We start from the raw sequence: 72089 nt of genomic DNA, 5'->3' as shown, positions 1-72089 counted from the left end.
ATACTGCTTTTTTGGGAACAGGCCCAAATCCCTGTCATTTGTGTGAAGAAAAGATGGAGAAAACGGGGCAGAGGTCAGGCTGCCTACTGAGAATTTGTAGGAGTAAGTAAACCCCCACTGCTATCCATTCTATTGGCCAACGTGCAGTCATTGGAAAATAAAACGGATGATCTATGATCAAGATTATCCTACCCACGGGACATGAAAAACTGTAATATCTTATGTTTCACCGAGTAATGGCTGAACAACGACACAGATAATATAGAGCTGGCAGGACAGAGAAGCTATGTTTGGTAAGACGAGGGGCGGGGGTGTGTGTCTATTTGTCAATAACAGCTGGTGCGCAATGTCTAATATTAAAGAAGTCTCGAGGTATTGCTAGCCTGATAAGCTGTAGACCACACTGTCTACCAAGAGTGTTCTCATCTATATTATTCGTAGCCGTCTATTTACCACCACAAACCGATGCAGGCACTAGGACTGCACTCAACGAGCTGTATAAGGCCATAAGTGAACAAGAAAATGCTCATCCAGAACTGGTGCTTCTTCACTAGTGAGATCCATCATGTACTTTTTAATCCATACATTTTCCCTGACAACTAAAAGTACTCGTTACATTTTGAATGCTTAGCAGGACAGGAAAATGGTCTAATTCACACACTTATCAAGAGAACATCCCTGATCATGCCTACTGCCGCTGATCTGGCAGACTCACTAAACATATGCTTTGTTTGTAAATTATGCCTAAGTGTGGGAGGGTACCTCTGGCTATCCATAAATAAATAAAAACAAGAAAATGGTGCCGTCGGGTTTGCTTAATATAAGGAATTTGAAATTATTTATCCTTTTCTTTTGATACTTGAGTATATTTTAGCAACAACATTTACTTTTGATACTTAAGCATATTTAAAACCAAATACTTTTAGACTTTTACTCAAGTAGGACTTCACTGGGTGACTTTAACTGTTAATTTAGTCATTTTCTATCAAGGTATATTTACTACTTTTACTCAAGTTTGACAATTGGGTAGTTTTTCTACCACTGCAGGGAGGTCACTTATCACTAGGCGCAGGCATTCTGACAACACCACACAAAACAGGTATCCATAAGGGCGCTCCACCGCCCTCTCCGTGTGGCTCAACCCCAGGCAGTGCATACATGAGGTATGTGATCCCCAGGGGGATGCCACCATCACACCTGTCAAAGGGAAGGCATAAGCTCAGCAAAGACAACAAGGCCACGGAGCAGGGGTCAGACGCCCTGGGAGAGCTTATGTCGTGACCTGCTTGGAGGAATAGGAACCCGGTGAGGGATAAATTACCCAGTACCTCAGCAAAAAATGGGGAAGACCCGTGTGGGAAAAGCAGGCAGACAAAAAAACAGCAACCAGGTAATGGATTTGATTTTTTGTTTTTAGTTTTACGCCAACTGCAATATTACCTGTTACCAGTTCAATATCCAAGCAGTAAAAACAGCACCATATGATGGAGTAAATCCGTTAAGGAACTCCAGAGTTAATGTCTCAATGTAGTGGAAAGCCCACCATGATACTCTTACACTCTGCAGGGGAAAGAACAAGAAAAAACCCCAGCAAGGTAGTAGCATGTTACAGGAATTCACAAAACACACATAGAACAAGCCATTTGGCAAGTTGTGTAAGGTACATTTTAGTTTATGGCAGCAAGAGCCACCAGTGGAGCACTCAAGAGGAGGGGCTGGCCATGTGGCCAGCTGCTCTAGGCTTCAAACAGCCAGTGAGTATACTTCCATGCAAAATATTACAATTACCAGTGACTTACCAAGGGAACTTCAGAAAGTTTGTACCTCAAACCATACGGACGTCCGTTGAGAAAATGAAAGAGAACGTGTGTCGCGGCCATGGGGTCTATATATGGGGGCTGACCCCAGCCGTGACACAGATGTACACAGGAGTAAATCTTTAAATCCTCACCTCGGATATATCCCTCCGCCGCGAAGTGATACTAATATATTGGAGTGATCCACTATAGTGAAACATAAAAACCTCATACAGTGCCTTGCGAAAGTATTCGGACCCCTTGAACTTTGCGACCTTTTGCCACATTTCAGGCTTCAAACATAAAGATATAAAACTGTATTTTTTTGTGGAGAATCAACAACAAGTGGGACACAATCATGAAGTGGAACGACATTTATTGGATATTTCAAACTTTTTTAACAAATCAAAAACTGAAAAAATGTTCAGTGTTTGATTTGTTAAAAAACAAAGGAAAAACAAACAAAGGAAAAAGAAATCCCACTTCTTCAATCCCAGTCCACTCCAAAATACATTCCTACACATGCTCAGGGGCATGTGATGGCAAAACATTCACCGACAGGATTTCCAAAAACGTTTAGCGGCATTCATAATGATTCCATTTTTTAAAACTTCTTCTTCACTTGTGCTGTACAGTTTATGACCATTGCAATAAATTATAGGCGCCTTACTACAAAAATCGATACAGGAAACATTCTACACCGATATCTTTTTGTGTCTTAAAACACGCTTCTTCTGCTCTGTAGACACACATTTTTTTTTAATTAGACCACTTCTTGTGACTCTCACCAGCTCCACACTTTCCTCCAACACATTACACATTTTCATTGAGACGTTAAACAGATTTCCCAAGTGGCATTGATCCAACACCCTCACTGTGACTAAAAACGAGTATAGTGGTTTACTATTTTCCACCACAGCTTTACTTATCTCATTTCCCTTTTTCTTTGCCACTGTAACCCATTCATTCTCCATTTCTGTACTATTTAACTTCACCCGAATCACTAGCAGTTTCAAACAAAACCTCAGTTTCCGCCATCTTCTCCTTCCGCCTCTCTGCTCAAAATGAAATTTCGCTCCAGGTCCGAGCTTTTCAAGCTGCTTAGTTATGCTAGTTTACCTTCAACAATGGTTCTTCATCTTTCCCTCCCCAGTAAAATGTTGGTGCTGCTAAACAGTTCATAGCTCCACTTTTGGTATATTTTCAAAAGCTTCTTCTTCAATGAGGTTTAACAGCAGTTGGCATCCAATAAATGTTGCATTACTGCCACCTACTAGACTGGAGTATACTTTGCTTGACAATTAAAACAAAATAATACTCTAACACCACACTCACTAAAAATAAAAATACAAAATTACCATACTATTTAAATCTATTTAGTCCTACTTCAGGCCAACAAGTTAGCATCTACATAATTTTTGAAATATTCTGTCACTTAATGCTATATATACAATAACAACGTTTTTTTTTGGGGGGGGGGGGGTCTGGAGTACACTTCATTATGTTTGTAACTGAATCCTATCAAAAGTTATGATCGTTTAAAGGCGCTATACATAGGACATTTTCGCATTGTAATTTCAGAAAATGTCCATAATATATATGCAGTAATAGTGGAATGCTAGTGTTTCACAGTATTACTTGTCAAAATGGGAAAGCTGTTCTGAATTTGTGGCTGTGTTATCAAGTGGAAATCGCTCTGTCATTTCCTGGTTGCTAAAATTCTACATTAAATTTTGAGAAAAAAAGCACTGAATATGTCACGTTCTGACCTTAGTTCCTTTGTTTTGTCTTTGTTTATATGGTCAGAGCGTGAGTTGGGGTGGGCAGTCCATGTTTGTTTTTCTCTGTTTGGTTTCTGTGTTCGGCCTAGTATGGTTCTCAATCAGAGGCCGGTGTCGTTAGTTGTCTCTGATTGAGAATTATACTTAGGTAGCCTTTTTCCACCTGTGTTTTGGTGGGTGTTTATTTTCTGTCTCTGTGTTACGTGTGTATGTCACCAGACAGGACTGTTTCGTTTCGTTCGTTCATTTTGTTATTTTTGTATTGATTCAGTGTTCAGTGCTTTCTTTAATAAAAATTATGAACACTTACCACGCTGCGCTTTGGTCCTCCTCTCTTTCTCCCGAAGACGATCGTTACAGAAACACTCACCACAAAAGGACAAAGCAGCGTGGTAACGGGCAACAGCAGCAGCAGCAGCAATGTCAGGACTCCTGGACATGGGATGACGTTTTGGACGGCAAGGGTTGCCACACATGGGAGGAGATCCTGGCTGGAAGGGATCGCCTCCCATGGGAACAGGTGGAGGCAGCTAGGAGAGCAGAGGCAGCCGGAGAGAGGAGACAGCGATACGAGGGAACACGGCTGGCAAGGAAGCCCGAGAGGCAGCCCCAAAAAATTATTGGGAGGGGGCACACGGGGAGTGTGGCTAAGGCAGGTAGGAGACCTGTGCCAACTCCCCATGCTAACGGGAGAGCGAGAGGGACCGGGCAGGCACCGTGTTATGCGGTGGAGCGCACGGTGTCCCCGGTGCGTGTGCATAGCCCGGTGCCGTATATTCCAGCTCCTCATATCGGCCCAGGCTAGAGTGGGCATCGAGCCAGGTGCCATGAAGCTGGCTCTACGCTTCTGGTCTCCATTGCGTCTCCTCGGGCCGGCGGACATGGCACCAGCCTTACGCATGGTGTCCCCGGTTCGCCAGCACAGCCCAGTGCGGGCTATTCCATCTCGCCGCACTGGCCTGGCTACAGGGAGCATTCAACCAGGTAAGGTTGGGCAGGCTCGGTGCTCAAGAGCTCCAGTGCGCCTGCACGGTCCGGTCTATCCGGGGCCACCTCCACGCACCAGCCCTCCGGTGGCAGCCCCCCGCACCAGGCTGTCTCCCCGTCTTCTCCCTACAGGTGCTCCCGCCTGTCCTGAGCCGCCAGAGTCTCCCGTCTGTCCTGAGCCGCCGGAGTCTCCCGTCTGTCCTGAGCCGCCGGAGTCTCCCGTCTGTCCTGAGCCGCCGGAGTCTCCCGTCTCTCCTGAGCCGCCGGAGTCTCCCGTCTGTCCTGAGCCGCCGGTGTCTCCCGTCTCTCCTGAGCCGCCGGAGTCTCCCGTCTCTCCTGAGCTGCCAGAGCCGCCAGTCAGCCAGGAGCCGCCAGAGCCGTCAGTCAGCCAGGAGCCGCCAGAGCCGTCAGTCAGCCAGGAGCTGCCAGAGCCGTCAGCCAGCCAGGAGCTGCCAGAATCGCCCTTTACTCCGGAGCTGCCGGAGTCTCCCGCCTGTCCGGGGCTGCTGGAGTCTCCCGCATGTCCGGCGCTGCCGGAATCTCCCGTCCATTCGGGACCCATGGCTAGGGTCCCCAGTCGGAGGTTGGCGGCGAGGGTCACCGCTCGTAAGAGGCCACGGGGGCGGTTGAGGAGGCGGACAAAAACTGTGGTCCACGTCCTGCGCCAGAACTTTGGTCCTCCTCTCTTTCTCCCGAAGACGATCGTTACAGAATAGTGTTGGGAATCATTGTACCATCTAAATCGTTGTGAAATATCAATTCAATAACAAAATATTTTTTTACAGCTGTTTGAAGCTGGTGGAAAAGCTGGTGGAAAAGATTTTTCACAGCGATTTAGATGGTACAATGATTCTGGTGTTTTCTCACATATACTGAAATTGAGCAAATAGTGTAGAAATTAGGAAATGACAGAGCAATATCCACTAGATAACACAGCCAAAGTCAGAACAGCTTTCCCATTTTGACAACAGATAATGCTGGGTGGGAGAAATCAATATTCGAATATCACAGCCAATCACAACACTGTCGGGTAAGTAATACTATGAAACACATGGCACTGAGAGTCATGATCAAGGGCTAGACCTCTTCCTGATGTCTCCCCCACAGATATAGTGTCCAAGCACTAATACCATTTTTGTGTGAAATATATATTTAAACAATTACTTGTTACTATTGCATTAATTTACTAACAAATACCTACAAAAACATACACATTGCATTAAGACTTGGCACTGATTGTAAACAAAAATATATCGCTGTTTTTATGGTGGGAGTTAGCCCTTGATTATGAATCTCAGTTCCATTACATTACCAATAAGAGTCATAGTTTTCAAGAAACAAAAAGGTTCAATTGGTACCATATTTCCATGTTACAGCTGTTGTTTACGGAAAACAGACGGAAGACAGAGTGGACTATCTCTGCTAATTACCTATCTGCCTCTCCTAACGTCTGTGTGTAAACGGAAGACAGATGCCACAAACGTGTTGTCACTTAAAAATACTGTCGGCTGCAACTGTGTTAAAGCTGGTTAAAACAGTTTAATGTACAGTATGTGTGTATTTTGCATTTATGAAATTGTTTTTATGTGGTATGAAAGTTAATGGATTTATGCTTCTAGAACTATACCACAACTGAGAATCAAATCATGTTTAGATGGAGTATTTGACTGTTTTGCTACTAGAGCCAATTCACAATTTAAACAAAACATGCAAGATCCTCGGACTAGAACTCATTCCATGGTGGGCCTAGTGTCTGCTGGTTTTAAATTTTTTCTTTCAACTAAGACTTAGACAACAAGGTGAGGGGAGTTCCTTACTAATTAGTAATCTTAATTCATCAATCAAGTATAAGGGTGGAGCAAAAACCCGCAGACACTCTGCCCTCTGTGGAAAGATTTTTACACGTGACCCATTGTTAACGCACCCTTGTTGGTCTGCCAGTTGTATGTGATTGTTAATTAAGGGTGTGGCCTTTTGTATAAAAAGCCTTCCTGTTAGTGTCATTTAAGGGAGGCACTACAGGTGGAGATGGGGGAATATGCCATTGCAGATTAGAAGACAGCAGCTGGTGATTATTGGGGTCAACCTACAGGGACATGAGGTGTCTCATTCTGCAAAATGGATTTTGCAGGCATGCTGGGAACATGGGTGTGGACAGAACATGAGCTTTGGGTGGGTGGGTAATACCTGGGTGAGGGAGCTAGGACTAAATGGAAAGGAGTTTAGTCCAAGGGTAGCTAATCCTGTGAACCCACCATGGCTACTCCCACCTCCAGTAGTTGATCTAGAAGTGTGGGAGAGACTATGGAAAGATAGGGAGGGTGTTGATCCATCTACAGATGTCTGGATACTGTGTATCAGGATTTTGTGGCCATTTACACAGATGGTTCAAAAGATCCAAGGGCAGGATGTACTCCGTCAGCATTTGTAGTGCAGGAATGTGGGGTGGCATTCAGGAAACGTATTACAGATCATCTGGCTGTATATACGGCAGAGCTGCTGGCCATACTGTTTGCATTGTAGTGGATGGAGGAAGTCAAGCCAGACAGTAGTTATTTGCTCTGATTCATGTACAGTGTTGATGAGTGCAGTCCTTTAGCTCATGTAGCATTATGACATACTACAAACCCATGGCAGTGTTAGACAGATGGATATACAGACAATATTTACTTGGATCCCAGCCCATGTGGAGGGGAATGAGGCAGTTGATGTACTGGCTACACAAGCACTTAGTAGTGAGGCTGTTGTAGTTTCAATGAGCAAGGCAGAAGCAAAAAGCCTGATACTATGGACAGTGATGGTGCAGAGATGGCAGGAGCAGTGGAATAGAGATACTATGGGCAGGCATTTATTCCAAGTACAGCAGAAAGTTCCGCACACCTGCCTTCCCTCGTCATGCGCATCCGCGATATTTGACTCACCTGGACTTAATCACCTGTTTATTAACTCCCCTATATTTGCCAAGTTCCCCCAGCTCTGTTCCCCGCTGATTGTCGTCTGACTTTGTGTTTCCCAGTTCTGACACTGTTCCTGTCCTCTTGCCTGTCCGTTCCTAATTAAAATGTCAACTCCCCGTACCTCCTTCTCTTCTGCAGCGCCATTCCTTACACTCGCATCAAATAGTGAATTCCACTGTATGCAGAATGTTGCATGCATGTCTGCACAGTGTTATATTTTCACAGCTCAGTGTTATGTATGGTACGACGTGCTGTCGTACTCAGAACACAGAGAGTAGCAGAACCGGCGACTAGGCACACAGGGTGAAGAAGCCAATCATCCAAGTGTCAGACTGGGTCCGAGCCCGATGACCTCAGCAGTGTAACAAAATGGCCTCATTCTGGTCAGACCCCTTGCAGGTCAGTCGACAGCTGGGGCATGCCACCTTCATGCTGAGCAATGGATCACGCTGGCACGCCAGCCACCTCAGAAAAGTCCCTGCCCCTCAAGGAACACAAATGCCTACAAAACTGACTTACAAGCCAGAAACGCCACCTGATGGACCTCCTCCACTACTACCACCGATCCCCAGCCTCTGTGGACTCCCCAAGGGCCAGAGCCACACGCGGGGGCGGCTGAAGAACGGCCCTTTAATTCTTAGTCAACCTGCAGGTTAATGGACTGAACTGGCTAGTTCGGATTGTCGTTATTTACCTCTTCCGTTTAAGGGTTAATGTTTCTTTCTTACAGGTATCACTCTAGGTTCTTGCCCTATGGGCATTTTTATATATGGTACCAGTCCCTGGTTTTGGTAAAGGGGGGGATGTTATGTATGGTACGGCGTGCTGTTCGTAGTACTGTACGGTATTATGGTTTACGACAGTGTGCTGCTTTACAGATTAATGGGTTGTCAGAATGTGTGGCACATGTCATTAAACGAGAGAGTGATGTGCAATGTGAAACTGTGCAGATGTGCATTCTTTGACACCGAAGCTAGATATAACACTCACTGTCAGTAAATATCGTACAGTAAATATTGGACTACAAGAGAGTTGCAAGCCTGCAAAGGTAGAGATATTTAGCTTTGAATGGGTCGATTGGGTTCTGAAGGTGTGTGGTTACAGCAATTGTGCAGGGTTGGTGTGGCCTGTGGTGGTGGTGGTGGTGGTGGTGGTGGTGGGCCCAATGAGATATCTTTTCACAGGGCCTAAAATCCCTGGCGGCGCCCCTGTCGATACCACATTGAGTGTCTCTGTCTTGTATCGAATACAGTTGTACTCGGTATTGGACATTGAGGATTCGAATTTCTTCCCAAGACCAGTGGAGTAAAAAAAAAAAAAACATTTTCAGATTTCATTCAGTCAGCACATAAAACCGATTTCCCAGGCCAAATATATACACTCCTTTCGAGAAACATTATCTTCCCAGCCTTTATATCTATTATAGACATGTTAGCATAGTGGTGAACGTTTAGGCCTTCAGTGTGTGACATGTTCATGATTCTGAAAGGACAGCAACTGTAAGACCAGCGCATTCATGTAGGAGAGTGTACTTTTTGTAAAACACTAAGCGCCAGTGGTGTAGTGGAGGGTAAACGCAGGTTTAAGCCATATGCCCCACTTTTCTTTCAGTGGGCATTTCTTATACTCACTTCTTAATCCTTATTGATGTGTATCAAAGTAGTGTAGTGGAGGTATAAGACTTCTCAATTATGTAGTACAATAGAGAAATCATGTACAAAGTAGCCTAAACAATTGCAAAGCACGTGAAATATATTCAACACCTGTGAGTAAATTCCATCGGAATGTCATCTGCAGGCAGCAAAAGTGCGCAGCTCTCAGCTGGTTTTGGCATGGAGCAGCTCACAGAAAAATACCGCCTGTAGGGTAGGAAAGACATTTCAACTTATGATATCAACCAGTAACTGCTGACAAAGGCAACAATGGGTATGCAAACCAGGTATTGAAAAAGTTTAGTCTGAAGTGTTGTAGGCTGTTTGTGATGCACAATTGTCATTATTACTGTTTGCATCAGGGGCGTAGACATGGATGGGCCTGGGTGGACAGAGGCCAACCCACTGGGGAGCTAGGCCCTGACAGACCCACCCAATCAGATTGATGTGTTTTAAGCATTGTTGTGGACTTAGACCATACAATTTGTTTTTTTTCTATAAAAAAAAAAAGTAACATTTTGAGAGTGAAAAAACTGACTTGAAGTTTAAAGTGGAACTGACAGCGTTTTAACTACTTTGCAGGCATGAAACAATCATATCAGTAAAAATATATACAATTCTCAGTTTATGCTACAAAACCAACTTCATAAGACATTTGAAAAATAGCTTATATTTGACTCAACGTTCCACAAAGTACACTAAGTCATTGTTGGCAGAATGGATGGATGCACTTCAATGCATGATTCATATAATTCACCAATACATTGCCATCAGGTTGTAAATCACAGCTGGCCTGGTACATTGTTTGCTGCCTCCATTCAGGATGCACTGTTTCCGTTTCAATGACTCAATATTCTGGACAAAAACGGACGAATGTAACTAAGGCTGGGAATGTCAATACATTCAAACTAGCAAGGGCAATGATCACAAGTCAGTCTAACGTGGCTGATAAGCTAGTGTATCTATTTATGCAGCAAGCTAAAAACACAGAGCCTAACATACGCTAGATGGCTAGCTAGCTAGCTGCTCGGAGGATGTCATGCCATTGGAGGAGTGGGTGAGTGACACTTTTTCCCCTCATCTTTTTTTGGTGGCTATACACAGCTAGAGATGCAGGTGTCATTTGGTTAGCTAGCAAGAACTTGAACGATTGTTATACAGTTAGAATATATCTTGCGTTCACAAATTCACTCTGGTTATCTACACCGATTTCAGAGCACTCTCGTCTGAATGTGCCAGAGCTCAGAATAACTGAGGAATTTACAAACGAGCAACACCTGTGAGTAAACTTAGGCAAAAAAAGTATTAGCTTTGAATGGGTCCAAGGTGGCGTAGCAGTAAGTCGCCCTGTCGTTTTTTACATATTTTTCTTCGCATATCTCTTTAAAAACATTTTGCTAAACCTAGCTTCCAAATACTCTCCTGCAACCCGCCTCACCCAATGTAGCTATTTTTCCTAAAGTATTTATATTTACTTCGGAACCGGAACCCCTCAACTGAAGCTAGCCAGCTAACCACCAGCTATGCTAGCGGTCTTCAGCTAACCGGTCATCAGCTAACCTTTAGCCCGGAAAGCTCTCGCCAGTTCGAACAACGCGACTCTAACCAGAGCATAACGGACCTATTTATTTTTCATCCCCGGATTCATCCCCGGATTCCCACAGCAAACGGAACATTTTTCAGCTGGATCTTCACAACTAGCTATCTAGCTAAACCGCAACCCCGGATGATTACTCCTGGCTAGCATTTCCACCCACTTAGCTTGAAGCCAGCCCGGCCAGAGCACCTGTGCTACCACCGTAGCATACTCCTGGGCTACAATACCCGGGCCCACGACCGGTCTATCGATGTCACCGCATGAAGAGGAATAAACAGACTCACCCCATCGCGACGTCCCCCAAAGGCTAACTCTCTAGCCCTCGCTATCTCCCTGCTTGCTAATTCGGCCTGCTAACTGCTAGCTTGTCTAGCTCCGGTCCGCTAACTGCTACCTTGTTTAGCCCGGGCCTACGAACTGTTAGCTTGTTAGCACAGGCCTGCTAACCGTCTGAATCGCCGCGTCCCAAACACTCACTGGACCCATGTTTACTTTCTATCTCGTTTTGATTTTTAATTTGTTTATACCTTCCGGAAACCTGCCTCACCCAATGTGATACGGAATCGCTATTATTTAAAAAAAAATTAGAACACACTCAAGAAACTCCAGAAGCTAACCAGCTAACTAGCTACAAGCTATTTAGTCATTGTTAGTTTTTTTTTTTACCTGGATAACACTCGCCAGTCCAGCTTCCCTGCCCCATCCACCGCTGCCCCCTGGACACTGATCTCTTGGCTACATAGCTGATGCACGCTGGACTGTCCATTAATCACGGTACCCCATTCTGCTTGTTTGTTTTATCTGTTGGCCCCGTTGCCTAGTCAACGCCATTTTACCTGCTGTTGTTGTGCAAGCTGATTAGCTGTTGTTGTCTCACCTACTGTTTTAGCTAGCTTTCCCAATTCAACACCTGTGATTACTGTATGCCTCGCTGTATGTCTCTCTCAAATGTCAATATGCCTTGTATACTGTTGTTCAGGTTAGTTATCATTGTTTTAGTTCACAATGGAGCCCCTAGTTCCACTCTTCATACCCCTGATAACTCCCACCTCCCACACATGCGGTGACCTCACCCATTACAACCAGCATGTCCAGAGATACAACCTCTCTCATCATCACCCAGTGCCTGGGCTTACCTCCGCTGTACCCGCACCCCACCATACCCCTGTCTGCGCATTATGCCCTGAATATATTCTACCATGCCCAGAAACCTGCTCCTCTTATTCTCTGTCCCCAACGCTCTAGGCGACCAGTTTTGATAGCCTTTAGCCGCACCCTCATACTACTCCTTCTCTGTTCCGCGGGTGATGTGGAGGTAAACCCAGGCCCTGCATGTCCCCAGGCACCCTCATTTGTTGACTTCTGTGATCGAAAAAGCCTTGGTTTCATGCATGTCAACATCAGAAGCCTCCTCCCTAAGTTTGTTTTACTCACTGCTTTAGCACACTCTGCTAACCCTGATGTCCTTGCCGTGTCTGAATCCTGGCTCAGGAAGGCCACCAAAAATTCAGAGATTTCCATACCCAACTGTAACATCTTCCGTCAAGATAGAACTGCCAAAGGGGGAGGAGTTGCAGTCTACTGCAGAGATAGCCTGCAAAGTAATGTCATACTTTCCAGGTCGATACCCAAACAGTTCGAACTACTAATTTTGAAAATGACTCTCTCCAGAAATAAGTCTCTCACTGTTGCCGCCTGCTACCGACCCCCCTCAGCTCCCAGCTGTGCCCTGGACACCATTTGTGAATTGATCGCCCCCCATCTAGCTTCAGAGTTTGTTCTGTTAGGTGACCTAAACTGGGATATGCTTAACACCCCGGCAGTCCTACAATCTAAGCTAGATGCCCTCAATCTCACACAAATCATCAAGGAACCCACCAGGTACAACCCTAAATCTGTAAACAAGGGCACCCTCATAGACGTCATCCTGACCAACTGGCCCTCCAAATACACCTCCGCTGTCTTCAACCAGGATCTCAGCGATCACTGCCTCATTGCCTGTATCCGCTACGGAGCCGCAGTCAAACGACCACCCCTCATCACTGTCAAACGCTCCCTAAAACACTTCTGTGAGCAGGCCTTTCTAATCGACCTGGCCCGGGTATCCTGGAAGGACATTGACCTCATCCTGTCAGTTGAGGATGCCTGGTCATTCTTTAAAAGTAACGTCCTTACCATTTTAGATAAGCATGCTCCGTTCAAAAAATGCAGAACTAAGAACAGATACAGCCCTTGGTTCACTCCAGACCTGACTGCCCTCGACCAGCACAAAAACATCCTGTGGCGGAATGCAATAGCATCGAATAGTCCCCGTGATGTGCAACTGTTCAGGGAAGTCAGGAACCAATACACGCAGTCAGTCAGGAAAGCTAAGGCCAGCTTCTTCAGGCAGAAGTTTGCATCCTGTAGCTCCAACTCCAAAAAGTTCTGGGACGCTGTGAAGTCCATGGAGAACAAGAGCACCTCCTCCCAGCTGCCCACTGCACTGAGGCTAGGTAACACGGTCACCACCGATAAATCCATGATTATCGAAAACTTCAATAAGCATTTCTCAACGGCTGGCCATGCCTTCCGCCTGGCTACTCCAACCTCGGCCAACAGCTCCGCCCCCCCCGCAGCTCCTCGCCCAAGCCTCTCCAGGTTCTCCTTTACCCAAATCCAGATAGCAGATGTTCTGAAAGAGCTGCAAAACCTGGACCCGTACAAATCAGCTGGGCTTGACAATCTGGACCCTCTATTCCTGAAACTATCCGCCGCCATTGTCGCAACCCCTATTACCAGCCTGTTCAACCTCTCTTTCATATCGTCTGAGATCCACAAGGATTGGAAAGCTGCCGCAGTCATCCCCCTCTTCAAAGGGGGAGACACCCTGGACCCAAACTGTTACAGACCTATATCCATCCTGCCCTGCCTATCTAAGGTCTTCGAAAGCCAAGTCAACAAACAGGTCACTGACCATCTCGAATCCCACCGTACCTTCTCCGCTGTGCAATCTGGTTTCCGAGCCGGTCACGGGTGCACCTCAGCCACACTCAAGGTACTAAACGATATCATAACCGCCATCGATAAAAGACAGTACTGTGCAGCCGTCTTCATCGACCTTGCCAAGGCTTTCGACTCTGTCAATCACCATATTCTTATCGGCAGACTCAGTAGCTTCGGTTTTTCGGATGACTGCCTTGCCTGGTTCACCAATTACTTTGCAGACAGAGTTCAGTGTGTCAAATCGGAGGGCATGCTGTCCGGTCCTCTGGCAGTCTCTATGGGGGTGCCACAGGGTTCAATTCTCGGTCCGACTCTTTTCTCTGTATATATCAATGATGTTGCTCTTGCTGCGGGCGATTCCCTGATCCACCTCTACGCAGACGACACCATTCTATATACTTTCGGCCCGTCATTGGACACTGTGCTATCTAACCTCCAAACGAGCTTCAATGCCATACAACACTCCTTCCGTGGCCTCCAACTGCTCTTAAACGCTAGTAAAACCAAATGCATGCTTTTCAACCGATCGCTGCCTGCACCCGCATGCCCGACTAGCATCACCACCCTGGATGGTTCCGACCTTGAATATGTGGACATCTATAAGTACCTAGGTGTCTGGCTAGACTGCAAACTCTCCTTCCAGACTCATATCAAACATCTCCAATCGAAAATCAAATCAAGAGTCGACTTTCTATTCCGCAACAAAGCCTCCTTCACTCACGCCGCCAAGCTTACCCTAGTAAAACTGACTATCCTACCGATCCTCGACTTTGGCGATGTCATCTACAAAATGGCTTCCAACACTCTACTCAGCAAACTGGATGCAGTCTATCACAGTGCCATCCGTTTTGTCACTAAAGCACCTTATACCACCCACCACTGCGACTTGTATGCTCTAGTCGGCTGGCCCTCACTACATATTCGTCGCCAGACCCACTGGCTCCAGGTCATCTACAAGTCCATGCTAGGTAAAGCTCCGCCTTATCTCAGTTCACTGGTCACGATGGCAACACCCATCCGTACCACGCGCTCCAGCAGGTGTATCTCACTGATCATCCCTAAAGCCAACACCTCATTTGGCCGCCTTTCGTTCCAGTACTCTGCTGCCTGTGACTGGAACGAATTGCAAAAATCGCTGAAGTTGGAGACTTTTATCTCCCTCACCAACTTCAAACATCAGCTATCTGAGCAGCTAACCGATCGCTGCAGCTGTACATAGTCCATTGGTAAATAGCCCACCCATTTTCACCTACCTCATCCCCATACTGTTTTTATTTATTTACTTTTCTGCTCTTTTGCACACCAATATCTCTACCTGTACATGACCATCTGATCATTTATCACTCCAGTGTTAATCTGCAAAATTGTAATTATTCGCCTACCTCCTCATGCCTTTTGCACACATTGTATATAGACTCCCCCTTTTTTTCTACTGTGTTATTGATTTGTTAATTGTTTACTCCATGTGTAACTCTGTGTTTGTTCACACTGCTATGCTTTATCTTGGCCAGGTCGCAGTTGCAAATGAGAACTTGTTCTCAACTAGCCTACCTGGTTAAATAAAGGTGAAAAAAATAATTATAAACAGCCTAACAAGCTCTGCTACAGCAAGTAAAACGGTCCGAGTGAGGTGTTCTCTCATTTGTTTCTGGAAGTACTGTAGCTAGCTAGCAAGCTAGCCAACTTTAGCCAGTTAGCTTGGGGGTTTGGTTGGAACATGCATGCATTGGCAGCCAAGCTGCAGAAGGACGAAGAGGTTACAATTCCCTATCATTTACCAGTGAAATTTGGACGACCAACTAGCTGAAAAAGTTTGAGGGTTTATCTAATTTCCCTTTGTTATATTTTAGCTTATCTTTCTCTGGCTAACATTATTTGTTGATCTTGTTGATGTGCATAACTGAGGGCGAGAGAGCCTACCTTTCATTGGTTGTTTAATCAATAGGATTGTAAAGTTCCCAAATGTAAGAGGACTCTCGTGGTGTTTACGTATTTGCAGAAATCCATTCAGGTGTATTTTGTGGCTTTTGGCGAATGCGTTCTAATGATCTAAAGTTGCATTGTTGCAACTGCCTGTATACACACAGTCCAGTACAAAGTCAATGATGGCAGGCACTTTGTATAAAGGGCTACAGTAGCTCTGATTGGCTATAGCGCACCGGTCTGTGTTGACTCCGGTCCTGAACAAGACAGATGTTATTATTCGTTTATTTACTGCAGTGTCTATTAATTGTCCGAATGCATGTCTGCTTTCCCACTCTATATTGCTATGGAGTTTTCACAAATTCCTTAGTATATGTAATTCCCAAACATACTAAGAATTTATGAAAACGTGCAATATTCTTCCCTGGAGTGTATATGAACAGATTTGAATAATATTTAATGTTGCTAAAATGCTGTCAGTTCCACATTAAATTCAACAATGCAAATGCAACATTTCACACACAAGTTATTTTCAAAGAGATGGTTAATGCCTATTGTGTGCTGCAATAAAAAACCGGTGTCACGGCCGTCGTTATAGGAAGACCAAGGTGCAGCGTTGTGAGCGTACATTTTATTTTATTTTGTAAAATGTCACCAACAAAACAAGAAATAACAAAAACGACCTTGAAGCTTACAATGGCTATAGTACCCCTAACAAAGACAACTACCCACACTGAAACGAGGGAAAAAGGGCTACTTAAGTATGATTCCCAATCGGGAGACAACGATAGACAGCTGTCCCTGATTGAGAACTATACCCGGCCAAAACATTAGAAATAAAGAAACATAGAAAACAAAACATAGAATGCCCACCCCACATCACACCCTGACCTAACCAAATAGAGAAATAAAATGTCTCTCTAAGGTCAGGGCGTGACAACCGGTGAGCTCCTGCCCAAGTTGAGCACTGCCTAGTCATTCTTGTCACAGTTGGCCCAACCAACTGAAAATGATTCCGCTCTCATGGAAAATACAGACTACCCACTGGGCAACATAATGGAATTTCATCACTTTTTTCACCCCACATTTAACTTAAATCCAATGACAGGGTGAAATTTTTTTGAGGATTTTACCTTGAATTCAAGTTAGTTGACAACTCAACCAAATGTAAATCACAATTTGACATTGAACTGACATCTGTGCCCAGTGTGTAGTTGTCAGTGAAGTTGGTGTGTTAAAAATACTTTTATTTGGTATAACACGCACACATTTACGCAGAGGAACGTGTTTTACTTTCCCACATAGACAGTCATGCACAGTCCATACAAAAGGTTGAATAAGAGGTGTAGTGGCTAAATTGTCCAATATAATTGTCCCAATACAATTTTCATTATAATCCTTAGTCTTGACGCATACAAATCCAATGTCCAGAGTTTGATGCAAGTTGAGAAATAATAATACATTTATTTGTCGCTCTTCTGGATATAGAAATGTAAAGAAAATTCTACCAAAACTAATTCTGATCATTAAAGCTAAAGAAACAAACAGCATGGTAAACATGGTCTGGTATGGTCAAAAGACTGTGTGCTGCTATTCCAGTTACTCCCAGTAGGCCTTGGAGCATGTATTCTTCATTGGCCTGTAGAGGGGGTACATACACTTGGCAGGGGATTAGTGGCAAACACACATACAACAGAAAAGCATCAATTGGAGACATACAAATATACAATATTTGGCACCTACAAGAGGGGAATGAGTAATGTGCGATAACTGGCAAATGTGCGCAGGGTAAGGCGTTGCCGCATGTGGTAGTCCTGGCTTTGGTCTGCCACTGTACCCTTTACAGTAGAGGTGATAAGGTAGTGTTGTCCCAGCATATAAATGAATCATTATAGAAACATAGAATTGCATATCTAAGACCCCCCACTTACTCTGTTATCGATTAGTGTGGCGATCTAAAACATAACTTGCACCAAGACTGCATTTTCATAGCTTCTCACAGGCTGCAGCTGTGGGTCCACTTGATAATCGATATCAGATCTGTAAAGGCCATTGGTAAGCTGCAATAGCACTTACAGTTTACGATTACGTATTGCACTCTATTAATTTTTTATTACAGTAGTTATTCTCACCTGCATTCTGGCCAGGTCTGTCAGGATCAGCCCGTTCTCACTCTAAATACAGTCAGGGAGCTGTTTGGATTCCTCCACTGACCTCATGTTCATCATCCTCTGAGACAGATAATCTATAGAGCTACTAGTAGTGGAAAAACTACCCAATTGTCATACTTTAGTAAAAGTAAAGTGACCTTAATAGAAAATGATTCCAGTAAAAGGGAAAGTCTCCCAGTAAAATACCACTTGAGTAAAATCAAAGTATTTAAGTATAAGTATTTACTTTAAAATATACATAATTATCAAAAGTAAACGTATATATATTTTTAAATATACTTAAGTATCAAATTCCTTATATTAAGCAAACCAAATGGCTTGAACGTTTTTATTTACTGAGAGCCAGGGGCACACTCTAGCACTCAGACATAATTTACAAACTAAGCATTTGTGTTTAGTGAGTGTGCCAGATCATAGGCAGTAGGGATGATCAGGGATGTTCTCTTGATAAGTGTGTGAATTGGACCATTTTTCTGTCCTGCTAAGCACTCAAAATGTAACGGGCACTTTTGGGTGTCAGGGAAAATGTATGGAGCAAAAAATATAGTATTTTCTATAGGAATGGAATGGAATAAAAGTAAAAGTAGGCAAAAATATGAATAGTAAAGTAGATTACAGAAAGTAGTACTTTAAAATATTCTTACTTAATTTACACCACTGACAACACCAAAACTGATGTGAGACTTACAACTTTAACATTGGTTACTACTTCTTGATAGTGATCAACGTCATACATTCATCTTCTGACTTTGAAAATATCATTGAGGTAAACCACAGCTTTTTTTGTAGCTCCACTGTCTTCATGTCACACTGTCTTCATGTCACACTGTCTTCATGTCATATGTCGCTGCCCCACTTTCTGAGTTGGTTTTAAGAATCCACCTGATCCAGGAACTGACCATCTGATGTATTGGCTGGCTGATCCAGCATTGTTTTTGCAGTCTGTTGGACCTACATTAGTCTTTGGACCATTTTCAGCACCTACAGTACAATGTTCAGAATATAGGAAAGCATTTGTGATCACTCTCTATATTTGGTAGATTGCAGTATCCTCAGTCAAATGGTCTTTACTGTCATTTGCTTGTTCTTGCTTGTTACCTGAGCTCGCATTTCTATCCCAAAACATCTATAGTTCCTTATTATGGGTGTCTGGGGCAGGGTACCTTTCTCAGTGGGCTGCACCTGAAATGCCATCAGAGTGGAAGGGATTAGGGGACCCTGATGCAATAGCAAGTTTTCTCCTGTAAACCAAATGAATAATACTTTTTTTTTAAATTGGGGAATGTTTCTCTTTTCCATATATGCCACTCCACAGAGGACTATCTTGAAAAAGCACCGGAGATGCGCAGTAGGATTCTAAGATTCTACTCTCCACAGCGTATGGATGAACCTATGAAACCACCAGATGAACTGCTTCAAAACAGACCCAGTAGAGCTAAAGAAAGCTCTGTAATGTTCACCACTGACATGTTTTATAATCGGACCCAGCTTTGCCAGCTGATTTGATTTACTTATTGTATATAGGAGAGGTTGCAATTTATGTGATAAATTGGTCCATGCCAACTGCCAGCTACAAAAGAGAATGAGCCAGGCTCTTTTACGCCCTCTACCAAATAGTAGCTATAAATGCAGAGGTTGCACACAGTGCAACAAAATGAAGAAGTGTGAATCTTTTTTCCACCCACATACAGGAAAACGGTTCCAAATAAATGACATTATTTCGTGTTCCACCACCCATGTTATCTACATGACTAAATGTCCATGTGGGCTGTGTTATGTAGGTAAAACCTGTCATTCTCACAAACAGGATGTCACGTCCTGGCCTTAGTTCCTTTTTTATGTTTCTGTTTTAGTTTGTTCAGGGCGTGATTTGGGGTGGGCATTCTATGTTTTGTATTTCTGGTTTTGGTATGGTTCCCAATCAGAGGCAGCTGTCAATCGTTGTCTCTGATTGAGAACCATACTTAGGCAGCCTGTTTTCCCACTATGATTTGTGGGTAGTTGTTTTCTGTCTCTATGTCTGCACCAGACAGAACTGTTTTGTTTTCGTTCGTTCTACATTTACATTACATTTAAGTTCTCTTGTTATTTTGTTTTTGTGTTCAGTTTAAATAAATATTAACATGGACACGTACCACGCTGCATATTGGTCCGATCTATTCTACTCCTCGTCAGAAGAGGAAGAAAACGGTTACAGAACTACCCACCAAAAAAGGACCAAGCAGCGTGGTAACCAGGAGCAGAGGGTTCTGGACTCCTGGACTTGGGAGGAGATATTGGACGGCTATGGACCCTGGGCACTGGCTGGGTATATCGCCGCCCCAAGGAAAAGCTGGAGGCAGCGATATGAGGTAAGGCAGCGCAACAGGCACGAGAGGGGGGGGGGGCATTGCCAGAGTCAGGCGATAGACCTGAGCCAACTCCCCGTGCTTACCGGAAGAAGCGCAGTACTGGTCAGGCACGTGTTATGCGGTCAAGCGCATGGTATCGCCAATACGCGCTCATAGCCCGGTGCGCTATAGGCCAGCCCCCCGCAAGTGCCATGCGAGAGTGGGCATCCAGCCAGGGCGTGTTGTGCCAGCTCAGCGTGTTTTGTCTCCGGTACGCAGTTTCAGTTTCAGTTCCAGGGTATCCTGCCCCGGCGCTGTGTGCTGTGTCTCCAGGGCGCAGGGAGGGTGCAGTTTGCCCTATGCCTGTGCTCCGCCCATGCCGGGTGAATGTGGGCATTGAGCCTAAGGGAGAAGTGCGAGTGGTATGCACCAGATCTCCAGTGCTCACCCACAGCCCGGTTCAACCTGTGCCTGCACTCTGGAGGGTCCGGGCTAAAGAGGTCATCCAGCTTGGAGGAGTGGTGCCAACAGTCAGGAGCAGCCGGAGTCGCCCTTCACTCCAGCCTGGAGGAGTGGTGCCGTCAGGCAGGAGCAGCCGGAGTCGCCCTTTACTCCGGCGCTGCCGGAGCTGCCCGTCAGTCAGGAGCTGCCGGAGCCGCCCACCTGTCCGGCGCTGCCGGTGTCTCCCGTCGATTCGGGGCCCGCTGCAAGGGTTCCCAGTCCGAGATCGGCGTCAAGGGTCGCCGCTCCAAAGGCGCCACTTAAGTGGGCCAAGACTATGCTGGAGTGGGGTCCACATCCCGCGCCAGAGCCGCCACCGAGACCCTCCCCTATGGGTTTAGGTTTTGTGGCCGGAGTCCGTACCTTTGGGGGGGGTACTGTCATTCCCTGACCGTAGATTGCTTTGTATGTTTCTATTTTTGGTTTGGTCAGGGTGTGATATGGGTGGGTATTCTATGTTGTAGGTCTAGGTTTTCTTTTCCATGTGTTTGGCCTGGTATGGTTCTCGGAGGCAGCTGTCTATCGTTGTCTCTGATTGAGAGCCATACTTAGGTAGCCTGTTTCCCATTTTGTAGTGTGGGTGATTATTTTCTGGTTAGTGTTTGTTGCACCTGTCAGAACTGTTAATTTATCGTTTTGTTGTTTTTGTTCGTGTATTCATTCTTAATTAAAAGTATTATGGATACCTACCACGCTGCACTTTAGTCCTCCTCTCCTTCCACCAACGAAAATCGTTACACAGAATTAATGAACACAAAAGTTCAATCAGGAGAAACGACAGGGATTATCCAGTCACGGTACATTTTAATGACCAAAAACATGACATTTCTACCTTTTAGATTCTGTGGCATAGAGAAAGTTAAGATATCAGACAGGGGAGGTGATATACTGTAGATACTACTCTGAGTAAAATAGAACTTTTGAGATTTTCACCCTCTGTACATTATTTCCTCAAGGTCTTTCATGATGAAATGTCTATGTATGTTATGTTGTAAATGTGAACATTAATTAATGCCACCACTTCAGATTAATCTTGACGTTTTTCTTGCGCTGTGTCCAATGATTTATGAAGGCTTGCTTGGTGGGTCGATGTGCTCATTGGGGTTTTACAGATGTGTTTAACACGTTTTATGTACACACTTTATACTAATATTTGGTAACACTAATTTTCCTTTCGACTCCAACCCCATTCGATGCATTGAACGAATGTGGGTGGAGCTGTGTCTACATAAAGGTGCTAATTAAACACTCACAAAAACTCTGAGGAAGGCCTTGAGGCCGATACGTAAAGCTTATTTAAGAGCAGTGATACTAGCAAGAGCAGTGTGCAGGTTTCTTATTTTTCCCTAACAAATGTGAATAGAAGTGCATGTTAGTCATGAAGAATGAGTCATTGAAGGAAGTTAGGAAAGACTTCATTGAGCTTCTGGTGTGTCTCCAAGGGGAAATGTGACTGCCATATCTCCAGAAATATCTAAAGCAGGGACAATAAACAAACGTCAGACAATGAATCAGCAACTGCACAAAAGTTGTGAGACAACCCAAGATTGCTGTATTAAAAGGTCCTCTGTCCAACCCAGATATATCTCACTCAACTGTAGCATAGTCTCTGATCTCCAGATCCCCTGATTGGTTGTCCCAGTGTTAACAGGGCACTGGCGTTTCAACAGGCATTTGCTCGTTTCACCATACCTAGAGGACCTGGGGAACCATCAAAACAAGCAAATATTATATTTAATTTTTGTTTTACATTAATAAATGACGTGTTGGTTGTATTGCATTGTGAAAGGAATAGGCTGGCTGTACCTTGGACCGTGTGAGGTCAAGGGGTCTTCTGTAGGGAGAAAGTGTTTTAGATATCCATCCACCAAGGCAAAGTACATTGTTAGAGATGGAGGTTTGCTGCCCTGATGGGTGATCCTAAGTCATCAATTAAAAAACAGAAAACAGTCAGGTTACAAAATGATACTATTGGCAGTGGCTTGACTATATTAATGACTTTATTTTAAACTAATTAAATGGAATAGCACTTAGTTCTACCCTCTGTGTAATGACACTTGTGTCAAAGTAAAACATGAACTATTCAAAGGCATCTGGTGACAGTTAAGAACAACACTTAACTAAAGTGGATAAAGAGTATACAATAATACTGTACATAGTAATAGTTATCATTGTGTCAAAGATTGTCACTCAGTATCCTTTTTGCAATCTCTGATTCTGAAATATCCGTCTGTTTGAAATTACCCTCTCTTCGATGGAGATTCTCACACGATCCTGTTAAAATGAAATAAAAAAAACGTAGCATTCATACAGGAAGGTAGACCAATAGGAGTTTAACTACAGATATTTTAATGAGTAGTAATAATTAACGTGATGACATTGTGAAGTAATACTGTAATAACACTGTGCAATTAGAATTTATGTTGAACTCATACAGGTCAACGTGCGACTTGGATCTCAAACTTATATTCTTCAGCTTGAAGTTTATAAACAATTTCCAGCAATGGGCCACTGCAAAATATTGCATGTTGGTGAAAACTACCATGTTTATTAGTATACTGTAGGTGTAATACACATTAGTAATATTATCAATGGCAAGATGTGGAATGTCTCAAATCACTGACAGGTCCACCTTAGTTGTAGGAACTCCAGTATATTGTTGTAGCCACTGCTGTTGGCTTGCAGGGAGGAAAGACTCCAACCAACAATGCAGCCGTCCAGGCTTCCAACAACGCTCTTCACCAGCCAGGGGAAGACAACACATATCTCCTGTATTGAGACCTAACAGCAAAGTTAACACACCCCACACTCAGTTTATCCATGTATAGGCTACTCTCCCTGATTTGAAGTAGAGTTGTTTTATACAATACAATACTAGCTTAATTGGTCAAATTGCACGGATATTATTTTCTTTTTGCTGTCACAGTACCCAACCTGACACACAACACACATCACAGGCTGGGAGACACACCGGGGCTGCTGCTGAGCAGTGACCCTGGAGCACTGAGGGGTAAAGTGCCTTGCTCACGGGCACAACGGTGGTAGGTAGTATATGGGATATGGAAGCCGGAAACCAATGGCCATGACACAGTGGCCATCTGAAATATTTGCATACTGAGGAACTAGATGACAATTTGCAACAGGAAGCTTTGCATATGGTTCTTGTCACTGGCAAGCCCATTCTTTTTCCTACCACTTGAATTCAATTTGACTAATGTTTTGGTGACTTGAATGTACGTCAAAACATTTTTTTTTGTTTTTGTTATTTAACCTTTACTTAACTAGGCAAGTCAGTTAAGAACAAATTCTTATTTACAATGACGGCCTACCAAAAGGCAAAAGACCTTCTGCAGGGACGGGGGCTAGGATTTAAAAAAATAAAAAATAACATATAAATACAGGACAAAACACATATCACGACAAGAGAGACAACACAACACTACACAAAGAGAGACCTAAGACAACAACATAGCAACACATGACAACACAGCATGGTAGCAACACAACATGACAACAACATGGTAGCAACACAACATGGTAGCAGCACAAAACATGGTACAAACATTATTTGGCACAGACAACCGCACAAAGGGCAAGAAGGTAGAGATAACAATACATCACACAAAGCAGCCACAACTGTTAGTAAGAGTGCCCATGATTGAGTCTATGAATGACGAGATAGAGATAAAACTGTCCAGTTTAAGTGTTTGTTGCAGCTCGTTCCAGTCGCTAGCTGCAGCGAACTAAAAAGACGAGCGACCCAGGGATGTGTTGTGCTTTGGGGACCTTTAACAGAATGTGACTGGCAGAATGGGTGTTGTATGTGGAGGATGAGAACTGCAGTAGATATCTCAGATAGGGGGGAGTGAGGCCTAAGAGGGTTTTATAAATAAGCACAAACCAGTGGGCCTTGCGACGGGTATACAGAGATGACCAGTTTATAGAGGAGTATAGAGTGCAGTGATGTGTCCTATAAGGAGCATTGGTGGCAAATCTGATGGCCGAATGGTAAAGAACATACAGCCGCTCGAGAGCACCCTTACCTGCCGCTCTATACATTTTGATAGAGGAAACCAAGAGAGGAAACCAAGTCTAGATTTAACTTTAACCTGCAGCTTTGATATGTGCTGAGAGAAGGACAGTGAACTGTCTAGCCATACAACCAAGTACTTGTATGAGGTGACTGTAAATATGTCAATGTGTTAACCTTAATCATATTTATGTTTCTTTCAACATAATGTGTGAATACATAATTGCATTACAGTAATGCGTTCAAATATAAATAACTTTTTTTAAATGGAAATTGGTATAAAGGTGTAGTAGGTAGCTATAGTATTGCATGTTTCAACACTGTGATAAAGTGAAAAATGTGAACAAAACGATGGTTTCCATATCAGTGTTGTTACAGTATCATTCAGTTAATTGCTCAGCTACCTTGACAGGTGTATTGTAAATTCCTTTAATCACTGTGCATTGATGTGAGAGTTGCCTCATAGTCCAATCCATCTTCAGATGATCCTGCATGGGAAAACACTCAATCATAAACATCATCTATAAGAACCTCCGCTAAAATATAACAAACAAACAATCTTGTCTTTTAAAAGATTTGAGATTTAAGATTTGTCTTGACTCACCAAAGAGGAGGACATGACTGCGATGTATTATTCACATGAAAAGGTTGTCAGAAAAAAAGATGGTATTGTATTCAGTTTAGAAACTTCAATTTTCATTACATCTTTTGTAATTTTGCAGACACTCTTATCCAGAGTAACTTACATAAGCAATTAGTGGTTAAGTGCCTTACTCAAAGGCACATCAACATATTTTTCACCTAGTCGGCTCGTTTTTTTGTTCAGACCATTGTGCCAATGTTTTGTCATTAGAGGATTCAAATCAAATTGTATTTATCACATGCTCCAAATACAACTGGTGTAGACTTTACAGTGAAATGCTTGCTTATGAACCTTCCCCAACAATGCAGTTGAAAAATTATCATAAATAGAATAGTAACTAACAGGGAATAATGATAAAATACTCAAGAATGGAGCCATAAACAGGGAGTATCAGTACCATATCAATGTGCAGAGGTACGAGGTACTTGAGGTAGATACTATGTACATGAAGGCAGGGTAAAGTGATTAGGCATCTGGATAGATAATAATAAGAGTAAAATAAAGAACAGAGTAGCAGCCTGCAAATAATGAGTGTAAAAGTGTGTGTACGTGTGTATGTACAGTATGCTTGTGTTTCGTGTGCGTGTGTGTGTGTGTGGGTGTGTGTAGTGTTTGAATCTGTGAGGGATTTGTGTGGGAGTGGCAGTGTAGTGTGTGTGTGAGTGAGTGAGGTGAGTGAGTGAGTGTATATGGTGTATATAAAGTCTAGTGAGTGTGCATTTAAATTCTAGTGAGTGTGTGTATATGGTGTATATAAAGTCTAGTGAGTGTGTGTAGAGTCAGTGCAGAGTTCAGGTACCATTCATTGACTATTTAGCAATCTGGCTATTTAGCAGTCTTATAGCCATACAAGCATTTCGCTACACCTGCAATACCATCTACAGAATTTGTGTACCAGTATATACCAGTATAATTAGGTTACATGTATTTATATTTTTAGTTATTTACCTGATATAGAGGTCCTGGATGGCAGGGAGCTCTGCTCCAGTGATGTACTGGGCTGTCCACATCACCCTCTAGCGCTTTGTGATCGAGGGTAGTGCATTTGCCATACCAAGCGGTGATGCAGCCAGTCGATATGCTCTTGATGGTGCAGCTGTAGAACTTTTTGAGGATTTGAGGACCCATGCCAAATCTTTTCAGCCACCTGAGGGGGAAGAGGCGATGTCGTGCCCTCTTCACGACTGTGCGGGTGTGTGGACCATGTTAAGTCCTTAGTGATGTGGATGACAAGGAACTTAAAGCTCTCGACCCGCTCCACAACAGCCCTGTCGATGTGGATGGGGGTGTGCTCTCCCATTTCTCCTATAGTCCATGATCAGATATTTGGTCTTACTGACGTTGTCCTGGAACCACACTGCTAAGTCTCTGACCTTCTCCCTGTAGGCTGACTCATCGCCGTCAGTGATCAGGCCTACCACCGTTGTGTCATCAGCAAACTTGATGATGGTGTTGGAGTTGTGCACAGCCAATCAGTCGTGGGTGAACAGGGAGGACTGGAGGGGACTAAGCACACACCCCTGAGGGGCCCCCGTTGTTGCCTACCCTCACCACCTGGGGACGACCTGTCCAGGATCCATTTTCAGAGGGAGGGGTTCAGTCCCAGGGTCCCTATCTTGGTGATGAGGGGACTATGGTGTTGAACGCAGAGCTGTGGTCTATGAACAGCATTCTCACATAGTTATTTCCCCTCTTGTCCAGGTGGGAGAGGGCAGTGTGAAGTGCAATTGAGATTGCATCATCTGTGGATCTGTTGGGGCGGTGTGCAAATTAGAGTTGGTCTAGGGTGTCTGGGATGATGGTGTTGATGTGTGTCATGACCAACCTTTCAAAGCACCTCCTAATTAAAGATGTGAGTGCAACAGGGCGATAGTCATTTAGGCAGGTTACCTTGGAGCTCTTGGGAACAGGCACAATTTTACTGGCACAAAAAGATCCCACCATGTTAAATGAACAAATTATCTGTCTTCAAAAGGTAATCTGTCTGGGTGATGGGGTGGGATGTGCTTGAACCTGAGGAGAACAGAGCAGAAACATAAGGCCAAGGGAGGATAAATTAACCTCACTGCTCAAATGTCAGTGCTGGTTCAAGTTGCTGAGAACCACAACTACTGTACCTTTGATAATGTGCAATGACTTTGTAAACAGTTATGCATATTCATATAAAAAAAAATTGTTCATCTTTTTAACTGGGTTTGATCAAGTTGTCACTGATTTAGTTTTAGTTGATAATTACATTATTTTTTAAAACAACCCTTTGTATACAAGAATGTACAAATAATTGGCTGGCTAGCAACTCTAGATTGAACAGAACACAGCTATCTATATTCCCTACGTTTTTAATCAGATGTTGTCTTACCTCCAAACCAGTCTTCCACTTTTGTCCTGCCAAGCCAATGTCATGGAGGGAAATGAATGCATCAGTTGTCATCTGTCCCTGAAAACAAATGGAAAAAAACAATTTGCTACACGATTTGCTAAATGTATGCTCCCATGCGTGATTTGTTCTCCAGACCTCCCAATAACACTTATAGAACTTCCGGCAAACCTAGTACATACTTGCCGTTTCACATTCTGGGTTTGGAATCGCACTTGAAAAATGACAGTGGACTCCCGGTACTCGCTATACGCACTAGACAGAACACAAGTATGCAATTTATCTATGAAATATCAGATTATTTTCACTGAAAAATATTGAATATACCAATAGTTTAATTTAAATAGAAATTTATCAATTTTACATTACTTTCTCTCTGTTTTACTTTTAGCTTGGTTGAACAGTTTCACCACCACCACCATGTGAGTGATCTTCTTTTCCCTTAGAGCTTAGACTACAGGGAGCACAGAACAGACACACACCTAGTATTTCACTGTAATTCTTTACCTTGTATTTCTAACAGTTTAGCAGAAGGCCACCACACCACATTAGAGATGGTAAGTGCATTAGAAGACAATACATGTACTTATACTGTTTCTGATTCTTTGTCTGATTTGGAGCTCCATTAGTCCAGTAGTCTACGAGTTAAATGTGAGTAGGTTGTCTTTTACTACTACAATATACGTATAATTTGCACTATTTTGTCGCTGTCATTTATGTAACACACAGATGTTCTGCAGTTATATTCTGAACTCTGCCCTCTCATCTGTCTCCTGTGATCCCCAGTTGAGATAGAGAGCCTGTTAAACAACAGTGAGACTGACTACCACAGAAGGCACAACTGGACAGCCATGCAGGCGAAGGTAACACCACACACAGTTTCAGCCTCTCATATCTCTCTTTATAACGGAGCCTAACACACATACAGTGCATTTGGAAAGTCTTCAGACCCCCCCCTCACCTTTTCCACATTTTGTTACGTTACAGACATATTCTAAAATGGATTAAATAAAAATGTTCTTCTTTAATCTACACACAACACCCCATAATGACGAAGCAAAAACAGGTTTAAGAAATGTTTGCAAATGTATTAAAAATAAAAACGGATCAAGGGCCTTGGTCAGGGAGGTGGCTAAGAACCAGATTGTCACTCTGACAGAGCTCTAGAGCTCCTCTGTGGAGATGGGAGAACCTTCCAGAAGGACAACCATCTCTGCAGCACTCCACCAATCAGGCCTTTATGGTAGAGTGGCCAGATGGAAGACACTCCTCGGTAAAAGGCACATGACAGCCGCTTGTAGTTTGCCAAAAGGCATCTAAAGGACTTTCAGACCATGAGAAACAAGATTTTCTGGTCTGATGAAACCAAGATTGAACTCTTTGGCCTGAATACCAAGCATCACGTCTGGAGGAAACCTGGCGCCATTCCTATGGTGAAGCACGGTGGTGGTAAAATCATGCTGTGGAGATTTTTTTCAGCGGCAGGGACTGGGAGACTACTCAAGATCGAGGGAAAGATGAATGGTGCAAAGTACAGAGAGATCCTTGATGACAACCTCCTCCAGAGTGCTCAGGACCTCAGACTCGGGCGAAGGTTCACCTTCCAACAGGACAACAACCCTAAGCATACATCCAAGACAACACAGGAGTGGCTTTGGACATGTCTCTGAATGTCCTTGAGTGGCCCAGCCAGAGCCCAGACTTGAACCTGATCGAACATTTCTGGCAAGACCTAAAAATGCAGTAACGCTCTCCATCCAATCTGAACTTGAGGGGATCTGCAGAGAACAATGAGAGAAACTCCCCATATACAGGTGTACCAAGCTTGAAGAGTCATACCGAAGAAGACTCGAGGCTGTAATCGCTGCCAAAGGTGTTTCAGCAAAGTACTGAGTAAAGGGTCTGAATACTTATGGAAATGTGATATTTCAGTGTTTTTATTTGTAATAAATGAACAAAATTGTCTAAAAACCTGTTTTGCTTTGTCATTATGGGGTATTGTGTGTAGATTGAGCCATTTTAGAATATGGCTGCAACATAACATAATGTGGAAAAAGTGAAAGGGTCTGAATACTTTCCAAATGCACTGTACGTACTCACAGATGTTGTTGGTGTACTAGCCATATTAAAACCAACTATCACCAAGTTTACCATTTCAGACATCTGTTTCCCGTCACACCAATACACATAAGACGTTCATGTGATGTCACCATGACTCTCACTCTTGTTACAAAATGTGCTTTTACCATATTTATTCAAAATCTTGTATTTTCTTTCTCCTAGGAATATTATTTTATGTAGTGCTTGTGAAATGGACAAACAAACACGTCGGCTGTTGCTTCATTGGATAATACAATTGCCATGCAACCATACATCTTGTACAATCTGTCTGTTCTTTTGAAAGAACGTGGATTGTCCTACATGAAATTCTCTGAAAGATGAAGAAGGAATCCTGCAGGTTGTCCTACCTGAAAATGGCCATGGAAATCATGTGGATTTACCTGCAGGATTTACCTACAGGATATCCCACAGGATTTTAGGACCATTTTGGTATAGGACAATTCCTGCAGGTAGTCCTTCAGGAAACAATCATGCGGGATTAATTTGAGAACCATCTACAGGATTCCTGCAGGATTGTTTTGCAGGAAAGTGGCCCTAGAAATCCTGTGGGATATTGTAACGGCTCTCTTCTATCTCCTCCTCTGATGAAGAGGTAGAACAAGGATCGGACCAAAATGCAGCGTGATGATGATTCATGATATATTTTAATAAAGAAAAAACTATACATGCAGAAACTACAAAAGTAATGAAATGAAATAATGAAAACCGAAACAGCCCTATCTGGTGCAAACACAAAGACAGGAACACCCACGAAACACTCACAGAATATGGCTGCCTAAATATGGTTCCCAATCAGAGACAACGATAATCACCTGACTCTGATTGAGAACCGCCTCAGGCAGCCATAGACTACGTAGACACCCCACAAAACCCCAAGACAAAAACACACCACAATAACCCACGTCACACCCTGGCCTGACCAAATAAATAAAGAAAACACAAAATACTAAGACCAAGGCGTGACAGAACCCCCCTAAGGTGCGGACTCCCGGACGCATATCAAAACCATAGGGAGGGTCCGGGTGGGCGTCTGTCCATGGTGGCGGCTCCGGCTCGGGACGTGGACCCCACTCCATAAATGTCTCAGTTCCTCCCCCTCGCGTCCTGGGATAGTCCACCCTCGCCACTGACCATAGCCTAGTAGTCCTCACCCAGAACCCCACTGGACTGAGGGGCAGCTCGTGACTGAGGGGAAGCCCAGCACTGAGAGGAAGCTCAGCACTGAGAGGAAGCTCAGGCAGGTAGTTGGCTCCGGCAGATCCTGGCTGGCTGGCGGATCTGGAAGAGTCTGGTTGACTGGCAGATCTGGAAGAGTCTGGTTGACTGGCAGATCTGGAAGAGTCTGGCTGACTGGCAGATCTGGAAGAGTCTGGCTGACTGGCAGATCTGGAAGAGTCTGGCTGACTGGCGGATCTAGCTGCTCTGGCTGCTCCATGCAGACTGGCAGCTCTGGCTGCTCCATGCAGACTGGCAGCTCTGGCTGCTCTATGCAGACTGGCAGCTCTATGCAGACTGACAGCTCTGGCTGCTCCATGCAGTCTGACAGCTCAGGCTGCTCCATGCAGACTGGCAGCTCAGGCTACTCCATGCAGGCTGGCAGCTCTGGCTGCGCTGAACAGGCAGGAGACTCCGGCAGCGCTGTAGAGGAGGAAGGCTCTGGCTGCGCTGAACAGGCGGGAGGCTCCGGCAGCGCTGTAGAGGAGAAAGGCTCCGACAGCGCTGAACAGGCGGGAGGCTCCGGCAGCGCAGGAGAGGAGGAAGGCTCTGGCTGCGCTGAACAGGCGGGAGACTCCGGCAGCGCTGGAGAGGAGGAAGGCTCTGATAGCGCTAGACAGGCGGGAGACTCCGACAGCGCTGGAGAGGCGAGGCGCACTGTAGGCCTGATGCGTGGTGCTGGCACTGGTGGAAATGGACCGAGAACACGCACAGGAAGCCTGGTGCGGGGAGCTGCCACCGGAGGACTGGTGTGTGGAGGTGGCTCTGGATAGACCGGACCGTGTAGGCGCACTGGAGCTCTTGAGCACCAAGCCTGCCCAACCTTACCTGGCTCGATGCCCACTCTAGCCCGGCCAATACGAAGAGCTGGTATGAACCGCACCGGGCTATGCACCCGCACTGGAGACACCGTGCGCTCCATTGCCCGGTCTCTCTAGCCCCCCGGTAAGCACAGGGAGTTTGCGCAGGTCTCCTACCTGGCATAGCCATACTCCCTGTGAGCCCCCCCTCAAGAAATTTTTGGGGCTGACTCTCAGGCTTCCATCCGCGTCGCCGTTCTGCCTCCTCATACCAGCGCCTCTACCGCTTTCGCCGCCTCCAGTTCTTCCTTGGGGCGGCGATATTCTCCAGGCTGAGCCCAAGGTCCTTCACCGTCCAGTTCGTCCTCCCATGTCCAGTCCTTCTCTCGCTGCACCTTGGTGCGGCTACACTCCCCTGGTTTAGCCCAGGGTCCTCTCCCATCGAGGATTTCCTCCCAAGTCCAGAAATTCTTGTCGCGCTGCTCCTGCTGCTGCTGTTGCCTGTTACCACGCCACTTGGTCCTGTTGTGGTGGGTGATTCTGTAACGGCTCTCTTCTATCTCCTCCTCTGACGAAGAGGTAGAACATGGATCGGACCAAATCAAATCAAATCAAATCAAATGTATTTATATAGCCCTTCGTACATCAGCTGATATCTCAGTGCTGTACAGAAACCCAGCCTAAAACCCCAAACAGCAAACAATGCAGGTGTAAAAGCACCTGGCTGCCTGCAGCGTGATGATGATTCATGATCATTGAGAACCGCCTCAGGCAGCCATTGACTACGTAGACACCCCACAAAACCCCAAGACAAAAACACACCACAATAACCCATGTCACACCCTGGCCTGACCAAATAAAGAAAGAAAACACAAAATACTAAGACCAAGGCGTGACAGATATTCTGCAGTACTTCCTAATCCTGCAGGATATACAGTTGAAGTCGGATGTTTACAATCACTTAGGTTGGAGTCATTAAAACTAGTTTTTCTCCACAAATGTATTGTTAACAAACTATAGTTTTGGCAAGTCGGTTAGGATATCTAATTTGTGCATGACACAAGTCATTTTTCCAACAATTGTCTACAGACAGATTATTTCACTTATAATTCACTATATCACAATTCCAGTGGGTCAGAAGTTTACATACGCTAAGTTGACTGTGCCTTTATACAGCTTGGAAAATTTCAGAAAAGTATGTCATGGCTTTGGAAGCTTCTGATAGGCTAATTGAAATCATTTGAGTCAATTGAAGGTGTACCTGTGGATGTATTTCAAGGCCTACCTTCAAACTCAGTGCCTCTTTGCTTGACATCATGGGGAAATCAAAAGAAATCAGCCAAGAATTCATCCTGAATTGGTTCATCCTTGGGAGCAATTTCCAAACGCCTTAAGGTACCACGTTCATCTGTACAAACAATAGTACACAAGTATAAACACCATGGGACAATGCAGCCATCATACTGCTCAGGAAGAAGACACGAATAGGAAGGATTATGTGGATATATTGAGGCAACATCTCAAGACATCAGTCAGGAAGTTAAAGCTTGGTCGCAAATGGGTCTTCCAAATGGACAATGACCCCAAGCATACTTCCAAAGTTGTGGCAAAATGGCTTAAGGACAACAAAGTCAAGGTATTGGAGTGGCCATCACAAAGCCCTGACCTCAATCCCATAGAAAATGTGCGGGCAGAACTGAAAAAGCGTGTGCGAGCAAGGAGGCCTACAAACTTGACTCAGCTACACCAGCTCTGTCAGGAGCAATGGGCCAAAATTCACCCAATTTATTGTGGGAAGCTTGTGGAAGGCTAGCTGAAACGTTTTACCAAAGTTCAACTATTTAAAGGAAATGCTACCAAATACTAATTGAGTGTATGTAAACTTCTGAGCCACTGGGAATGTGATGAAATAAATAAAATATTAAATAAATCATTCTCTCTAATATTATTCTGACATTTCACATTCTTAAAATAAAGTGGTGATCCTAACTGACCTAATACAGGGAGTTTTTACTAGGATCAAATGTCAGGAATTGTGAAAAACTGAGTTGAAATGTATTTGGCTAAGGTGTATGTAAACTTCTGACTAAAACTGTATATTCTGCAGGATTCCTGCAGGATTGTTTTCCTGAAGAATAACCTGCAAGTTTCCTACAGGATCCTGCAGAATTCCTATTCCTGCAGGATATATATTCTGATGGATTCCTGCCAGATTTTTTTCCTGAACAACTTGCCCTACAGGAAAGTGGCCCTGAAAATCCTGTGGGATATCCTGCAGGACTTCCTAGTCCTACAGGATATATATTCTGCATGTTTCCTGCAGATTTTTTCATGCAGGATTCCTGTAGGAATTGTTGGTAAGGCTACCCGCACTGTATCTGCGAGCTGTTTGCTATAAACATTTTTTTGACAAAATCATCCATAGAGTTGAAAATGCAATGGAAACACATTTAACTTGTATTTTTATTTGGTATATGGGAATTCAACAGATTTGTATTTTTATGCACTACTTCATCACGCACAGTCTTTTATCAGCAAAAAAGTCAGTTTGATTGAAACATCTCTGGTGAGAAAATGCAGATTTAGAATATTTGCAAACTGGATGCAAACCTAGCTAATGAGGTTCATTCAAAGGACCCATGCATCCCCGTGCATATTGAGGAAGATACAAACAAAAAAAACTTTAGGTGACTGTATTAGTCTTGAAATCCAATACTTCTGTCATCTACAGATACAGCTACAGTATCATAGATTAATGAGCTATAATGCATTAAGATAGCAGTCATTGGATCATATGCCTATATTACAAGTCAACTTGGAATAATACATTACCCCCCAAAGCAATAATGCTCAATGGACAGAATAATCTCACCATTCCATGTGAAGAGTTGAACTCTATCTCCATGTGTTCATGATTATTTCTTGCCATGATTGAATATTCATTCACAATAGTATATTTGGTCAAATTCCCTATGAAAACCCTCTTCATAATGCATCATGAGCCCATTTAGAACGCCTTATGAGCTATGCATAATGCAGACATGAAGACACACAAACAAATGCACATAAGCACTTTCCCCCAATGTGTTCTACGTTTTAATGTGTATTCATCCATCACAAATGCCCAGTGGAGGTCTGCAAGCTCTTTCCCTGAAGTGGAAGGCAAAACACAGCAGTTCAATCAATGGCTGATTAATAATTCTAATTTCATTACTTTTAGTCCTAGTATTATTATAATCACATCCCACCCCGGCATTCAATAAAGCATTGTTCACTGCAGGCATGGCAGGCTACTCGAAATCACTCTGTGGCTGCAGTCGGATGCCATTTCCTACCACTCCCCATTTTTATGCCATGTGGTCATGAATGATCAATTTCCTCTCCCATCTTTGGCCAATGTGATTAATTGTTAATCAGAAATTAGTTGATATTGAGATAATGGCTGCATTGGACCTTTAAGACACTCCAGTCTAGAGAAATAGTCCAAGTCCAAGAATAACCATAAAATGTGGTTGCAGCAAACTTGCGCAAGTTTGTGGCAAATTTGCTGCTAACTAAATGGTGTGACACAATGTTGCCAGATGTTTGCAAATGTTTGCCACTAGTGGCAAATAGTTCAGAGTTTTTTTTCTGGCAAACAATTCCCTCAAGATTGTATTTGAATCTGGCAAACTTTTGGCAACAATAGTCACTATTGGCAAACAGTTTTCCAAAAGCCATTTCAGGTGAACACGAGTTCCAAAAACAATAACCGTTGACCACGAATCAGGGGGATTAGAAAAATCTGTTGGAAAATGTAAACCAAGCTATCTACCAAAGTTGTCCGGTGAGTGTCTAACTTTATTTAGCTTTCTAATAAACTTTAAAATGTTTTAAGCTAATTGATGCCTAGTTTTATGTGAGAGTGAAACACATTTTGCTGATACCAGTTTCAAGCTTTCAGCGTCACTGACTGGCTAGCGTTTAGCTAGCATTTAGCTTGCTAAGATTAGCTATCATATTTTTGCACATTAAATGTGCTAGCTGTCTATGTAATAATTTGTCTAAACACTTGAATACGTTGCTATCAGGAAACAAGGTAAGACCCAAGTGCAGTCTGTAAAGTAACAATGTTTAATGTAACCACAGCAGCAGGCAAATGACCGGTCAAGGCAGGCAGGGGACGATAATCCAGAGTAGGAGCAAAGGTACAGGACGGCAGTCAGGGTCAGGCAGAGTTCAGTAATCCAGAAGTGGAGCAAGGGTACAAGACGGCAGGCATGCTCAGGGTCATGGACGGGCAGAGAGGCCAGCCGGGCGGGTACAGTGTTGGGACTGGCAAGGGACAAAAAAAAAAACAGGAGGATGCGAAAAAGAGAGGCTGGGAAAAGACAGGCACTGACAGGACGAACGCTGGTAAACTTGACGAACTGGCAACAGGGACAGAAAACACAGGCATAAATACACAGGGGAATAATGGGGAAGATTGACAACACCTGGAAGGGGATGGAGACAATCACAAGGACAGGTGAAACAGATCAGGGCATGACAGTTGCTGTCTTTATATACCAATATGCAGGCCAATATGATTGGCTAGCACAACACCTAAGGTAGCAACAATATGACATCAAAGCAAAACTAAACTTTTGCAAATGGATACCCTTCTCCTACCTGTGGTGTTGGAAGAGGCTGTATTGGGAGGAGGCATTATTAACACCCTGGAAAGGTGTTTGTGATGCACTCTGTAGTGTCTTAACACTTAGTACTTATTTATGTAATAAGAAAGACTCGGAATACAAGCAATTGAACTGGAGCTTCACATTTACTCAAATTAGTTAGTGCCAGAATAACATAGAACAATACTGCGCATGACCAAGGGTGCTCCATCCTTAAAGGGGACATCAGTAATTAACAGAACATAACACACTCACGTTTTTTGAGCGACAAATGAATGTATCGTCTTTAAGCTTGATAAAGTAAGTAAATGCATGTATTATTCTCATAAATGTAACTCATACATTCATTCTTTGTAACAATTAGATATTTCTTTGCTTTAAGCTTGTAGCTAGCTCATTTTGATCATGTGTTGTTTCCTTCACTCTTTCTAGAAGCAATCCGTTACAAGCCAAAAAATACAGATTGAGGCCTTCAGTCAAACTGAGGACAGAGAAATATGTGTGTAGCAGGTCAAATCTTCTTGTGTGCATGGCTTTGAGATGTAAGTTAACAATAATTCATTTTGAAAAAATCATTTGAATTTCCATATTAGATGTAATTGAATTGTATGTTGCTTTTCTTCCACCCAAGCCTTATACACCTGAGTCAGGAAGAAGAGAACCCGTAGATTGCTGTCTCTTAATGATCCACAGACTATATTCAATATCATAATTACAGCAGTTGATTAGTTGGAATCAATTGCGTTGAGGCTTGGCTGGAGAAAAACATTGTATACTGTGGCTCTCTAGGAACAGTTGGCCACACATTTAAAGGTAGATTTAGTAGGCCTAAGTCCCAGCTATGCTATCTACATCATTTGTTTATATAGCATTTATACAAACAGAAACATTGTTTCCTTGCTGAAAAATATATTGTTAAAGGAATTCTAAATTATTTCTCAATCAGAATTCAATACTCTGTCAATGCATTCGAAGGGCTTGTAAGACCCTATATTTTTATAAGAATGGACAGAGCCCCGGCCTTAAAAGTCAGGTAACAGCGTTTAATTCAAGAGAGTACTGGTACATACACATTTTTCCACAGGTTATAAACTGAAAATGACGTCAGTGCTTTCTAAATGTCTCTTCATGACACTAGTAGAGAGGCCCTATAGTTCTCGAGCCTTCCCGCCTCGCCTGAAGCCAAGGTTAGTCATTGTAAATCAGCATTCTAGACAGTCTGGAGATAGTCCGTCCCTGCCATCTGGAGATAGTTAATTCATTTGTACCAAGGAACAGACCGTCATTGTTACTAAACTCCTGACTATATTATATACAATTGGGAATGGGAGCAAGAGAGAAAATTCATATATGTACAGTACATAATAGCATTTGGACTAGTCAGTCCTGATTGAAATGTATACATAATTAGTCATCATTGATAAAAATTCCCTTAACATATATAGACTGCCAGTTTCAGTGAGCAGCATAGCAACACCAAGTCAACTTTGTAACAGATGACCACGTTTATCCAAAGCCAAACCCGTACATTAGCCACTGACTACACCTTTTAACATGCCAAAATAGATGTTTTCAGTATCCTAATTTATTTTGGTTTTATGTTTTCTGATTGTATCAGTGCATGATTTCAACAGGCTTTAGACGAAGGATTTCCACAGGGCCGCCATCTCCAAAGTTCACTCAAAAATGGAATAGTTGTGTACTCGGTTTGTTTTGTTTTTTGTTTGAATAATTTTTTTAAACTCCCATTGGTCAAAAGCTAATGCTCAGTTATCACTTGGCTCATGTACATTCTGTAGTTGCCCCTTTTAAACACCCTAAGGTCAGCATCCCCATAGTGTTCACATTTCTCAAATGTAAATGTTATGGCTACATAAAAATATGAAATAAACATTTTATTTGGGAAATATTCAGTCTTTGCTAATGTCTTCATTAGCATGCTAATGATTTCAAGTTGTATTGGATTTATTTTTCTGTTAAAACATTGAATATATGTTGTTTAGTACATTTAGTATATTTAGTTTTCTCTGTGAGAAGCATGTTCATTTGAAGTCACGTGATTTGGTTTATGTAGATACAACATTTCAATGTTAACACACAGTAACCAATTTTTATTTATTTATTAGCATATTCATACTGAGTTTGCAGCAAACAGTAGAGTGTTTGTCTCAAGTTTCCCAAAATTGTGGATTTGCCGCAAGTTTTCCACAAAATTAATTTGCATGTGAAAATTTGAGCTGTTTGCCAGCAGCCAGTTTTTTTCAGTAAGAGTGTTTAGTTTTCCAAAATGGATCCTGCATTTGAAGATTGACCTTAGCTATATTCAATATGCATTCACAGCTTACCCTCTGTGGTTTCATAGAAAAACAGACCTATATAATTTCGGTGTCATAGAAACAGACCTAAACCAAATAGAGGGGACATGTTGTGTTCACCTTCCAAAAGATAGCAGCTCAAAGGTGGCAGCAATGTGTCTGACATCAATAAATAGCCTTATTTTGGTAGTGTTGGTTTCTTTTCTCCCATCTGATTTTCAGTTGGATTGTGAGAAGAACGGAGCAGAAAAGGAGAGAAGATAACTGCAATTCCATTTCTATACCACTTGCCAGTAAATTGGCTCCTTATTAAATTTAGGCTCCATCTGTCAGGACATGGACTGGTATCGAAATTACTTAGTTTGCTACAAATTGTTGGCAATAGATCCAGTCTCTCCTCAAACAAGGCCGTTTTTTTTTTATCTGGTCCACATTTACTCCGTGGATGAGAGGAAGTGGGACATATTAAGACTTGTATTTTTTTCCCTCAGTGAAAGATGTGCTCCTTCTGAACCTCTGATTACCAGATTACCAGCAGTAAAGCAGGAATCCATTAGACAATCATTTAGTGCTGCTGGGGCCCTTTTCCCATTCTCTCTTTCATCAAATGGTGCTACCAGGGAGACCAGAGACAAGACTAATGCCGTACCCGGCTAACCGAGAGCATTCCCAGGAAATTTGGAAACATTCTTTTAAGGTTATGTGACATAAAGTTATGTAAAGCTGGGTGTAATTTGCCTCTGGAGGGCAATATGTGAAAGTAGAGAATAAACTTGAATGAATAATATATTATTAAAATGTATTGAATTAAATATGAGTAAAATGTTTTACATGTATTCACATATTAAACTCTTTGCTCATACATAGCCACAGACTACAGTTGCAAGGTAATAGAGTGCCCTTGGCAAGATGATGGTTAGGCAGACTGAAACGGTCATCAAGTGAGGGGATGATTTGGGAAGGTCTCCCCATTGCTTGTCACTCTGAGCGCTAGATTTATCAGTCCAGTGGGTCTTTGCACAATATCCTCTTGTGCTGGCAGCATATTGAAGAGAGAAGAATCTTGAGTGGAAATTATCAGCTGTATGAAAGGTTAGGGAAAGTTAAGCATGTCCTAAGCAGGTCATGCCTCTTCCTCCTTGATAAGAAAAAACTGCCCATGTAAGGTAGAATGAGGAAAAAAAGATAATTTGTGCTACTGAAATTGCTGAACTCACTCAAAATGACACAGTCACCTGGTCTGATCATAACTCTCTCTCTCTCAGAAGGAGATATTTTCATGTACTTTTGGCTGGGAAATGTTTACAACAATTACCCTAGACAAAGCCGGTCCACTTCAGGTCTGTGTATGTTAGATGAAACAGATGAGGTTATTTTGTGCTGTCTCTGTGAGTCATATTTATTTTAAAGGTTAGGCAACAAGAACAAATCACCAGGAGAGGAGCAATTGTATAGTGTACCCTCCTGTAACTTACTGAGGGCTATAGGAAGGTCACTTTATTCTTCCCCTGTGGGCATCTGCCTGGCACACAAAGTGAAGATGATAAGTAAATAACATTTTAATGGCTTCTGAATGGGTGGTTGTAATCTGCACAGGCTCAAGGTGTACAGGGCACCAAAGGAGACTGGGTACAATCTGCAGTGCCAGGTTATTATTAGTGCTATCATAGATCAGATGGAGGAGAATGAAGTGTGATTAGGAATTTGGGGCTCTTGTCTACTTGTGTGGCGCTGTCAGGGCCGGTAGGAAGGGGAGCCTGGCTAAGGTCATGGATAAAGGATGCCACCTCAGGTTGGCCCCAAGGGACCTATTCACCACATTACGCATATAGAGGGGAACATACTGCAACTTTGAACTTAAAGTCAGAGGGGGAACAAAAGTTTACTTTTGTTGTCAACTTCTCAATCACTTAGATTTGTCCCTAAGAGTCACTAATAGAATGTTCATTAATGTCTTTATCTACAAACCTCTCCCTTAGGTCCATTTGTCTTCAAACCTTCCCATCTGTCTTAATATCATGTTTCCTCACATCACGTCTGAAGTAAGTTGATGCAGTGCACACGAGTGCGGCTGCTGCCAATGTCTATGTTAAAAACCTAACCACATGTACAAAAAACATTCCGTTAACCAGTACTAATGTACTTAGCAGGTGTGGGGTGTATTATTGTCTTTTAAAACTACTTGCAGCCACAGACAGTGTAATGTTTTCTCCCAGAGATCACCTTTCATACATTCAGAGGTAACCAAAACAGGTTCCACATGGGAGGGATGGAATGTAGAATGAGTAGCCTACAGCTGATTGAAATGCAGTGGTGGTGCTAACTGTAAATCAATGCTGGCCAATGTCATTTCATACTGGATCCTAGATGTGTGAACATCATCACAAAGTACCGAGGATGCCAGGATACGCTCTGCTTGAGTTTACTCTACTATTCTGACTTACATCTGAATAGACTGCCGATTGATCTATACATGATCAAAACTCTTATCATTTGGGTCTGTTTCATGTATATTTCCTACCTACGGGGACAGAATAGATTCAGGATGCCCTGTGGATGTCATCCTCACCTCGTGTTGGGCTTGAAAAAAGACATCAAAGCATTCAGAAACAAGAGGAGCATCAAAATACCTACATGAAAATATTAATTATACTGTAGATGAGTCGGTGGATTTTGATTGTATTTAGTGTTCATATTCAGTAACACTCTTTTAAATTTATTTTAATTTTTACCCCGTTTTCTCCCCAATTTCGTGGTATCCAATTGTTTAGTAGCTACTATCTTGTCTCATCGCTACAACTCCCGTACGGGCCCGGGAGAGACGAAGGTTGAAAGTCATGCATCCTCCGATACACAACCCAACCAAGGTAGCACTTTTTAAGGGGTCCTTAATACAATGTATTTACACAAACCAGTATTGTAGTCAATTGTAATGACTCGTAGTTACACTGTAATAACAACATGCAACTAACTGGTGGTTATTGCAGTCTGTAACTATAGCGCTGTTATAACACCAAATGCTTGTTACTGTGCTTGTTTCCAATAAATTCACCAATTTAGTGTTTAGTTTATTCTCAGCTGCATCCAATTCAGTATTAAATGTCACAAGGTTGTAATCTCTTGTGGACAGATGCGATGGGTGTCCCAGATTACAAAGGCTGGAGGCTCAATAGACTCTAATTACCTATCTGTGTATGTGTACTTTTCAAAAACTCCACTCAATGTTGTTGCTAGCACTTGCCCCCCAAAAAGTGTAACATATGGGTTAACTTGATTGAGTTTGCAAAAACAGATCAGGTCTACCATACAGGTGCCATCCCAGACTATTATGACAACCTGTACCTCCTTGCCATCCAAGTGAGAGGATAAACCCACAAGTACACTACCGAGTACATGCAATATCTGCATAAGTACAATGTATTCACTAAGAGCTACACACAATTTAGCAAGTTAAAACGAAGTGTATCTTGAATGGTATTTGCTTGTAATTAATGTGTACTTATATAGTACATCACCCATCCTGACAACCTGACCCTCATTTTAAGGCTTCCCGGAAGCACCATCCAAGTGGGTGGATAAACCCACAAGTACACCACATGTAATATCTGCATGCGTGCAATGTAATTACTAGGTGTTGCATAGGATTTAGCTAGTTAAAATTAAGCATATCTTGAGGGGTACTTACTTGTAATTATTGTGTACCTACAAAGTACATTATCAATCCTGACAATTTCATTGTCAGCTTCTGAAAGCTCCATCCAAGTGAGAAATAAACACACCAATACACCACAAAGTACACATATGTAATATCTGCATAAGTACAAGGTTGTTACAGAGGATTTAGCTATTTGAATTGAAGTGTAACTTTATAGTTAGCTATGCTTAATTTCTATATAATTACTTAATACTCATAACCAACTGAAATACCTACAGGACTTCTTCTTGTTTCTTCTTCTTCTCTGGTATAATGGTGTTCACAACAATTATATGTGCATTCCGCCACCTACCGCCACCTACCTACTCCTTCGACTGTCTTCACCACCTCAACATAGGAGATCTGCTGTACAGCCCTGATCCTTGACACCTCGACCTCTTTCACCCTAATAGGGCACCCAAGGACGTCCGGAGTATGAAACCCACCACAGTTGCAACATTTTCCATTCACAGATTATTCATTAACATACTTCTCCCTTCTGCAAACATTTGACATGTGTCCATATCTTTTGCAGTTCCCACACGGTAGTGGTTTGGACTCAAATGCTCTCCCAATTGAACCTCCTTGTCCAAAAAAAACGCATTTCAGGAAGAAGTCCTGTAGCTAGGTCAAAAAACATTATTGGACCGATCCTTGACTTCCACTACAACTTTTGCTAATTTCGTTCACTTTGATTTCACAATTTTGTCACACACTTCACTTGCTGCACATTCAGATTCAAGCAACATTTCCATGGACGCTGCCATTTTGGAACCGTCATCCATCTTGTCCTCCACCTGTCTGGCAACAACACTTTGTTTATTTCCCTGCAATCTTTTATGCCTGGATTTGGCACACTGATCTTCTTCTCTATCTGTTATTTGTACAAAGTCACATGACGTTAGTGTCAACGCATGTGGGCATGTTCGAGGTCGTTGTTGTTTTGAGCATCTTGCCATGAAATAAATAATTGCACCAATGCATCTTATGTCTACTTCTGATAAGCTTCCCAGTAAAGCAATAAAAACAATCAAGCATCCCAGAAAAGTGCTAGAAAATAGACTACATTAACATATGAAGCCTAAGAAACAATGTTAAAGAAATCAATAACTTGCTAGTAATAGATGACATTCAAATTCTGACTATCTCTGAAACTCATTAGCAATACATGGCTATAACATCTGCAGAAAAGACAGAAATGCCAATGTCGGCAGGGTTGCGGCCTATATACAGAGCCACATGGTTGAATATTGCCATACTGTTGAAGTAATATGACTACAGGTTCACCTGCATCACCGAAAGCCCATTCTTGTGGGAAGCTGCTATAGACCACCAAGTGCTAACAGTCAGTATCTGGATAATAAGTGTGAAATGCTTGATAATGTATGGGATATCAGCAGACAGGTATATTTCCTCTGTGATTTCAAAATTGACTGGCTTTTATTTAGCTGCCCACTCAAGACAAAGCTTCAAACTGTAACCAGTGCCTGCAACCTGGTTCAGCTTAGCAGACAACCCACCAGGGTATTTACAAAAAGCACAGGAATGAAATCATCAACATGTATCAATCACATCTTTATGAATGCTGAAGAAATTAGCTTTAAAGCAGTATCCAAATCCATCTGATGTAGTGATCACAATATACTAGCCATATCAACGAAAACCAAAGTCCAAAGGCAGGGCCTAATATGTATAAGGTCAGACAAAAAGTTTTGTAGGGATTCTTTTGTTGATGATATAAAGAATATTTGATAGTCGGTGGTGTGTAATGAGGAGCAACTAGACGCTGCACTTGACATATTTATGAAATTGCATGCACCCACTAAGATAATTACTGTAAAAACTGTTAAATCCCCTTGATTGATGAGGAATTTAAAAATTGTATAGTTGAGAAGGATGAGGCAAAAGGTGTGGCAAATAAGTCTTGAGCAAATTGAGAAATCATGTGACTAAACTGAATAAAAAGAAAAAGCAACTATACTATAAAACAAAGATTAATTATATAAACAATGATAGTAAAAAGCTTGGAAGAAGCTTGTGAAATTTGGGCAAAAAGTCAAACTCAGCTCCATCATTCATTGAATCAGATAGCTCGTTCCTCACAAAACCCACTGATATTGCCAACTACTTGAATCAATTTTTCATTGGCAGGATTAGCAAACTTAGGCATGACATACCAGCAACATATGCCGACACTACACGTCCAAGTAATAAAATTTTTAAAAAAATGTACCTTTTATTTAACTAGGAAAGTCAGTTAGGTACAAATTCTTATTTACGATGATGGCCTACACAGTATAACTGACCAAATTATGAAAGACAAGCATTGTCATTTTTTCATTCCCTAAAGGGAGCGTGGAAGAGGTGAAAAAATTGTCTATCAACAATGACAAGTCACTGGAATCTGTCAACTTGGATGAGGATAATACCAGACGATATTGCCACTCCTATTTGCCATATCTTCAATCTAGGGCCTACCAGAAAGTGTGTGCTCTCAGGCCTGCATTGAGGGAAGCAAAAGTAATTCCTCTACCCAAGAATAGTAAAGCCCCTTTACTGGCTCAAGTAGCCGACCAATCAGCCTGTTACAAACCCTTGGTAAACTTTTGTAAAAAACGGTGTTTGACCAGATACAATTATATTTTACAGTAAACAAATAGACAACAGACTTTCAGCACGCTTTTATAGGGAAGGACATTCAACATGCACAGCACTTACTCAAATGACTGATGATTGACAAACAAATTGATGATTAAAAGATTGTGGGGCTATTTTGTTCGAATTTATTGCGGCTTTTGACATTATCGATCATATTCTGCTGCTGTAAAACTTTGTGTTTTGGCTTTACACCCCTGCTATATTTTGGATAAGACTTACCTGTCTAACAGAACACAGAGGGTGTTCTTTAATGGAAGCCTCTCCAACATAATCCAGGTAGACTCAGGAATTCCCCAGGGCAGCTATCTAGGCCCCTTACATTTTTCAATCTTTACTAATGACATTTCATGGCTTTGAGTAAAGCCAGTGTGTCTGTGTATGCGCATGACTCAACACTACACACGTAAGCTACTACAAATCCAAATCAAATCAAATTGATTGATATAGCCTTCTTACATCAGCTGATATATCAAAGTGCTGTACAGAAACCCAGCCCAAAACCCCAAACAGCAAGCAATGCAGGTGTAGAAGCACGGTGGCTAGGAAAAATTCCCTAGAAAGGCCAAAACCTAGGAAGAAACCTAGAGAGGAACCAGGCTATGAGGGGTGGACAGTCCTCTTCTGGCTATGACGGGTGGGGATAATAACAGAACATGGCCAAGATGTTCAAATGTTCATAAATGACCAGCATGGTCAAATAATAATAATCACAGTAGTTGTCGAGGGTGCAACAAGTCAGCACCTCAGGAGTAAATGTCAGTTGGATTCTCATAGCCGATCATTCAGAGTATCTCTACCGCTCCTGCTGTCTCTAGAGAGTTGAAAACAGCAGGTCTGGGACAGGTAGGTGAACAGGTCCGGGTTCCGTAGCCTCGGGCAGAACAGTTGAAACTGGAGCAGCAGCACAGCCAGGTGGACTGGGGACAGCAAGGAGTCATCATGCCAGGTAGTCCTAAGGCATGGTCCTAGGTCACAGGTCCTCTGAGAGAAAGAAAAAGAAAGAAAGAAAGAAAGAAAGAAAGAAAGAAAGAAAGAAAGAAAGAAAGAAAGAAAGAAAGAAAGAGAATGAATTAGAGCGAGCATACTGAAATTCACACAAGACACGAACCGGCTCACAGCCCGTAACAAAAGGGAGACAACGTGGAGATAAGGAGTAACAAAATATATATTTATTAAATAAGTAACTAAGTATAATATACAATGGTGTGTGTAATCAGTAATCAGTAGTGTAAGTGAGTGTTTTGCATGCATGAATGTGATAATGCAGGGTGTTGAAAGATGCTAAAGCAAAAAAACACCAAGAAACACAACAAAATCTATAAAGGTGTCTGCATGGAGAGAGTCTCCTCCATGAATGGGGAAGTGGTGTATTTATCCTGGGACACACCGGGCCCAGGTGTTTCCCATGTAGCTGACGACCCTCCCAACTCCGCCCACCGGCATCCTAATAAGGAAACAAGAACAAAGAGAGAATACGGCAGACAGAGTGGGAGGGTCATCACACCCCCCCCCCCATAAATACGGGGACCAACAAGGACCCCGGAACAACATACCAGCCTCTGCGTCCCAAATTTATGAGAGGTTACGTGTTCACGCTTCCAATTTGCACTAACCAACCTCCTCCCCAGACCTCCGTAACCTTCGCACAGGAAGCAACATTTAAGAGGAATGAAGAAAACAAGACCAGGATGGAACAGACAGGACAGAGCGAACATGACAATACGAAACAATGGTCAGTCACGTAAATATTTAGGAACAGGGCGCATGAGAGAGCGCATCAGCAATCACGTTTTCAGTCCCCCGGATGTGCCGCACATCGAGATGAAATGAATGTAAAAAATAAACACCATCTCATTATCCTCTGGTTAGGACACATCATGGACCTCAAAAAAAGTGAGAGGGTTATGGTCGGTGTAGACCACAATAGGTACTACCCCCGACCCGACATACACTTCGAAGTGTTGTAGCGCCCAAATGAGTGCTAGCGCTTCCTTTTCAATAACCGAATAGTTCAACTGATAATCGTTAAACTTTTTGGAAAATAAACTAACAGGCCTTTCAACCCCAGACACATCTGCTTGGAGCAAAACTGCACCTGCCCCCACATGACTAGCATCCACCTGCAAGGTAAATGACAAATCCACGCGAGGAGCAGCCAGCACCGGAGTTGAGGTAAGCAACCTCTTTGCATCTTCAAAAGCGTGTTGACAACGAGTAGACCAAACGTAAACAGCCTTAGCTTTCAGCATATCTGTCAAGGGAGCGACCACAGTAGAGAAGTTATTACAAAAACTACGGTAATAACCAATCATGCCCAAGAAACGCATCAGTTCCTTTTTAGTAGTTGTTGGTGGAAAAGCATCAATAGCTACAACTTTTGCCCGAACAGGACGCACTTCACCCTGCCCAACCACCTTTCCAAGGTATGTAACGGTTGCCTGAGCAAACTCACATTTAGCCAGATTGATCGTGAGGTGACCCGCAGCCAGACGTTCAAACAAGGCTTGAATACGGGACAGATGTTCTTCCCAAGTATCTGCATATATCACTACATCATCCAAATAAACAGCGCACCCGGTCAGACCGGCGACAACCCTGTTCATAAGTCGCTGAAAAGTGGCAGGTGCATTACGCAGACCGAAACTCATAACCGAATACGAGTACAGACCAAAGGGTGTAATAAAGGCAGAGATTTCATGTACCCTAGTCGTCAGTGGCACCTGCCAATAGCCTTTTAACAGGTCAAATTTGCTCACAAACTTAGCTGCACCGACTTGATCAACACAGTCCTCCATCCGAGGAAGAGGAAATGAATCTGGCTTTGTGACACTGTTTACCTTACAAAATCGGTTTGTTCCATCCGGTTTACTGACCAAGATACAGGGAGAAGCCCAACTGGAGAAAGAAGGCTCTGCTATCTTACTCTCCAGCATGTACCTGACCTCAGCATCCAGACAACGCAGTTTCTCTGAAGAAACTCTATAGAACCGCTGACGAATGGGGTCAGCATCTCCAATGTCAATATCATTCTATTAAGTTTGTAGGTTTGTATCAGAAAACAAACCTGAACATCTCAGAATCAGACCAACCATCTCTTTCCGCCCATCAACAGGTAGGTGAGTGAGAATACTGCCTAAAATATCCAGTGTCTCTGAATTTTTAATCTACCCTGCAATATACAATTGTCAGGACCAGGAACATCTTCCTCCTCATGCACAGACCTAGCATGACAAGAACCCAAGGAAACAACGGTATCAGCCAAAAGAACAGGTTTTACCGTCCTCTGTAGACTCCCACTGTTCAGTCTCAGAGGATATAATAGGGTTTTAACACATTTACATGGCACAGCTGGTATGCCTTCCTCTGTTCAGGAGTGGCAATTAGATAATTTTGCTCAGTGTACTGGCGCACCACTGTATATGGACCTTGAAACTTGGCTTGAAAAGGAGAACCAACAATTGGCAGCAGAGCAAGAACCTGGTCACCCAGACTAAAGTGACGAGGCTCAGTTCGGCGATCAAATATGCCCTTCATCCTCTCCTGTGAAGATGATAACTTCTCTTTAGCCATTTCACCAGCAGCATACAGGCATCGCCGGAAATCACACACATAAGATAACAGGGTCTGAGGAGGCTCGGGAGACTTCCAGTCATCCTGGAGAACAGATACAAGTCCACGCACCCTATGTCCAAACACAAGGTCATTTGGACTGAAACCTGTGCTCTCCTGTGAAACCTCCCTAGTGGCGAACAGTAACCAAGGCAACCCCTCTTCCCAATCCTTATCCATCTCAGTACAATAAGCTCTCAACAAAGACTTAAGTGTGTGATGGAAACGTTCCAGTGCTCCTTGACTTTGCGCGTGATAGGCGCTAGACAAATTGTGTTTAATATGGAGCTGTTGAAGAACCTGACTAAACAGACTAGAGGTGAAATTAGATCCTTGATCACTCTGAATGACCTTAGGGATTCCAAACAGTGAGAGAAACCGAGTCAAAGCTTTAAACACAGACTTAGTCGTGATAGAACGGAGAGGATAGGCAGCAGGAAACCTAGTGGTGTGACACATCAGAGTGAACAGGTAACTACTACCCTTTTTAGAACGAGGCAGAGGACCCACACAGTCAATAATCATATACTCAAAAGGTTGGCTGAGTACAGGAATAGGAAACAATGGTACCGGCTTTAACAGCTTGATTAGGTTTTCCACAGGCACAATTTGGTCACGCAACTCTTCTAATGTGGGGTCAGCCTGTTGCGCATTGATTAGACCTGAGCTGGTTACAGATAACGGGATAACAGGGAAAACAGTGACATACTTCTTTGTATTATTATCATTAGTCGGCGCAGTGACCAGTTCACCATGGCTCATAGAACGTGTCACTGCACATGCAGAGAACACCTCTGGGAAACTCTGTACACTCTCATCAGGAATCCCAACAAACGACGGCTTAGTGGAAACCACTAGAGATGGGAACACGACAGGCCATACATGCTCACCAGCCAAGTTATTCCCAAGGATAACGTTGATACCCTCAATAGGCAACGAAGGACGCACCCCCACAACAACTTCACTCTTCACCAGCCCACAATCCAACATCAGTTTATGCAACTGGAACTGACAGAGTGTTCAAACCTATTCCCCTAATTAGAACACTATTCACAGAATCAGTCTCAGCAGAAAAGGGTAAAACAGATTCCAACACAAATGATTCAGAGGCACCTGTGTCTCTCAGGATCTTCACTGGCAATAGGTCCTTACTTCCTAACATAGACACAAAACCTTCTGTAATGAAAGGTAAATAGTCTGGATCAATATGGACTTTCACATGCTCCTGGGCCTGAGGCATTGAGTCATGAGTGAACTGATGTAGAACAGGCGCAGCTAACGCGGTAGGCTTAGATTTAGCACCCTTTAGAGTAAGCACCCTTTGACCTGAGAAGTGGACATTCGTTTTTCCAATGACCTGAACCTCGACAGTAGTGACACTCTTGACCAAAGTCAGCTTTACCACGGGAATCAGGCTCAACCCTATTTGAATAGAACTCTGCCCCTGAACCAAAGTATCTCGGTGAGCGAAGCCCAAATCTATCCGAACGCCCCCACTCATTCCGAATACGGGGCTCTGCAAAGACACTTTTGTGAGTCAACACATACTCGTCCGCCAAAACCACAGCTTCAGAGACACTTTACTTTTCGTTCATTAATATACGTGGCAATACGATCAGGGATTGTGTCCTTAAATTGTTCTAACATAATCAGATCACACAGCCCTTGGAAAGTCACAACTGCAGAGGTGGAACACCAGTGATTAAACTGTAAAGATAATTCTCGTGCAAACTCAACATGAGTCTGTTTATCATCCCTTTTTAAAGTTCTAAATCGTTGGCGGTAAGCCTCAGGGACCAATTCATAAATCTGTAACACAGCTGTTTTAACCTTATCATAACTGCCACTGTCGTGTACACTAAGAGCTGAATATGCCTCCTGCGCTTTACCAGTCAGCACACACTGCAACATTAAAGTGCGATCAGAATTAGGCCAATTCCTAGCGTCAGCAACACACTCAAACAACGAAAAGAATGTCTCAGGGTCCTTTTCAGGCAATAACCGTAAGTTCCCAACAATATCAAATGTGTCCGGGGCACGACCAAAAGAGGAACGACCCCTAGGTAAATCTGGGTCACCTTCCCAGAACAAACTCTCCCCTGAGATCTTTCCTTCCCAAACCAACTCTAGCCATTCTTGTTGCAACTTGATTTTAGCACCCTCCATATCTTGTTTAAATGCCAATTCCTTTTCATACTTTACCCGATCATGCTCCCAATCATGCTCTAGCTTCTCATGATCATGCTCTAGCTGTAACAGAAGCAGTTCTGTCTGCTGTTCAAAAAGAAGACTACTAGGACTAACCGATGGAATTGTAACAATATGGGGGGACAACGAGTCCTCAGCAGCGGCTGGCCCAGTGGTAACTTCAAGAATACCACTCTCCATCAGATTGGCCTTCAATATCAACCTAATAGAATTCTTTAGACGTTTATCACTAATTTCAACCTTGTAGTGTTCAGCGACCTTCAACAGCTGTTCTTTAGTACCTAATTCTAACAATTCCTCTGATGGAAAGCGAATGAACTCAACTACATAAGACGCCATAGTTACAAAAAAAAAAATTCTCGCTCTTCCCCTCTGCTGAGCACACCAGACCACAACCAGAGAAATGACAATCACCCTGAGCACCACAGAAGAGAGATGAGATACGGAGCTTCCCCAAAACCTACAATAACTCAACCTGTCACGAACCTCGCTGAAGAGGGTGCCTCTTCCTGTTCGGGCGGGGCTCGGCGGTCGTCGTCACCGGCCTATTAGCTGCCATCGATTCTTTTTCCGTTTGTGGTTGTTATTGGTTTATTGGGTACACCTGTTTTGTATTAGGGTTTGTTTGTAGGGTATTTAAGGGCACTAGGCCTGCTGGGTATTTTGTGCGGGCTTGTTAATTGTTACTCTGTGTTTGATGGTGTATTGCTTTTCGTGTTCTTTGTTTATTCCGGTCTATTTTTGTCCTGTTGTTTTTGGACTGGCAACTTATACGCCTTGTGTGTTGGCGTCATTCATTTTTGGTTGCACCAGTGAATAAATGTTTGATAAACGACAGAACACTGCTCTCTGCGCCTGATTCCACCCACCACTCATAGTTTATGTAACACAACCCTAGTCTTCATGCGGATTTGCGGTGGGTATTTACGCACTGTAGCCTGCTGGCAAGGAAATAAAACTCCCCAGCATGCTGGCAAATTCCACCAAGCCACGGATGTGCCCCGAGACAACTGCTCAGTCCACAGACACCACACAAAAATAACAAACATTAACCATGCCCAACATATTCCAAAAATAAGCTAAGCCTATCAGGGGAAAAAAGCTATAGCTCCGGATAGCAAGTTCCACTACCCTACCCAAATTTCCCACAGAGGTACACAGCCGATTACTCACCTCCTCAGACTGATGTCCCAACAGAAAGTAGAACAAGAGTTTCCAGGCTAGGCAGGGCCTGGAAAAGAACCATTATCTCTCTCCAACGCAGCACACAAACCAAACAACAAAAGCAACCAAAACTGGGCCTATCAACCTCAAACAAACAAAATATGCAAACCAAACACGTACCTCCACATTCTACCAAACCAATATGTTCAAAAAATCCCGGATGAGCCCCCACTTGTCAAGAACCGGCTCAAAGCCCGTAACAAAAGGGAGCCAACCCAGACGCCCCCCTTACTACAGCGACTGAAATGACTGCAACACTTAACAAAGAGCTGCAGGTAGTTTCACAATGGGTGACAAGGAATAAGTTAGTCCTAAATATTTAAAATAAAAAACTCAACAGCATTGTATTTGGTACAAATCATTAATTAAACCCTAAACCTAAACTTAATCTTGTATTGAATGATGTGGAAATTGAGCAAGTTGAAGTGAATAAACTGGAGTAACCCTGGATTGTAAACTGTCATGGTCAAAACATGTTCATACAACAGTAGCTAAGATGGGCAGAAGTCTGTCCATAGTAAAGCGCTGCTCTGCCTTAGCAACACTATCAACAAGGCAGGTCCTACAGGCCCTAGTTTTGTCGCACCTGGACTACTGTTCAGTTCTGTGGTCAGGTTCCACAAAGAGGGACTTTGGAAAATTGCAATTGGCTCAGAACAAGGCAGCACGGATGGCCCTTGAATGTACACAACATTAATAATATGCATGTCAATCTTTCATGGCTCAAAGTGGAGGAGAGATTGACTTCATCACTACTTGTTTTTGTAAGAAGGGTTGACAAGCTGATTACACCAAGCTGTCTGTTTATACTACTAGCACACAGTTCAGACACCCATGCATACCCCACAAGACATGTCACCAGAGGTCTTTCAAAATCCCCAAGTCTAGAACAGACTATGGGAGGCGCACAGTACTAGATAGAGCCTTGACTACATGGAACTCTATTCCACATCAGATAACTGATGCAAGCAGTAGAATCAGATTTAAAAAACAGATAACAAAACACCTTATGAAACAGCAGGTACGGTGAAGAGACACACATACTGGTACAGACACACGCATATGCACACAAACGCTAGCACACACACTACACACGTACATTGTAGTATTGTTATATGGTGGTATTATACATTTTGTATTGTAGATATGTAGTGGTGTAATAATGTTATATGATGTACTGTTTTATCTTTTGTTTTTAATGTGTCATGTAAGAGCCTTAATAATTTTTCATGTTCAAAATTATGCACTCTCCTCAAACAATAGCATGGTATTCTTTCACTCTAATAGCTACTGTAAATTGAACAGTGCAGTTAGATTAACAAGAATTTAAACTTTCTGCCAATATCAGATATGTCTATGTCCTGGGAAATGTTCTTGTTACTTACAACCTCATATTAAACGCATTAACCTATGTTAGCTCAACCGTCCTGTGGAAGGGACACCAATCCCAAAGAAGTAATGTGTTTGGACCCCAGGAGGAAGGCAGCAGCTAATTGGGATCCCTAATACATACAAATACAAAAGTGGGAATGTTCCCCAACTGTGAACTTTTTCAAGGATACATAATGGAAAATAGTTTATCTTATAACCTTTTTACATTCATATAAACCATTATTCAATCAAGCTTAATAGGCTTACAAATTGGCAAGCACGAATGACTATCTTAAAATATACAGTTGAATTCGGAAGTTTACATACACCTTAACCAAATACATTTAAACTCAATATTTCACAATTCCTGACATTTAATCATAGTAAAAATGTCCTGTCCTAGGTCGGTTATGATCAACACTTTATTTTAAGAATGTAAAAAAACATTTGGGGCCCATTCCTCCTGACAGAGCTGGTGTAACTGAGTCAGGTTTGTAAGGCCTCCTTGCCCACACAAGCTTTTTCAGTTCTGCCCACAAATGTTCTATAGGATTGAGGTCAGGGCTTTGTGATGGCCACTCCAATACCTTGACTTTGTTGTCCTTAAGCCATTTTGCCACAACTTTGGAAGTATTCTTGGGGTCATTGTACATTTGTAAGACCCATTTGCGACCCAAGTTGTAACTGATGTCTTGAGATGTTGCTTCAATATATCCAAATAATTTTCCTTCCTCATGACGCCATCTATTTTGTGAAGTGCACCAGTCCCTCCATGTCGATATAAGACTCGGTTTACTGTGGATATAGATACTTTTGTACCTGTTTTCTCCAGCATCTTCACAAGGTCCTTTGCTGTTGTTCTGGGATTGATTTGCACTTTTCGCACCAGAGTATGTTCATCTCTAGGAGACAGAACACATCTCTTTCCTGAGCGGTATGACTGCGTGTTCCCATGGTTCTTGCGTACTATTGTTTGTACAGATGAATGTGGTACCTTCAGGCGTTTGGAAATTGCTCCCAAGGATGAGCCAGACTTGTGGAGGTTATAAAATTTTTTTATGAGGTCTTGGCTGATTTCTTTTGATTTTCCCATGATGTCAAGCAAAGAGGCACTGAGTTTGAAAATAGGCCTTGAAATACATCCACAGATACACCTCCAATATGTCAATTAGCCTATCAGAAGCTTCTAAAGCCATAACATAATTTTCTGGAATTCTCCAAGCTGTTTAAAGGCACAGTTAACTTAGTATATGTAAACTTCTGACCCACTAGAATTGTGATACAGTGAATTATAAGTGAAATAATCTGTCTGTAAACAATTGTTGGAAAAATTACTTGTGTCATGCACAAAGTAGATGTCCTAACCGACTTGCCAAAACAATAGTTTGTTAACAAGAAAAGTGTCCAACCTAAGTGTATGTAAACTTTAAACTTTACTTTAAATTTACAGACAGACAAGGGCACAAGCCAACACTTTAATTTACAGAATAATTTACCAACACAGTATTTGTTTTTATTGAGTCCGCCAGATCGGAGGCAGTAGTGCTGACAAGGCGTTATATTGATAGGTGCGCGAATTGGCTTATATTGGTGTCCTGCCTGAGAATTCCAAATGTTGCAAGTACTTTAAGGTTTCAGGGAAAATATATGGGAGTAAAAAAGTACATATTTTCTTTAGCGGAGTAAAAGTAAAAGTTGTCCAAAATTATAAATAGTTAAGTAAATTACAGATACCCAAAGTAGTACTTCAAAGTATTTTTACTTAAGGACTTTATCCCACAGCGGGTCTGTGTGAATGGTGCTCTGCTTTCTTGCAGGTAAATTAACACTTCCATTGTTGAACACCTCCTTAATTTAAAATGCACACAGACCCATGGTTTAAAGGCCCAGTGCAGTAAAAGTGAAGATACCTTAATAGAAAATGACTCTATTAAAGTGAAAGCCACCCAGTAAAATTCTACTTGAGTAAAAGTCTAAAGGTTTTTGGTTTTAAATATACTTAAGTATCAAAAGTAAATTGAATTTCTAAAATATTCTTAAGTTTCAAAAGTAAAAGTATAAATAATTTAAAATTCCTGATATTTAGTAAACCAGACTGCACTATTTTCTTGTTTTTAAAAATATATTTATGGGTAGCTCGGGGCATACTCCTACAGTCAGACATACTGTAATTTACAAACAAAGCATGTGTGTTTATTGAGTCCGTCAGAACAGAGGCAGGTGGGATGACCAGGAATGTTCACTTAATAAGAGCATGAATTGGACCATTTTCCTGTCCCGCTAAGCATTCAAATGTAACGAGTACTTTTATCAGGGAAAATGTGTCAGGGAAAATGTGTGGAGTAAAAATAACATTATTTTCTTTGGGAATGTAGTGAAGTAAAAGTTGTGAAAATGATGATAATTCCCTTTTAGTGTAAGAGCTGTTTGAAAATACCGCCAGACATTTCAACCTGTTTTAGTTGGGAGGGAGTTTTGGCCTGCTTGGTTACATCACCAGGCTGTAAATGAGTTAATAGACCAATAAGAAAGAGAGTTCCATACCTATCTGCCAATAACAGCTATTTTGCTCCACTCAGACCACTACCAGAAAATCTTAGCTAAATTATTACTTGAGAAATTGCTCTTTGCTAAGAAGATACTTTGTTTCTTTTTGACCATTTTAATTGAAAACAATTACAGTATGGTACTTAATTGTTACTCAGAAATGATTTGATATTAAGATAAAAACGGCTGCATCGGACCTTTAGCCTATCCAAGCTGCTCTACAATGGCATATCATCAGAGATGCTTCGGCTTGCCCAGTGATGTGCAGAATAGGCTATATTAATTATTGTAGGCTAAGGGAGAGGTCAAAATGCACACAATAGTTACCCGGGGGAAATGGGTATTTATCTAATTTAGTCCATTGGAGGGTCATGTAATTTGTAATCGATGAAATGTCACATTGCTCTGGAATTAGTTGCTTATTATAGTATATGATGTGTGCCCAATGATGCCCCTGATTCCTGATTCTCTGCGGGCCACGTAATATAAAGTGCACCTAGTGCGGTCTCAATAAAATAAAACACAATAGAGGAGAGCCTACAGTAGGGGAGAACGAGGTATGTTGTCACACTTTTCACGCTGTCTAACATTTACTGCGCACAATACATCACAATGGAATAAATGAAAGATGGAAGTCTTGGGCACATATTTTGTATTCATTACATCTTCATATCTTATTTCAGTCCGGAGTTGTAGACCGTTAAATAGAGAGTGTGCACTTACGATAATTTGCCCCATCAGCGGGTAAATTGTCACACTACATCGGGTAAATTGTCACATTGGATTATCAATCAAATAAGAACACAACTAATTAATTGTTACTATCAAAATAAAAACAATCATGCCGAGAGAATCTGGCAAATCATGCCTTTCAATCAAAACAATAATGTTGGCAGAGCACACATTAATTAAGTGGTACAGCCACTTTACTTTGAACTTTGAAATCGAACGTTCTCTGTCGTGCACATAGATACACAGTAATTGTTGGAATCGGAATTGAATGCAATGCTGCAGATAACTTGCTTAAATGTTTAAAGTCTTAACATAACAGACGTGGTGTTTAAACACACTAATGCACTAATGCACAGTTTTGTAACAGCCTATACGACACACATCCGTGTCAGACTAATCAGACTCATCTTCAGAGTCACAGTGCTGGCACACATAAATTGCCTGGCCTGAGGTGCAAGCATCACGGGCCCATTTGTTGCATCTCACACACTTCACCCAAGTTTCCTTTGGAAGGCTGTTTGAAAATGGCTCCACACAGATGAGGCAGAAGCTCTCCTCTTCATCTGATGATGACTCTTGTACCATTTTTCTTTTTTTAGCTGCCGCCTTGTTCTTTGCAGTTCCAGATTTTGACTCCTCCCCCTTGCTTCCCTTTCTTCGGAAACAGCCTTTTGCTAGATTGTGCCTTATTCTTTTCCATTTCTAGTGCCTGGTTCACTGGTGTGTCAGTTATAATTGCCGTTTTGCGCCATTTTCTTCCTTTGCAAGCTGGTTTTTGGGGCCAGCTTTTGGATATGGCCGGATGTCCTCTGGAGTTGGTAGTCTGCTGTCAGCTATGGGATTGCTGGGCGAGGGTGAGCTGGTGCTAGCATAAGAACTGGGGCAAGCCTGTGTCTGAGCTCGTGCTAGGCAAGGTTGGAATGGTGCTGGGGCCTGGCAGGTTGGTGTTGGGGCCTGGCAGGGCTGAAATTGTGCTGGAGCCTGACAGGTTGGTGATTGGGCCTGGCAGGGCAGGGTTGGTGCTGGGGCCTGGTAGGGTTGGGTTCTGAATGGGTCGATCTGTAACGTAGGATGGTGCAAACTCGGTTTCCAGAAATACATCCCTGTTGTAAGGTTGTACCCCAACCACCCAAAAGCCAGTCTGAATGTTCAAGGGGGCTGCAGCCAGAGGAAAGGCGATTGCCACAATCCCAGGAATGTTATAACAGCATAATTATGCCAATTTTGGGGGCATAATTGAGTCCATCAATGGACAGATGAGACTCGTGGTTATCCAAAAGGAGTAAACAGGGCTTCCACTCCGAGCTGGACTTTTCTTTTTCTGTCCACATTGGCGCAAACTTCAACTAGAGTGCCACAGCAAACTGGTAGGCAAGTCTTCTGGCTTTGAATAGACAACCACTTGTTGGCGTGGCTGTCTGACTTTCAACTTCTTCTCTGGTAACCTTTTGACAATACGGAGTCAGAGTACAGTAATTTATGTAAAAATCCTTTGCTGTAGTCCTGATTGATTTGTTCTGCAACCTCACCTGCCTCACTGCCTTTAACATTATGGCAGGTGGTGTGCTGCCATTCTCTGTTTTGCTTTTATAATTTCTAACCATCTTTATTCCCTTCCCCTATTTCTTTCTTTCCTTCCTTCCTTTCTTCTTTCCTTCAAAAACACATTTCCTCACTGCAATGACATATTCATTACAGGCGTATTACTCCCACCTCCCTGTCTACTATCCTTGTTGCCACAATGCAATTCATAACACCACACTAAATTCATGACACTGTATAAAGCAGTTTGTGTGTGTGTGGATATACCATCTCATACAGTAGGCATGTAGTGTTAGTACACAAACACACACACACACACACACACACACACACACACACACACACACACACACACACACACATACAGAGCCTGTCTTCTGTAGTCCAGGGATATGTCTGCTGCTCTAAACTATGCGTATATACAATAATAATTTACAATAACATTTAAAACTATTATCAGAGCTGATTACACAATATCACAATATTTTTGAGCATGTTCTATGTGTCTATGTATACTGGGGCAAGTTCTCACGTGTGAAGATTTACCCCAAGGCAATTGAGACAACTTGCCCCAAACTGACATGTGTGCTAATGTTGGCTAAATCTCAAGGTTAGCTCAACATAGGACTGCAGCTAAAGTATCAAAAGACATGTTATTGTCTCCTCTACTCAGTGCAAAATGATAACTTTGAACATCCATACCTAACATAGTTTTATTGCATAAAATGTAAAGTGCCAATTTTTTACTTTTGAAGGGGAAAACTAAGAAACTTGTGCTCACCTCAGATTGGAGTGACCTTGACCACATGTGAACAGGAAGTTGACCATAGAACATGTAGTCAAACAAAGTAGCTATTTGATTTTTGAGATTGCGCCTCTAGTGTTGGAGGTATGAACGGTTGACAACTCACCTCGCTCTCCCCTACCTGTACAATGTGCTGAACTATGCATGCTGCAGTAAACTAATTGTGTTGCCATGACTAAGTATAGCTACACTAAACACACACACACACACAAGCTAGCCCTGTTGTGCAGCCTGCACGGTCTCTGTCTCTCCCTGTTGTTTAAAATAACAGCTGACCACCAAAACCTGTCTGTGTGATATGTCAGACTTGCCACAGCAATGATACTATGAAGCCATCAAAAATGTTTAAACAAAGCATCCACATCTCAAGGATAAAACAGACGATTTATTTGAACAAAAAAGAGATGGTCAACAAAACAAAAATGCTGCACAATAATGTTACAGACAATTGAGATTTGACTGAAGAATTCAAACAGTACTTACTCTCTCATAACATTCCCAAGTGTCAGGATCCTTTCACAATAGTTGATAAGCTGGTCATGCCCTCGGTCATTGATGCTTGCCGAGTGGTTTTAGGCCCAATTGCTGCTACAAAGACCAGTGAAATCCCCCTTTCAAATGACACAGTCACGCATAGAATCCAGGATATGGCAGATGATATTAAACCACATGCAGGTTTTAGACAGAGCCGCACATCAAATTGGTTTGCAATCCAATTAGATGAGACAACTGACATTTAAAATGCCCTCTTCTTCTATATATTTGCTACATACTGTATATGAAGAATTTATTTGTTGCAAAGATTTGCCTCAGAATACAACTGCAGGTGAAATATTCTGTGTTCTGAAAGAGTACATTATGGGACATGGATTACAATGGGACCGTTGTATCGGGATCTGTAGGCCAACCCAAGAGACTGCTGCTCAACCTAACCAGGCAGGGACACATAAGAGACCTTTTCCAAGCAAAAGATAAAATAGCGGATTTCAAGAAAAAGCTACGTGTCTGGAGAGACCAAGTAGATAGTCATTTTCGATATGTTCTCTCTTTTCTTAACTCGGGCTGATGTGAATGATGTAGATATGGATAACATGTGTATGATACTGGAGCTCTGCTGTGACCAAGGCCAGCACACTCATTTTAATGAGATGTGCTTGTCCACATTCTGGCTGTTCAGAAGTGGAGAATACCCGCCTGCTCAAACAACATACAAACTCCAAGTCAGTCAAGAGCAAGCCAGGTAGCCTAAGAAGGAAAAATAATGTATTATTATTATTTCAAGGCTGTGGAATTAAAAAAGATGCTGCATGTCTCCAGTTATGTCAAATGTCGTAGAATTGCATGAAATGCATTTATAAAAGGAAATGTTTTCTCGGACCACAAATAAGATGATAGATTCATGCAGTGCTTTTATTATAATGTACAGTATGTATTTTCCCCCTAGTCTTCGGTGGTCTACAAATCGACAATCTTCTGGCTACTTTGCCATGTAATGCTGACAAAACGAAGAACAGTTTCTAAAACTGCATATCTAAGGCTCTGGTCTGTTCTATGAGTGGGGTTAAAGGGTAGACATGTTCTCTGATATCCACTTTATACTTGTAATTGTTATTTTGGGTATAGGGGACGGTCACTTGTTTTTATTTCAAGCATTCAGGGAGGGTCAGGTAAAAAATATATTTTACTGATTTTAATTTCAGAGATCCTTTTTTTCTCCAGGTATCCCTCATTAGAAATACGTAGTCAGTCCCTAACTTGGTTGTTTAACCCCCCTGTTGTAGTCGTTTCATGTTAATTTATTCTGCGTTCCCGGTCCAAAATCACTGCCCGATTATAGCTGATTATAAATCCACAATAATACATATATCATCACCTAATGTTGTATTAGATATTTTTATCAACTTAAGTTCTTGTGAACATTACACGTTTTGAACTTCTATTTGCTATTTATGGCCTGTAGGCCTCATTGACCTGAGCTCACACAACTTGTTTGAGTAAAAAAAAAGCATAATGTTTGGATTATTTTGACTATAACAAAGACTCAGATGAAACATATTGTGCTATTTATCACAGACTACTTCACTATCAGTTTCCTGGCCTCTCTCCTCCTCACCAGTGTTATGATCAAAGATATGATCAAGAGCCTCACATACAGTATATTGTTTGGTCATTGTGCTGCCACAGAATGAATTGTGAGCAAGGCCTCAAATCTTTATATACCAGAGCTGTGAGAAAAGTCCTATATATTATTGAAACAATGTTGCAATTGTTTGTGAGAATGCCAACAGGTGTGGTCCCCGTGGGGGGAAGATTCTATTAGGGAAAGGTTCCCGTGGGGGTTGACAAGAAGGGGTGTGTGTGTGTGTGTGTGTGTGTGTGTGTGTGTGTGTGTGTGTGTGTGTGTGTGTGTGTGTGTGTGTGTGTGTGTGTGTGTGCATGCTCAAACACACATGCATGTGGGTGTCTGGGAGAGGAAGTGTGTCCATCTGATGAATGGGCATGTGCCTGAACTCAATTTTATACATTAATTGTAGTCTCACCCATTAATTTCTAATGACCGGTCATTTTTGACAGGGAACACCACAGGTGTACTAAAGTTAATTAAAACACCCAAAATGTAATGAAAATGATCAAAATGTATTTTATGTGTTTAGATGCCCTGTGTTGACAAAGTCATGGAGCCTTATGAAAATCAGATTAAATGAACTATATTTTTCAGAGAGAAAACGTGTAAATCGGTCCAAATCGACCGAAACACAACAGGAGGGTTAATTAAGCATAATAACTGTACTAGCTGAGAAAAGGTTAGAACTGGTAGGACCTAATAACGACTACAACAGTGACTGCATGAAGGTAAAGAATCAAAGAACCAATACATAAGAAGGTGCGGAGGTAGCCTAAAGGCTGGTCTCATATTTGGTCGCCGTTTCATTGACTACAGTGACTATGGAGCTCGTCCGTGCGTCCGGTGCCGAGTGTCATCAATCGGGCAGGTGAGATGAGATTTACGTATAGTAATCCACAAGGTGTCACTGTTGCTTGTCAATCAGCATCATGTGGGAAGTGGACACTGAACCCTAGACACGGATTGCGAAGAACGCTAATCAATATGTCCCATTTAAGACACCTGAATAATTTGGCAACATCAATTGGCATTTTTCTTTTGAATATCAGTTTGTAAGGAATGGGTTAAATATGTCAATACACTTCTTATTAGATATCTGAATTTTAGTGGACGCCCTGAGTGGCGCAGCGCTCTAAGGCACTGCATTTCAGTGCTCGAAGCGTCACTACAGACCCCCTGGTTCGAATCCAGGCTTTATCAGAACTGGCTGTGATTGGGCTTCCCACAGGGCGGCGCAAAATTGTCCCAGCGTCGTCCGTGATTGTAGATTAACTGACTTTCCTCGTTAAATAAAGGGTTCGGTTTAGATCGTGGCGACATCAGCGAGTTCCCACTGCGCACAGACGTTATTTCAATAACTAGTTTTGGTTGAGATGTCAACTAACGGGAATTCAACAAAAAATGGCACCATGTCAAAAAATATAAATCATAAAACCTGTTATCTTCATTAGGACCCCATCACATATGCGCTTTAAAGTGCGTGCGTGGGGTGCTGAGCGGTTCCTCCGCCTTTACTTCACACCACACGCCCCCTAGACCAAAATTTGGCCATGTAAATTGTGACTTGTGGGTTTAATTCCCCCAGAATTTTATACAAAGGATGTTGACAGTGCACTGTACCAGGATGGATTTAAGAGAGCGGAATTGTATGTCTTTATAAATTGGCTATATCTGCTGCAGGGAACATACCAGCGGAGGCAAATGCAAAACATTGCTTCATGCTGTATAGTCAGCTGCCACATAGAGTGTGGAAGTTTGATGAAAACGTATATAAAACAATAACTAACCTAACCACTACGTTGTTCTGTATCCGACAGGGGATTCGTACTTTTTGTTTCCGCAGTAAACAACCTGTGTTGGAGTTATTCGTGATTTTAAACGTTTTATTTCTACGGGTGAAACAGGACATCCGAAGATATGAAAACATATCGTGTGCAATTCGATCACAACTTGTGTCTTCTGCAGCTAAAGTATCAGTGACTCTCTGTGAAATCATTGGGGTTCGATGATAAGAACCCGTACGCAAGCGCCAAGAAACTTCAGCATCGGGAGTCACATCGCTGGGCAAATGATGCAGAGGAGACAGGGATGAAAAACGGGTGAAGACAGGGGATTAAAAATCTACCACAATCTGCATTAGAAATGTAAATTTTTCTAACAACTGCTTCCATGGTGATTCATGATCCCAAGAAGAAAACTCTCCCTAATAAGCTTGGTCGACAAAGCGGAACGACGCGCTCAAGTCACTATGCGCTAGATAGCGCTGAGCATGTTATTTTCAAATTTTAACAAGTATTTTTTATGACTGAATATTTATTAGTCTACACATTGCTGCGTTTTCATTAACATTCGGTATTCAGCAATGGGCACATTTTGCTGAGGGTTGTTCACTTTGGATGAGAGAAACGGCATGACTTTTGGAATTTAATAAACTATCATTTGGATGGTCAGTGGACATTAGTAAACATCTGTCCGTCAGTTTTGATGCATCCAAGTCTATGATTCGCCTCCCTTTTTGAATGATCCATTAACACTAAGTCTAAATATATTTTTATTAAAGGAGAAAAGAAACATGTTGCATCTCCGTGCGCTACAATCAATCATGGTACTTCTAGGGGGTAAGTGTGACATTATTTTAAACAATTGTTTATTTGTTATCATTGCAGCTCAGCTCTATGGTTCTGATATTTGAATAATTACATATGTATTCATTCTGGGAGTCTTCAACTGTGTGTTGGTGTTGTGCCATTTCATTTATCTCAAATCATAAATATATGTTGTATTGCTTGTTCAGGTAGTGAATTATTGCTCACCATGTTAACACCTTATTCAGATAGCTTCCTCATGGGAATCTTTAATCCCAAGGCCAAATGCTTCCAACAAAAGTACCTGCTGATTTTAATACGTCAGCATGGCATTGTCATTCCTTTAAGACCAGTTATCTACAGCACATTCAAATGCCCAGCTACATGTTGCAGAAGTATCTATCTCAAACAAGAGTTCATATGAGTTTGTTCAGTGAATCAAGTTTGCATTCGGCAAATGGAGTCAAAACAAGTGGTCTGCTCGATTTGTGTCTAAAACATTTTTCAAGTTGCAGTCTGTGACCACATCGGGCCTTTTCACACTGCATTGTTCTTAGTCCTGGTGTGAACACACCTATTGTGAGAGTCAACCTAACCTATAGGCCTACTGAGACTCAAGCTGCTGATACCATAGTCAAGATGCAGAGATAGAGGGCAATTAAAGTGATGCTCCAGAGCTTTTGTATTAATTCAGCCAGCAGTTTTGAAAGTGGTGCTCGTGAGCCAAAACGGGTCTCTGAAATTTTGCACAATGATGTACTACGTCATCCATTTTGTATGACATGTTAGGTCCTGCAAAAAATATATACATATGGAGGCAGCTTATGGTAGAGAAATGAGCATTAAATGATCTGGTAACACCTCTGATGGACATTCCTGCATTCAGCATGCCAAGGCTTCTTCTAAACCCATCGCTTTCTACGTACTACATATAATAATACGATGAAATGATGTCTTTACATTAAAAAGCTAAGTCTTTCAGAATTCCAGTCATTCCAATAAATTTGTCACATATACTCCCTCTCTGGCACTCGAGGTCACCAGGCTGCTCATTATTACGCACACCTGTCACCATCGGTACACGCAACAGACTCATCTGGACTCCATCCCCTGCCTGATTGCTCTCCCTGTATATGTCACTCCCTTTGGTTCTTTCCCCAGGCGTTATGGTTTCTGTTCCAGTGTTCATGTATGTACGCTCCCCGTGTTTCTTGTTTTGTTCTATCTTCATTTATTTATTAAATACACTTCCTGAACTTGCTTCCCGACTCCCAGCGTACATGTTACAAAATGTTATACCCCTTGATCTTCAAGAATAGGACTTGGAAATATGGAAGTATAGATTAGCCAAATTGTTTTACCTGAGCTTAACCCCAAAACTAAGGACGTATTAGCCAGCTCCACTCTGTTGTTTATGATTTTGTTGTCATGGAGGACTGATTGGGCTCATTGATTCTATTTGAAAAATAAATGCTGGACTCATGCAGCATTTGCATTAGGCCTGTTGGTTAACTTTTTGTTGGTGACACTTTGATATCTTGATGCAGCTGTTTAAAGGGCAAATCCACAGATTAAACAATAACAAAATTGACACCCCGCCTTTGTTTTGGTAAAAAGCTGATGGATGGGCCTGTAGAAATGTAACCACTCTCAGATTAATACACAGAGCTATGGATGCAAGGACTGACCATCCATGATATCAAAATTATTGTTTTAACCATGTTATGAGAGTATACCGTATTTGTTTAAATTGACAATGTTTACAAACATTGGCGAAAAACAAGCATATCTTTTGTGTGACAGTTCAACTAAACTCACGAGGCATATATAGGTTTCTTCCTAGGTTTTGGCCTTTCTATGGAGTTTTTCCTAGCCACCGTGCTTCTACATCTGCATTGCTTGCTGTTTGGGTTTTTAGGCTGGGTTTCTGTACAGCACTTTGAGATATCAGCTGATGTACAAAGGGCTATATAAATAAATTATATTCTTCAAGAATCAATGGACATGCAAAACCAGTCAAAAGTTTGGACACCTACTCATTCAACAGGTTTTTCTTTATTTAAAAAAAAACTATTTTCTACATTGTAGAATAATAGTGAAGACATCAAAACTATGAAATAACACATATGGAGTCATGTAGTAACCAAAATTGTTAAACAAATCCAAATATATTTTATATTTGAGATTTTCAACATAGCCACCCCTTGCCATGATGACAGCTTTGCACACTCTTGGCATTCTCTCAACCAGCTTCACCTGGAATGCTTTTCCAAACGTCTTGAAGGAGTTCCTACATATGCTGAACACTTGTTGACTGATTTTCCTTCACTCTGCTGTCCACTCCTTCCCAAACCATCTCAATTGGGTTGAGGTCGGGTGATTGTTGAGGCCAGGTCATCTGATGCAGCACTCCATCACTCTCCTTCTTGGTCAAATAGTCCTTACAGAGCCTGGAGGTGTGTTGGGTCATTGTCCTGTGGAAAAAAAACAAATGACAGTCCCACTAAGCGCAAACCATATGCAATGGTGAATCGCTGCAGAATGCTGTGGTAGCCATGCTGGTTAAGTGTGCCTTGAATTCTAAATAAATCACAGACAGTGTCACCAGCAAAGCACCCCTACACCATCACACCACCTCCTCCATGCTTCACGGTGGGAACCACACATGCAGATATAATCCGTTTACCTACTCTGCGTCTCACAAAGACAAGGCGGTTGGAACCTATAATCTCAACGTTGAACTCATCACACCAAAGGACAGATTTCCACCGGTCTAATGTCCATTGCTCATTTTTTTGACCCAAGTCTCTTCTTCTTATTGGTGTCCTTTAGTAGTGGTTTCTTTGCAGCAATTCAACCATAAAGGCCTGATTCACGCAGTCTCCTCTGAACAGTTGATGTTGAGATGTGTCTGTTACTTGAACTCTGTGAATCATTTATTTTGGGCTGCAATCTGCCGATTTCTGAGGTTAGAATGAAAGAAATTCCACAAATTAAGTTAACAAGGCACACCTGTTAATTGAAATGCATTCCATTTGACTACCTCATGAAGCTAGTTGAGTGAATGCGAAGAGTGTGCAAAGCTGTCATCAAGGCGAAGGGTGGCTACTTTGAAGAATCTCAAATATAAGATATATTTTGATTTGTTTACACATTTTTTTGGTTACTACATGATTCCATGTGTTATTTCCAAATAAAATAAAATAAAATTTATTGGTCACATAAACGTGTGTAGCAGATGTTATTGCGGGTGTAGCGAAATGCTTGTGCTTCTAGCTCCGACAGTGCAGTAATATCTAACAAGTAATATCTAACAGTTTCACAACATTTACCCAAAATACACGTAAATCTAAATAAGGAATGGATTAAGAATATACATGTATATACATATATGTCAGAGCGGCATTGGACTAAAATACAGTGGCATAGTATAGAATACAGTATATACATATGAGATGGATGATGCAATATTTACACACAACTAAAGTGACTAAGATACCGTAGAATAGTATAGAGTACAGTTTATACATATGAGATGAGTAATGCAAGCTACGGAGACATTATTAATGTGGCTAGTGTTTAATTTCCTTAAAGTGGCCAGTGATTCCTAATCTATGTCTATAGGCAGCAGCCTCAGATGTGCTGGAGATGGTTTAACAGTCAGTGGTGTAGTATAGAATACAATACAGTATATACACATGAAATGGGTGATGCAATATGTAAACACAATTTTAAAGTGACTAAGATACCATCGAATAGTGTGGAGTGCAGATTATACATATGAGATGAGTTATGCTAGTTACGGAAACATTATTAAAGTGGCTAGTGATCCATTTCTAAAAGTGGCCAGTGATTCCTAATCTATGTCTATAGGCAGACACCTCTGATGTGCTGGAGATGGCTGTTTAACAGTCTAATGGCCTTGAGATAGAAGCTGTTTTTCAGTCTCTCAGTCCCAGCTTTGATGCACCAGTACTGACCCCACCTCACCACCTTGACCTTGATGATCTTTTTGGCCTTCCTATGGCATCGGGTGCTGTAGGTGTCCAGGAGGGCGGGAAGTTTGCCCCCGGTAAATGCGTTGGGCAGACCGCACCACCCTCTGGAGAGCTATGCGGTTGTGGGCGGTGCAGTTGCTGAACCAGGCGTTGATACAGCCCGACAAGATTGTGCATCTGTAACTGTAAAAGTTTGTGAGGGTTTTTGGTGTTAAGCCGAATTTCTTTAGTCTCCTGAGGTTGAAGGTATTTCATAGTTTTGATGTCGTCACTATTATTCTACAATGTAGAAAATAGTAAAAATAAAGAAAAACCCTTGAGTGGGTGTAAATATATATACACTTTTAGAATACCTACAGTTTTTATTGAAATTCACACAGTTTTATGTGTACTGAAATTTAAGTATAGAACAAATAAATAATTGGAGACAAAAAATAAATCATGGAATCGTTTTGTTTAATAAAATTGTATCTATATTGACTCGTCAAAGTAGCCACGTTTTGCAGAAATAACAGCCAAACACACTGATAGCATTCTTTATACAATGGAAATCAAATATTGTTTGGTATGTTCTTCCCATCACTGTAGCAGAAGTTCCCACAAATGTGTTGCACTTGTATGTTGCTTTGCTTTCACCCTTCTTCCCAGTTCATCCCAAACCAGCTCGATGGGTTTTAAGTCTCCATGATTTGAAGCCTATCGTCTTGTTCTTTTCTTCTAAGGTATTTCTGACATAGCCAAGAGGTATGTTTTGGGTCATTATCTTGCTGTAGGATGAACCCCTGACCAACTAGGTGTACATCAGAGGGCATTGCAAGGCGCTGCCTAAATTCTGTGGCAGCCGTTTTGGTTCAGGGTGCCACTCACTCTGTGCAAGTCGCCGACTCTGGATCCAGCAAAAGAGCCCCAGACCATCATGCTTCCTTCTCCATGTTTGACAGTTGGTGTCACACACTGAGGAACCATCCTTTCGCCTACTCGACGGCATTCAAAAACCTGGGCGATGAACCAAAGATTTAATCGGTCTGTAAGACCTTCTTCCAAACTTCAGTAGTCCACTGGCGGTGCTTCATGGCCCAGACAAGCCTCTTTTTCTTATTTTGCCATTTTAGCAATGGCTTTCATACTGTCACTCGACCTGTCAAACCTGCAGCTCAAAGTCTTCTCTTCACAGTTGAAACTGAGACTTGCTTACTTCGACCAGTGTTATTCTGTACTTGAAGCTATTGTCCTGTGAGTCACCAATCACACAAGCTGTTGACTCTCAGAAACTTGTCTTCTGATTCTTTTGTGGCTTTGGGTTAGATTTCCCTCCAGTTTCCAAATGCCTTTTGATTGTGTAGGAAACTGTACTCACTGACACCTTGGCTTTCTTTGCAATTTCTCTAAAGGAAAGATCTACACTTTTAAGGGTTATAATGGTCTGTCTGTCTTCCTTTGGTAATTGCCTTTTTCTCGCCATTATGATAGCAATATACTACTTCCTGCAGTACAATATTGTCCAAATAATGCTTAAGAGGGTGTAGTAACACAGTCTGTTCCAACACTGCTTTTATACAGACAGATGGTTTGTAAATAATCAACACAAATTGGGACACCTGTAGGAATTGTTTGCATCAACTTTCAAGGCTTAATTTACTTCCATTGCTGCAGAGCAACTATATGTTGTTAAAATGGGGATGTTCTAAAACTTTTCACCGGTAGTATATATATATATATATGCATGTATAATTTATAAGTCCAAAAATTGATGTAGCAACTACAGATTGCCCCTTTAAGTTTATCAGTGTGCAAGCTTGAACATGTGTCCATTAGACCTATGGATTCAAAAATAATACCAGCATGAATTAGATTGAGCAATAAAATCCCCACTTTTATTCCATAGGCTGGGATCCGCACTGTGCAGCTTCTGCAAGAATGTGTTTTTTCACTGGCTGTCCACTGGTTTCAAAAACAATGATTGATAGGCAGCTTAAACATCTTGAATTCAACCATTATTGGGTTCAAATACACATTTAGATTTGTGAACAGCCATCCACAACAACCACAATCTGTAAGGCACAAATAGCTAAATGAGAGAGCAGTAGTGTGATTCACATCAATGCACTATGTAGATAACAATAAGTGATATCCATATAGCCATAGACTACACCACTGCTGTCATCCTTACTTCTTTATTCAAGTTGGATGATCTTTGGTTGCCGACAGCAGTCATACCATTGGAAGACTTATCTTAGACTGTAGCCTATGAAAGCCTATTCCTGCTCTTTTCCTATGGTCCCTCAAACCCATTTGGTGTGTCATCATACTGGTCTCTGACTTCTGGTCAGACTCACTTAGATGGAACAAACTTAACGGATTACAGTTACTGTTTTTTGTAAGGTGTGAGGGGAACGGCACCTCAGTACCTCCAGGCTCTGATCAGGCCCTACACCCAAACAAGGGCACTGCGTTCATCCACCTCTGGCCTGCTCGCCTCCCTACCACTGAGGAAGTACAGTTCCCGCGCAGCCCAGTCAAAACTGTTCGCTGCTCTGGCCCCCCAATGGTGGAACAAACTCCCTCACGACGCCAGGACAGCGGAGTCAATCACCACCTTCCGGAGACACCTGAAACCCCACCTCTTTCAGGAATACCTAGGATAGGATAAAGTAATCCTTCTCACCCCCCCCCCCCCTTAAAAGATTTAGATGCACTATTGTAAAGTGGCTGTTCCACTGGATGTCTTAAGGTGAACGCACCAATTTGTAAGTCGCTCTGGATAAGAGCGTCTGCTAAATGACTTAAATGTAAATGTAAATGTTGTAATCCATTACATGCAGTGGCAACCCATCATTCAGGGTAGGTGTAACGGTTTTCTATTGGTGAAGGAGAGTCAGACCAAACTGCAGCGTGTAGATTGCGATCCATGTTTTAATAAACAAACTTAACACGAATCTAATACAAAACAGTACAAAAACAATAAACGTAAAGAAAACCGAAACAGCCTATACTTGTGTAACCTACATAGACAGGAACAAGGACACTAAGGACAATCACCCACAATAGAACCAAAGAATATGGCTGCCTAAATATGGTTCCCAATCAGAGACAACGATAACCACCTGCCGATAACCACTCATGGGGAAACTACATCACCGCAAAGTCTAAGGGGAGACCTCGAAAATTCTAGCCCTTTGCGTCCTGACATAGAGTTACATTAGAAGTGCCCATCCAGGAAGGCTCAAGGTCATTGGCCACATATAAAATGACGTCAAATCACATTATATGTACAGTAGCTTTGATTGGACTGATCATGTCAACATCATACTTTCAAAATCTTACCTAGCAGTCATCATCATGAATCAAGTCGACAATCTACTGGCAAATCCTTTTCAATCCTTGCCATATCAAGATAAATAATGAAGAGAAATTATAGATAAAATGTACCAGTGCTCATCGGCCAATGGACATAAACATTACACAACAAGTTGGAAATTCACAAATTCAACAATGAGTGGTTTGGAAGGAAGTGAGCACAGCACAACAACGTGAGTCTAAAAATGTCTTGTATGCTGCTGCATAAATTATGTAATATGCCAGGGAGATATGTATTCTGTAGCTAAGAAAGTAATACTAAGTATATCTTGTGTAACGTTAGTAAGCTGTTAGTAGCCCATGTGCCTCACGCTAATAATTTAGTCCCTTTTCCCCTCTTAATTTTGCCTACTGTTCTGACTTGGTGGTGCACGTGCACATGTAGCCTATAGCCTGTTTTAGAGAAATGTAATCATTGAATATTGTTAGACCTTTCATTGTCTACTTATATGCCCCCGTTATTTATCCTACAGTTCTGACTTGGTGTACAGGGAGAATACTGTAAGAACGGCCTATGTTATGAATTCTGTCGCTGTACATTTCAAAAGTGCTGAACAAATAGTTACATTGACAACATTGTCCTAGCTCGCTAATTAATGTCTTAATCGAAATTATGGATTGTCTCTTATCCGCTTGTCATTCCCTTATGCCATAGTTTGTATATCTCAATTGTCAGTAGAAACCACATTTGTGGTTTCCATATTGGCTAGGTTTTTTAAAAAGGCTGTAAATGAGGCTGAAGGAACTGTTTCCCTTCCAGACAATGCTCCGCTGATAGCCAGGTGTAGCAGTGGTAAG

The 72089-nt window shown here is 42.2% G+C and overlaps 1 long non-coding RNA gene across 1 annotated transcript; it reads right to left on the bottom strand.

Annotated features, from left to right (window-relative positions):
* Positions 1–43909: 43909 nt before the first annotated feature.
* Positions 43910–59246, bottom strand: LOC135574613 (uncharacterized). The gene is made up of 2 exons (XR_010465483.1): positions 59203–59246; positions 43910–46169 (listed from the first exon to the last, which is right to left on the bottom strand). It is a non-coding gene; the product is annotated as an uncharacterized LOC135574613 (long non-coding RNA).
* Between the last annotated feature and the right edge of the window lie 12843 nt (positions 59247–72089).

Source organism: Oncorhynchus nerka, linkage group LG13 (genome assembly GCF_034236695.1).
Source record: "Oncorhynchus nerka isolate Pitt River linkage group LG13, Oner_Uvic_2.0, whole genome shotgun sequence".
In the NCBI taxonomy this organism is placed as follows: domain Eukaryota; kingdom Metazoa; phylum Chordata; class Actinopteri; order Salmoniformes; family Salmonidae; genus Oncorhynchus; species Oncorhynchus nerka.
This window is presented reverse-complemented; position numbering and strand designations above follow the sequence as displayed.